Source organism: Actinia tenebrosa, unplaced genomic scaffold, assembly GCF_029948245.1.
Source record: "Actinia tenebrosa isolate PJP-AT-01 unplaced genomic scaffold, QUT_ActTen_1.0 PGA_scaffold0__85_contigs__length_37466705, whole genome shotgun sequence".
In the NCBI taxonomy this organism is placed as follows: Eukaryota; Metazoa; Cnidaria; class Anthozoa; order Actiniaria; family Actiniidae; genus Actinia; species Actinia tenebrosa.
This window is the reverse complement of record NW_028292569.1, coordinates 26,925,522-26,996,429: the sequence shown is the minus strand read 5'-3', so window position 1 is coordinate 26,996,429 and position 70,908 is coordinate 26,925,522. Positions and strand designations below refer to the sequence as shown.

Here is a 70,908-nt window from a genome sequence, read left to right as displayed (position 1 = left end):
CTATTTAAAATTGTTAGCTCCTTGTTAGATGGCTAATAAAGTTGATTCACAATAGTATATATTGATATAGTACATGAATTTACCATTTTCCAGTCTGTATTATTCTATTTATAGACCAATCATGGCCATCATGTAAACTCAGCTGCATGACATAAATTAAATATAAACTACGGTCTATCGACTACGGCCTATGGTTGAGTATACCGACTGATTAGAGCGAAGAGATTTATCCGGTAAACAAAACATAATAGTCAACTTGTAATAGTCAAATAGACACAAATTAAGAAAACAATGGGTTAGGGTCTACTAATGTGTATTAACTAGTCTAATATCTATTTAACGGGTTTAATGACTTCTCTCTAACTAATAATAAATTACTAATAAGTCAAGAAAATGCCTAATTATTAGTATTATATATTATTAGTAAAAATACACAGTTGATTATTGAAAATCTTTGTTATGATATGACGTACTACTTGTCAATCATAGCAATACTTGTGTAAACATTATGTGTTGTATTGGGTTACATCCCCGGTTATGAGTCATTTAAATGAAAAAAATGAAAATAAAATTAAAATGACTCGTAACCGGGGATGTAACCCAATACAACATATATTATTATATACTAAGTGTCAAAGTTCAATTTTTTCTCAATTTCTATTGGTCGAGAGTGTGTCACGTGAACGTGAAGAAATTCAACTGTTTCCTGGCGACCATTCTGGGAGGGGAATATTATGTTATGGACCGGGAATAACAAAACCGAAAGTCACGTGATTGAAAAACTATAAAAACCGGAAACCAGAAAGCAAAACATTTGAGCGCGCGTTTGCAAAATTCATTCACACGTTTTCTTTCACGAAACATCAGATTAAAACATGGAGTCTTCCCGATTTTCTTGCCGCAGAGAGGCGGAAATATCCAAGTTACTAGAAGACAAGGATTCTACATGGACAAAAAAATCGACTGAACAAGCAGTCAAGATTTTACGAGAATTTTGTGAGGAAAAATGCCAACCTCAAGATTTTGAAAACATGGACAAAGAGACATCAATGAACTGTTGAAATCGTTTTACGCAAATGCAAGGAAAAAGGATGTTTTGTTCTTTTTGACACTTGGTATGATAATAAAGCACTTGGTATGATAATAAAACACTCGGCTCCGCCTCGTGAAACATCAGCGGTCTCGGGACCACAAAACATACTGTTTCCCTCGGTCCCAGTAAATAAGTGTTAAATGTTTACACAAGTATTGCTATAAATGACAAGTAATAAAGAGTCTTATGTCTTAACACGCTTCGCGTCCAACTTATCGAAACAATCTATTTATCTATTTAACGGGTTTAATGACTTCACTCTAACTAATGATAAATTACTGATAAGGCAACAAAATGTCTATTTATTAGTATTATTTATTATTATCAGATGAGAGATGATGCTGTGTTATGTATTTTAATTTATTCTATTTTTTTCTTTTACTTTTAGTCATTCAATAAAAATGTGCTCGGAATCATCAACTGGTTGTCATTCAAAATGCATTTATCAATGAATGCGAGAATCTGCAAAATAATCTTCTTGTTTTTATTGGTTGTTCATAATCTGCCAGTATATACAAGAGCGGAAAGCGGTGAGTATTTGATTCGAACGTTGGAATAATATCTTTAAAACGAAAAATGTATCATCAGTATTTCTATACGTTTACTTTGTCTTTTAGTACATGTAATCACTGTGCCAAAAAAGATATCATCTTCTCAGTGGACATGGTCTTGGAAAGCAACTGGGCCAACTGGAGGGGGTGTAGAACAGGTATGATATACGGCATAAAAGATTTGAAACAAGTATGCACTATATATAAAATATGAAATATAATATATAAAATGAAATTAGTTTTGTTTATCGACACCTATTTTACATCTGCCACTACACTATTATCAACACAATTTTGTAATACTTATATCCGGAACTCTTATTTCTAATCTACAGTGGAAGAATGCTTGGCCCAATGATGATAGAACTAAACCTGTGAGATATTCTGTTTGTGATGCATTGTCTCATACTCCGAAAGCAAACCAATGGTTAACAAGTACTCACATCTTTATTAGTCCTGCTAATAGGATTGATATAACCATCGAGTATGCTATGAGTGACTGCTCTGTCATAAACAATCAATACTGTCGTCAAAACTTTAGCTTATACTTTCACAAATCCCCTACTCGACCTGAAAGAAATTTTCCTAATCCATACACAAACCTTGGTATCTTTGAGAAAATAGGAACGTCAAGCCCTAAAGTACTGTCCACTGCTGGAAACCTCGACCAAGCACAACGGAATAAAGAAGCATTCTCAGTGATGGTAGATGCTGTCAAGCCTTATGTATATCTTGCTTTTCACTACCAAGGAGGTTGTGTGAAACTATTTTCTGTCAGCGTGCAATATTATCGATGTCCTTCCATCAAACTTTCATCGAATCTCGTACAATTACCGCTGACCATAGCCCCTGCGAATAACTCAACTAAAGTGAAAGGGTCTTGCAGCAGTGCACAACACGTCAAACCGCTGACCAACGAGAGTGACTTGTATGGATATTGTCAAGATGATGGAGAATGGAGCACTGATAGATACCACGGGGAGTGTGGATGTGATTATGGATATGGAAAGGTTGCTACAATCAGTGCTCGATCAGAATGTAGAGGTAAAGTAAAACATACATTAGGATTTACTGTAAAATAGATAGATTTAACATTGTAGTGTTGTCAATACATTCCGACTCAAAGTTTCCCGGTTGATTCTTATGTATAGATCTGGGATTTTTTCTTTTTGATTTATTTGTTTATTTATTTTTCCAGAATGTTCTCTTGGTACATATAGCGACAAAGTCAGTAACAGCAATTGTACCACGTGTCCACTCAACAGCGAACAGGAAAGTAGCAGAACCAGTTGTGATTGTAAGCCAAACTTCTACAGGACAGACAAACAAACAAAGTTTGACAGCTGTGCAGGTGAAAATTTTTTTCTTAATTCACTTTAATTAAAATTATTACTTTGACACACTTGGTATGGCTTTTTATAGCACAGGTAACGGTACATAATTGACGACATTTTTTGAGCTAGTCACAGCACGCCAGATCCCTCGAGCTCCTCAAGCTCCTTCGAATTAAAATCCTAGACACGGCACTACATGTCCCTACCGAGATTTTTAAAAACATTTATCAAAACGTCATCAAGGAACCTTCTTAATCTCCGTGAAACGTCACTGGTTTTCCAGTGTAATTTATCCACATATTTCTTCTCACAGGACAACCTTCAGCACCGCAAAACTTAAGCATCACATTCCATAATGCATCGCTTGTTACTGTAACATGGTCTCCACCTACTGACAATGGAGGACGATCAGATGTGTATTACACAGCAGAATGCAAGCAATGTAACGACCAAGGAACGAAATGCACACAAGAATGTACTGGTTCTAATATTACTGTCAACGGAAACTCTAGACTCGCTAGCATCAACAGTCTGTCAGCCTACACATATTACCAGTTGAAAGTCTATGCTAAGAATGGAGTGAGCAAGTTAGCTGAAGAGAAAAATGATTTTGCGAAGTTTGCTGAATTCATAATAAGAACAAAAGAATCAGGTATCCCTAAGAGTTCACTTATGGCAAATATTACAACGATTTTTTTCTAGAAACATATTTTGCCTAAATTTTCATATTTTATAAGTCCGCATGCCTAAAGGATCAGAGGGAAAAACGAAAGGGAGACCACATTTTCCCAACCCCTTCAATTCAGTCTCTCCTCTTCTCCTTCGCATTGCGAATATCTAACTGCCAAAAAATGTATTTACATGTGCTAACTTTTACTTGCCTATAGTTCCAGGAATCCCAGTGGTCACTGTAAAACAACTGAGTTCCACATCAGTGTTTTTGAGTTGGGAGGTCGAAGAAAAGAACGGTGTTATCACGTACTATCATGTGTCGTACTATCCTGTGGATCATCCTTCAAACGTCAATAAATTCAACACAACATCAACTAATGCGACTATTACTGGCCTGGAGACAGGAAATGAATATATATTTCGGGTACGAAGACTAGCTTTTTTCATGGTTCTCTTGTTCTTTATATTCTAGCCATTTTCTTAGTTTTTTTTGAGAAGAAACTGTGTTTCCATTTCAGGTACAAGCGAGCTCGCGTATTGGCCTTGGGCATTCAGCCAGTCAAACCGTAACGGTGGTCGGAGATAACCTAGAGAAAGGTAAAAATATTTGTTTTAATGAAATTATAGCAAGATGATAAAATATGACAGACCTAGCAAACGATATCATCACCACCAACAGCCTTCATTCCGCAGTTCTATTTACACCACTAACATTTTTATCACCCTGGTTTGCAACAACAAAAGATAGACAGCAACAATAACAAGACAAACGACAGCAATGCTCACAATAATGATAAACAATAACAAAAACTCAGCACCATTAAGGCATGGCTCTTTTGAGGAAGTGATGGAAAATCAGTTATTTATTCATATCTTTGACAGTTTACTATGAATCTTTCCCAAATTTGGCTCGTAGTAGTAATTCTTCAAGGCAAGCAATTACCGCATATCTGTTACCATGGAAACCAGGTCACGTGACCACAAGGCCACCATCTTGGAGTTTAAAAAAAAATCGTTTGTAATCGTATTGAAACTACTTCAAAAGTCCTGAAAATCCATATTCCTTTTGATATTTGCAATACCTATATGGATCTAATTGGATATCTTGGAAATTATATTAAGTTTAAGTTTTAGAATATTTTTAATTTTTTGGAAAAAATAGAAAATATTACAAAAATTAAACTTAAAATAATTTCCAAGATATCCCATTAGATCCATATAGGCATTGTAAATATGAATAGTAATCTGCATTTTTATGACTTTCAAAGATGTTTTGGTACGTTTACAAACGGCTTGTTTAAAAATCCAAGATGGCGGCCGTGTGGTCACGTGACTTAGTTTCCATGGTAACCAAGGCTCTAAGGTTCCTTCTTTTCACAAAAGACATTAACTTGCCAAGTTTGGGGAAGATTCGTAGAAAACTGGCTATGATATAGCTAATCAGTCTTTCATCTAAGAGCCATGCCTTAATGATGCTGAGAACAAAGAGAAAATAATAAATTAAGAATTCATCGAAGTTTAGTAATAAACCAAGAGAGCATAAATAAGATTGGGAGTAGGGTAAGGTAAAATTTAAACTGCATCCGGTTACTAAATATAGCCCAACCGAGAATTTACATGAAGCACGCCACAATAAGAAGTTTCCCTCTCTTATTTATGCTTTCTTGAATAAACTCTCTATATATTTTCATAACATACAGAGAGAGTCGATGTCACGGTACCTGTTCTGGGAGCCATGGTTGGTGTTATGTTTCTCGGAATCGTTGTTCTAGTCATTGTTTATTTTGTAAGAAAAAGAGGAAGAAGAAGAGATTCAGCAACATCAAGTTCCCTTGATCAGAAACAAACAGTCAAGTTTGCACTACCTTCAAAAGACCCAAATATGGTCAGTAGTACAAATAATAAACACTGAAATTATTTACGATGTCCCTTTCCATGTATGAATAAACCATAGACTTTGGGCTTAGAATCTACCAATTTTAGACCACATGGCCTTCCCTTGAAAGATACGTTCGTATAGTTGGAACTCAAAGTATTGACAATGTTTCCAAGGGGTTTTAAAACGAGAGGAAAAAAAAAAAAAAAAAAAAAAAACAGTGATAATATGACGACAAGATAATATATTGAGGTTTTTTGGGGGATCATATGATCAAACGCAGACCCCCGCAATCAACCATCTAGAATTGAGGACAACGTTTAGCCCAAGACGGAAGAACAAGTCAGGACAAGTCTGTAAAAGATAACGAGCTGCCAAATTGTTATAGGCCGTAGGATGTTGTGATACCACTGCGCCGCAAGGATTGTGCAGCAGTCACTGAATTAATGTTTTCATCGTATTTATTTCTTAACAAATGGTTTTCTTATTTTTTTCTAAGAATAATGACATTGTCTTCCTTGAGGGTTTCAACAATCCCCAGGAATCACATGACCAAGAAACACCAGAATCACGTGATAACCTATATATGGTGGTACCAGACGATGCTAATTGGGAGGTACCAAGAGAAAACATTTCTGTCATCAAACGTCTTGGTAGTGGTAACTTTGGTTATGTTGATAAAGCCATTGCTATTGGCCTTCCTGGTATTCCTGGACAAGTGATGGTAGCGGTGAAGACATTAAAGGGTACTAGTAATAGGAAATTCATAAACGTTTGCTCTTTTGTTCTCTTTTGGAACTGTTGTCCGTGCCGATTATGCTTCTTACTCTGCATAGATTGTTTTGGGAAAAAATTGTGAAATCCAATCCAGATACAGCAGGGTCCGAATCTAAAAAAATCAATCCTGCTCACATTTGCCATACCTGAAGCTGAGGCGCCGTATGGACTTTGAGTCTTACGGCAATTATAATAGTTCCCTTCACAGTTCCCTGCGCCATCTTGAAAGGTACCCGTGCCTTTGCATCCAAGCGAGACGAACGTTGAGCTTGCAATGATAGAGACCTTTTTTAACACCCTCAACAATTATTCACATGTCTCTATCATTGCAAGCTCGACGTTCGTCTCGATTGGATGCAAACGCACGGCTACCTTTCATGATGGCTCAGGGAACTGTGAAGGGGACTATTGCAACTTTTATTACATGGATTACGAAGAAAAATGTTCTAGCCAGGAGAATCAGTTTTCATTCGACTGACGATCTATCGTTTGCTGTGTTTCTTTAGAAAACGTGAAACTCAGGGACAAGGAAGATTTCCTAACTGAGCTGAAACTGATGATGAGAATGGCACCTCACAGACATGTAGTCAGGTTATATGGTTGTTGCACGATACCCGGTGGTAAGGACATATTGATTTTTTTTACCGTATCTGTTAATTAAAAAGGCTACTCTTTGATTGGTCAACTGCCCGTGGTAAATAAAATTCCATACCACGGTAGATTATATAATTGCTTGCGCACCATGTACGCTATCATCATGTAGTACTGCTTTCCCTATATAAGTTATTTTCCTTTCCTACGGTTTTTCTTTTAATTTCTCGAATCATGACTTATTGTTAAAATAGTTGGCATGCACACTACCATCACGATGTACGCCACTGCTTACAAACATTGAGTTCATCTGGTATTGAATGCATCTATTCTCATAATCATAATACGTGTACATATACAAATGATCATGAGACAAACTTATTGAACTTTAAGGTCCTCAGTCCATCCTACTGGAATATTTGCCGTACGGCGATTTGCTTGGCTACCTGAGGCGCTCCAGAGGTCACGAAGACTCGTACTGCTCAGGTGATCTTCGTCCTGAGTCTAGACTGAAATCTAAGGACTTGCTGAGGTTCGGTTGGATGATTGCAGATGGGATGAGCTTCCTTGCTGATAACAAGGTGCGCGTTATCTCTTTTTCTTTCCATTATGTGGGATCCTAATCTGGACGTTGAAAGCTCGCTAGGCCAAAACTCTAGTAAAACAATCGATGATGCATATTCGTGCATACTTTCGGCAAGACCCGGATTTTGATCTCACTGACTGATAGCCTTTGGTGACTATTTCGAGTTCTTGCCCATCAGTCAATATGTGTAAAGATATATACATTGATCTTCAACCGTTTTCAGTGCGTGCATCGAGATCTTGCTGCTCGTAACGTCCTCGTAGGAGAAAACAAGATCTGTAAAATTTCAGACCTGGGACTTGCAAGGAAAGTCAGTGAAGATATTTATACACGTTCTTCTGGGGTAAGACAAACAAATAATTCCACTATCATCAAATAATGAAATCTTCCAAATATGTTTAAGTTGCTATTATCTAGCTCATTGATTCTTTGCATTGTTTTCCTACTTTCTTTCGCAGGCCAGACTTCCTGTCAAGTAGATGCCACCAGAGTCAATCTTTTTTGGACAATCGACCATTGCCAGTGACGTGTAGGTTTTTCTTGGACTATTTATTTCTTCCTAAGTTTTTGGAATAATAATATTCTTAACCTTGCTCGGTGAGTTTTCATTTTTTATTTTATTTTTTGCTTATTGTCCTGCAGGTGGGCCTATGGTATCGTCTTGTGGGAGCTCTTCACTCTGGGTAAACTACTATGATATCTTTTGCATCGCCAGCTTCCCTTTCCCAACTTCACGTTTCAACTTCAGTATATAGGATTCGGACTTCGCTCCCATCAATTATTTAAAAGGAAGAGTCTTATACTTACTCGCATGTATTTCGTTTGGCAGTAAATCTTGATAAACATATGTGTCTGGACATTTACAAGAAGCATAACGTAACATTTAAATTTAAAAAGACGAAGGACTGCGAGATGCGGTAAAGAAATTCGGTACTTTTATAGTCAATAACACTAAAAATATCTTTAAAATACATCCTAATAATCTGAAAAAATTAACCAATGTATGAGTGTGTTTAATTAGCAAAATATTATAACAACCGTTTTTTATCGACTTATTATATACTTCATTTTATTTCAGGTGATTCGCCGTATCCTGGTTGTAATGGAAATGATGTTACAAGGCTTCTTCGCGAAGGTTACAGGATGCCCAAACCTCCACATCTCTCAAAAATACTGTAAGATTCCGTGATTGATATGAACTGTAATTTTCTCTCATTTCTTTAGTGGGAATTACATTAAAATGTATTAAAATTGTATAGTGGGGTCTCGTTTGCGCTGGGATAAATTCATAATCCGGCTAGAGGTCGTAGCATGGTCACTTTCCAAAGATTGGGAAAAGGGCACATCTTATGCATTTCACCAAGGTCTTTGAGGAGACACACTTGTAAGAAAAAGCTATATCTTTAAAACGTATTTTCCCTGTTATTCTAGTTACTCTCTGATGCTGAAATGTTGGAAGGATAAACCCGAAGAGAGACCCCCTTTCAACACAATCCGCGAGGAGATCAACACTTACTACAAGGCTACAGAGGTATAAATTTGTTTGGGGGGGGGGGGGGGGGGGGGGGGGGGGGGGGAAGGGGGGGAATGCAAAAATGACATTTTTCGTCTTTAGTTTCCTGTAAATTTGTCATTGATTGAACGAGATTGTGTCATACATGATCATATGCCTTGTTGTTGCCAAACAACAACGACGACAGTAACGACCACCATCAACACATTCCACCAGACTATTCACAACTACCACAATCACTACATCAGCCACGACACTGATAGTCATCAGTAGAGGCAGCAGCATTGAAAAAAAGAACAACTGTTAGAACGACAAAGCGACGACGACGACAATCACCTTAGCGGTCTTAATTTTAAACCACGGATTACAACGAATAAATCAAAAGCACAATAGCAACTACAAAAAGCAGCTCATCATCTTCGGCATCACATCATCAACAACTGAAACTTATCAATGCTAGACCTTAACTTATAACAAAAACAGCAGCAGTAAAAACAAGATTACAAGAGCAAAAGCAACGAAACTAGTGTGATTGGATTTTTCCATGACTGATGACGGAAAACAAAAGAAGCACAGCTTCTGTGCAGGGCATTATTTTATGCTAATCTTGTTTGTTTGCTTGTTTCTCTTTAAGGATTACATCAACCTTGACGTATTCGAAGACAGCCTTTATGTTAATTTTGATGCAGCTTTGTAGCTAGAAGTTTTGTAATACGTTAATACCAACGTTAAATAGGTTTGGGTATCACGGCATCATCGCGCTACCCACCCTTATTACAACCGTGCCAAGATGATTTGTATAAGGAGCAAATGAAGGGGGAGGATGTAACTGATTACGCACTATAAAGCTAATAAGTCGATTAATTAATATACTAATAGCCTTAATTCGCGATTGCATACTAAAGAGTACATTATCATTATTTGCCACTCTATTTGATAGATAAATTTAAAGCTGCTGCTGGAAGCGTAAAACAGATTAATAATACTTATTGACTCAATCACCAGCTTATAACTTTTGTTCTATGAAAGTGATTCATGGAACATTATTCAAACGACCCGTCGAACCATCCATTTCACACAACAGGAGCGGTCTTACTATACGAAGCCCGTATAAGTTATAGTTATCGTATAAGCACTATCCAGAGGATAAAAGCGCTATCCCGAACTAGATTTATCCTTGTATAAAATCCAGCAGTTACAACTATTATTATAGCCTCGTGCGACAAAGGAAGACATATGGTTAGAGTTTTAGATTAGATTGGATCTTTTGTGTAAGGATTTATCTGATGTATAGTGCTTATTCGGGATTTATACAAGCAGACACCTTTTTAGACGTTAAGCTCCAAGAAGCTCCCCTCACTTTCCTGCCAAGAAGCATGTTTTCAGTATATCAAGTTCATTTTTCACGGTTACTAAAAATAGATATCGCAAAGACTTGTTGGATCGAAATGCACACAAACATTGCAAATAAACAAAGACTTCGATAACATTGAAAAAAAGAAGAAGAATAGCAGTCAAAAAACCATAGTTCTACCATGAATTGCAACAAGACTACAAAACATTGTTGCAGGTAGCATGTTAGCTGGGCTTGGCTTGTTCGGAAAGGCCCTTGGCAGTTCAGTAATCACGTGCTGATTAATTCACTGCGAGCAAATGAATGAACATCTTTATGAACATGGGTGAAATTTACTGGTGAGCAAACACACTTTCTACCACCTGTTTCAAGTGATCGTAATAAAACTACATTTCGTGAAACACTGGTTACACATCGTTTCATTCAGTTCTTTACAAGTAGCTAAAAAGAATCACCAATTTATAATTAAAATTTAAAAAAAAGTTTGCTCACCAGTACAGACACGTGACCGTTAACTGCAAAGGGCCGATTCAATCCCATGATGCACAACTGTGACGTGATAAGTGGAAAACTCTTTTCAATATAAAGTACGAATGTTAAATAAATCAAAGCTTTGTTTTCACTGTTGTCTTAGTACTATTAACAATACTCCTGAACCTCTTCAGCCCTACATCCCTCCACGCAACACTCTTCTACTATGTCTGTACTCTGACTGTTTGGCTGTCTACGACTGATGAGAAATCTTTTGGCAAGCGAGTTCGACTCCAAAATTGAACGATGGTCAAGTCCTGTAAAGAAAGAAAAATACACAACGCATTTCATAAAACGCGGTTGCTGGGAATTATGACAAGAAAGTGTGTCATAAAAGTAGGACTTTCCAATTATCTTTGTGTGGTAAGAAGGTTCAAAAAAAGTGAATAACAATAGAGTCAATAAGAAACACAGAAAATTTTTTTGTGTATTCCAGAAACTCATTAGGAAGCAGAAACGTATAACACTATAACCATTATCTGGAATGTTCGTATACAGTCGATGTCATTAACGTTTTCCACCGAAAAAAGACATTTACGCATTTATACGTACATTTACACATTTACACATTTAGACTAAAAGATATATCACGTGTTTCATTATGTATTCTTTGCCTTTTGTTCGTCAGCCTGAACTTTAAATGTAAAATTCAACTCGTGAATCGAAAATCCAGAATGCCCTGACCGTTTAGTGAGGATTTTTAAAAGATGGAGAATGGTATTTCTGCATTTGTTTTATGCCAGAACCTTCGAGGAAACACATGATATTTCTTTTAGTCTAAATGTGTAAACGTGTAAATGTGTAAATGTCTTTTTTTGGTGGACAACGTTAATGACATTGACTGTATATCCAAATGAGAAGTTTGGTTTTTGATATGAAAAAAAAAGCCTTCTTGCTGAATTTCCTTACTTTCAGAAGAGATTTACTGAATCTTTCAATCAAAGATTTAGGATAGTCTGTCTTTAATTTTTAAAATTTTTTTTTTTAAGCTATTTACGTAATTTATTAGAAACAAATAATTGACTAGAAAAAAGTAAAATATTCCGGAACATCGTACAAAAGAAATAAATATATGGCTATAACTCGTTTTAAATCCCCGCATGAGCTTCTTTGGTATTGAACTTGGTATTCAAGTAATATTTCAAAGCCTCCAAAATCGGACTGGACGGGGTTTCAAGTCCGCAAGCAATTAGTTCATTGGAACTAATTGCGTGGACTTAAAATCCCGTCCAGTCCGATATTGGAGGCTTTGAAATGACTTCTCATGCTCATTATGTCATTATTATTCGACTTGGAGTAACTGGAACAAAATGAATTCAGTCCTAGGACTGAATTAATTTTGTTGCAGTTACTACATACTGAATTCAGTTCTTTCACATGACTTTACCAGGTTTCAAGTAACATCATGTGACCCAAAAATAGCTCATTGATTGGCTGGTTTCCTCATGAATTATTAATGAGTATAAGAACTTTATATCCTAGCTATTACGCCCAAGCGCTGACCATGGAATTTTTAATGGCAAGACGTAACGTATACTTTCTAATCTAGGTTTTCTAAAAAGGTTTAGTCACTTACCGTGTGTGATGTGGTTTCGTCTTCCAGCTCTAGGATTTCCACACAATTCCATGTACTTCTGTGCAATTTGGTCCCCACAAATTCTGTAATCGATATTAGTTTGTGGGGATTCGTTAATCTTGCAATATCCTCTACATCCTTGACTGTGGTTTATTTCAGCCAAAAGTAGAAGCATAATAGTTGTGTAGATAAACATCTTATTTTCTCCTTAGAAAAATCAAATAGAAATAAAGAAGGTAATCAGAGAAAGTTGATAATAAAACATTGCGATATTTTACTGTACTTAAAGTACTTATTGAAAATTGCATAATTTGATGAAGTTTGAAAAAAATTAAATGATGAAAGTTTTAGACTATATTTTATATAAATTATTTTTATAGTTTAAAACTTTCATCAATTTTTTTCAAATTTGTCGTGAAAAACACACTATGATTTTATGACAGTTTGTTTCTTTCTTTTTCACGTTATATATATATATATATATATATATATATATATTCATTTATTTATGTATCCTAACAAGTAGACCACTTTTAGACGTTGACCCACGTTATTATCAGTAAAATTACACTATAGAAATTTAGTATTGATTTTGTTACGAAAACTAAAAGGTGCAAACTGCAATTATTGCCGAAATTATATATCTTAGTCGGCTAGTTCCTTGTTCAAATAAATAGGAAAGACCCAAGAGCGAAGGCGAACTGAAACGTCAGTTGACAAATGAAAAAATATTTAAAAAATTGGTGAAAAGGATCAAAAAAATCCTCAAGCCTATAGTAATTATATAAGTAAAATTCATATTTGTTTTTGTTGAAGAGAATTGCAAAACATAAAGTGAAATAAAGGAAAATGATGAAAACATTGTAATGTTTGCAGTATTCGGAAAGGAAAACTGTACGCGGCGATTCAGTTCCTTTCCCTCAACAAGTCGACCTTCGAATCACTCAGTGTAAAACAATAAATTAAAGAGATTTTAAGATTAACTTAAAACAATTTTACATTTTTGTCAAACACTTACCTTCTCTAGCAAAGAGCATGAAAATTTTGTGAAGAAAACAGCGTTACTTACTTCCATTTATTTGAACTCAACTCCCACGTGAACATTATATCTTATATCTCTGAAAATAATTGTTTTCTTTTTTCCATTAAAACGCAGTTGGAATCTAATGGTGTGTTACCCATAAAGGAGTAGAAATCACAGTCTGAGAGCTAAGAAATAAGAACAACAATGGCCTACGCACTTGAGAAAGTGGTCAATACGGAAAAAATCATTATCTAATAGACTTGTTTTTTTCTTTTTTAGAAAATACTCACTTGGCTTTTTTTTTAAATTTAATATATTAATGCTAGTAAGAGCGTATTCAATTCATGGATTGTACTTTTTTCAATGGGACTCACTTCCGAGAAAGTACAAAAAGATACCGAAGAAATAACGCTTTGATTGTCCGCTTCTCGGTGAAAGTTAATGGAAACTGTAGCGAGCGGGTACAAAATACACTCTCCAGGAGATCAAAGACGGGCTTATTGATTTTGATTCTGCTATGAAATTTCTTGCACGCAATGTTCTCGTTTGATCCTGAATATTAAGAATATGCTCAGTTGATTAAGCAAAAAAAAAAAAAAAAAAAAAAAAAAAAAAAGAAAAAAAATCAGTTCACATCTGAGCTTATTTGTATTCATTGCTCATTTCCAAGAGAATAGTATAACAAAAGACACAACGGCTATGTTGGTGGGTATGATAATTGAAAGGGACGAATGACAATTCTTTTCTTTTCTTTTTTTTTTCTTTTTCTTTTTTCTTTTTTCTTTTATATCATAAACCAAATCTGTGAAATAAATTAATTTTGCAAATCTTAAATTAGAACAACGTGAATACTTTGAAGGGTGAAGTAGAGGCATTTGGAACCTCTCCTCTAGGAATAGTCCCCTTCACAGTTCCTTGAGCCATCTTGAAAGGTAGCCGTGCCTTTGCATCGAAGCGAGTCGAACGGTGAGGTTGCAATGATAGAGACATGTGAATAATTGTTCAGGGTGTTAAAAAAGGTCTCTATCATTGCAAGCTCACCGTTCCGTCTTGCTTCGATGCAAAGTAGTCACGGCTACCTTTCAAGATTGCGGCTGTAACTGTGAAGGGGACTATTGATCGAAGCATGTGTGAACTCCTCCATTCTCACACAACTTCCTTTTACCTTGGCCTACTCGAAATACTAGGTTATGAGCTTTAACAAATCATGCAGCTGGTTACTGGTTTCGCCCTATAAGATTGCTCGTGCTGCTGCAAACTGTTATATGGCTGATTATTCTGGAATTTCAAACGGTAACCCGATTGAGCTTGTTGTTAGCCTTGTGAATCGAATATTCTGGCACTTTAAATAATTTGAATTGTTTCGAGAGAGAAAAAGAAGCAGAATAACTGGCAATTGTAAGACAGGGACAAAAATATCAAATAATATTAAACGGGAATGAGAAGAAGAAGAAGAAAGAGAAGAAGAAGAAGAAGAAGAAGAAGAAGAAGAAGAAAACCAAACTTAAATAAATGGACTGTAAAGTAACGAAAAAAAAAAAGTTAAAGTAAAGGATCTATTAATATACTTCCTTATAGATTGATATTGGTGGTGCTTTGCAATTTTAGTCAAGGTAAACCTCTTGGCGATAAGTTCATTTTCTTGGCGATAATCACCATTCTTTGTTTGACGTCCATCATCCGTATATTGAAATTTAGGGCCTTACGCCCCTACTGGCAATGAGCCATGCATGATGATGGAAAGGTGGGGGGGGGGGGGGGGGGGGCTTGCTAGGGGGCTAGCGGGCTAGGGGGAAAATGGGCTTCCCCTTTTTTTATACTAAACTTGAACTGAACTTACACTGAACATCTTCTTGCACGTTTTATATCAATTATGTATAATATGAATTGCAGAACTCTCCCCCCCCCCCCCCCCCCCCCCCACTCCGTTATTAAAAATAACGTTCCTGACGTCCCTGATGATGATGATGATGATACCGGATATCATCTAAACACGTTATCTGTAAAAGAAAATCAATTTGAAGATATATCTAATTATTTCAACAACAACAACAACAAAAAAGAAACGTTGTTGTCAATAAAACTATACATAAAAATGCTTCTAAATTTCTCCAAAAAGAAGCATAAGAAATCTGCTATCGGTTTTCAAAAACGTGTTAGAAAATATAGGCCAGGATTTTACTTTTTTAAAGTTTGAGTTTAATTGATGATAAAATTTGAAATGATGATTAATTTCTTGTTAAATTAATATTATCCTAATAAGTGCAATATTCTTGAACTTCCTCCTTAACGCATCCTTCAATACAGCATTCTTCAACGATGTTATACGACCCACTATAGGTAGTGTGACGTCTCTTGCGTCTCTTCGTTTTAAAGAATTGTAAGGCATTCTTCTTCCATAGCAGAATTCCATCGTGTTGTTCCCGCTTGGCTGAAAATAGATCAAAATACGTTACTTATTAAAAAAATTAAAAAATAGTGGGATAAGACTTGAGAACTGATACTGCTTTACACCATCACGTGATGGCACTGTGCTATGACCGATGAGACAGGGACGTCGCCAATATAGTTGAATTAGGTCTAATATATATATATTTGTTAATGCTTTGTTTCTGTGGCGGCATGAAGATACAAGTTCATGCCGCCACAGAAACAAAGCATTACTACGCAACAGCTAAACTACATCCACTCCACTAATTAATTATGTATACTTTTTCTATATAAATGATAGTAACGAATATTCTTATCATTAAATCCCCTGAAGAGTGAAGCATGTCACGAAACAGGCTTGTCGGGAAAAATGTTGTCTTGACTTTTTCTTCTCAAACAAATATTCTGCTCTACTTCTATCGATGTATTGAGCACTATTTTACGGAAAATTGATTCACAGATTTCTTATATATATATATATATCTTTATCTTTATCTTCAACATAGAGGGATGCTGGCTGTTGTATAGCTGTTTACCTTAGGTGATCATGACCTCGTATAGTCAGTGTTTTCCAATAGGAATATGCATTATGCGTAAGTTTTGTCCGTATTAATATTTCTTTGCAAAAAGAGTCCCTCCTCTCAAGAATATGGGAGGAGGAGGGGATATCCAAGCTGAATAGGTAGCAGTGGAGAATCTAGGAACTTTTGAAGGGGGTGATTTTTAAAAAGGTTTTACCAGAAATGCGAGGAAAAGCTAGGGGGTGGATTAGCAAGGGTAATACTGATCGAGAAAGTTTATCAAAAGAGGGGGAGGGGGAGGGGGAGTAGTGACTAGTCACCGCCTTTACCATCCGCCCCTGGGTAGTTTTGATAGAATAAAGTGTCTGTATCGAGAGATTCAAACAACTGTCAATATTTTTGGAGTTTTTAAATACCTCTTCTTCCATAGTCATTGAAACACAGCTGTACAAACACGTGATAGATCTGGTCACCACACAGATGGAATTGAATGGGACGACCTGGGATCTCGTAGGTCTTGTAGCCATAACCATTTTCGTCGAACCGTGCTGCCACGAAATACGTCTCAACAAAAATGATACAACCCAATACAGTGCTTACTCCTCGAGGTAACATCTGATCTTAATACCTATATCAATAAAGAATAAATAAATAATTCATAAAAGTCAAAGATGGGGATGATGAAGAGGATGATGAAAGCGAAGGCGAAGATAATGATGATAATGATACAATTTTGGCTATGAACTGCTAACGACCAATATGCATGGTATCAGATATAATTTTCCCCCCAGATTCTTATTTTGACGGCACTTGATGGTCATGCAACTGGTTGAAAAAATTTCAAATATACGTACCTTGATGGATATCACACAGCTATCATAACCAGTTCAATATGAACACAATTCCTTTCGGATTTTCCTAATTTAAGAGGTCACAAATAGAAAACATTACACCTTGAACTGTGTGGGACTCTTGACGCTTTGTTCCATCAGAGTAGCTCAAAGTGGACTCACATATTGGGTTAATCGTAGCCGGACTGAAGAATTAAAGAAGCATGGTACCTGTCCATTTTAATCTACCATACAGAATAAACAGACATAATATGAAGAGTGGGTTTCTTTGGACAGGAGTACAAAAGAACTATTATATACATATATATATATACGAGCATGTTATTGGCAAACAAATAATTTAAATGAATTTGTTTCATAAAAATATAACAAGAAATAAAATGAGGGTGCCACCACGCCATCCCACAAGGTAAAATATGTCCCATTGGTGGCTCTTTCTCGCATTAAATTAAAGTACTTTGAGAAGTGAGTTAGAATATCTCAGTAACATGTCAACAGCTAAGGGCTAGTCTTCAGTCTAAACTGCTGTTTTTATCCTCCCCCCCCCCCCCCCCCCCCCCCTCCCAAAACAAAAAACACAATATCCTCCAGATACCAATAGGCCACTTTAGAAACGAATAAAGGACTGGAAACGAGTATATAGAAGGTATTGATAATTAATCTTATTGAAAATACATTTCCATGACGAGAAAGACCATATCACAACTAACAGGTTTCTGCAGTATGGCTTTAATTGGCTAAGTAACAGCTACATTCAAGCAATCAAAAATATCAAAAATTACAAAGAAATGTTTGTTCACTAGGGACAAGTGTCCCAGTAACCATACATACGTCTTTGTAAGTTTTGAGATGTTTGGAAGAGTTTGCTACACAAAAGGAATGGAACACAACTCGTTTCTAAAGTAGCCAGTTACCAATTCTTTCTTTTGAATTAAAAAGTCGATGTTCTTTTCAATTAGACGTGAATTGATGATCAAAAGGATTTAAAGTGTACTTAGTTTGCGCAGGTGATCATCGCGACATTACTTAAAAGAACAAAATACCACGTGACTTCACTAAGACAAGTTATTAAGCGTTACTTTCGAAATCCATTAAAAAGAAAGCCATTACATCGTTATTTGACCAGCTAGATTAACTACTATATTATTTTTTAGATAGAGTGCGCAAAAACTGAGACTTCAACTCCATTTTAATTAGAGGGTGCGTTTGTCGGCGTTGAAAATTTTGAGCTGTGATTGGCACAGACCATTATTTTTTCTACGGTTACGCTTTTTGATTCAATTGTTTTCAACCGTTTATGATACAGCCGTCCAAGGATGGTCTTTTAAAATTGCAATAAGAAAAAGGAAAGGAATGAAGGAAGGAATGAAGGAGGCAAGGAACTGGGAAAGGAAAAAAAGAAAGGAAGGAAGGAATGAAGGAATGAAGGAGGCAAGGAACTGGGAAACGAAAAAAAGAAAGGAAGGAAGGAAGGAAGGAGGCAAGGAACTGGGAAACGAAAAAAAGAAAGGAAGGAAGGAAGGAAGGAATTTGATATGCCCCCCCCCTTCCTCTTCACTAGTAGGGTACGGTAAATAATGACTGTCCCTCAAAGGAAAGACAATTATCCCAAATAAATGACACGTTTTCGGTAGCCTGCTTGCCATTGCGACTAAAATAAGAAAACGTTCACTCCCGTAAGTAAATCTACGACTAATTCAAACTTTGTCCATGCATAAATACTTTATTCGTTCAATAATGCTTACTACAAATACTGTCTCATTCCAGGTTGAATGGGGAGAGGGATGTAATGAATGACCTCCCTCATAGTAATAAATATTTTGTAAAATATGTGCTGTATTGATTCAAAGTAGTCACACTTAGCTAGGACTACAGGGTTCTTTGTCATTTAACTTTCTATATAAACAAGATAACATTACTGGTAATTTTTAAACTTGGGTTTCAAAATCTTTGCGTCTTCACATGGTCCATTTTTCTTGGAAACTGATTGCTAAAAGAAAAAAAATAATGTTTTATTGCTTTAAAATTCAATATGAAGCTAGACATTAATTTGTTAGTCGAATTACAAAAAAAAACAAACAAAAACAAAAACAAAAAAAACACCACTAGCACCTCCGTCTTCATCAGTTCCTCCGACATCCCATCACCAGGCCACTAAAATCACGACAACTTCATTATCTATCATCACCGTCACTATGACCATCATCTGATCATATTCATTTGCCTTCATTTATTATAGTTTATTATGACAATCACCATCCCTACTGTCACCATCATCATACCATCATCACTATCACCAGCATCCATCATCAGAATTACATTAAAAATGCCATCAACATCATACCTGACATCATTATCTATGTTATGGTCTATAGAGGCTTTGCACCATAACGTGATGCCAGCCATGACAGGGGCCACAATAATAGAGTCTGTTGCCACTTGGAGACTGAATTCTTTCTCATGCATATCAGACTTGACCAGATTCCATTATTCCTGCCTCCTGTCATGGCTTCCATCACATAATGGTGCAAAGTCTCTATTACATCTTTACCTCCAATACCAACCTCATGCAAGACTGACATGCATCATAATTTAACTAATTATACCATCATTTACTATTCTTAATACTTACTTTCCAATTTAGCAGAATTTACATGTCTTTTGGCATTTGGGCTTTATATAAGGGTTGTTACAGTAATTCGCCGCTTTGTATCTCAAACATAATTTCGTTGAGAACTTGTCGACGCACGCTAAAAAATAAATTTCAATAACTCAGGGACTTGATGTGCCACTCATATGCATAACATACTATCGAAACAAAAATAGCACACAACTTACTTGCGACTTGTCCTCCCGCTTTTTGTCATAAAAAGAAGAAGAAGAAGAAAAAAAAGAGTTAGCAAATTCTACAATTGCTAATAAATTTAATTTAATGATATTTTTATTATCTTCTTTAGTTTTGCAGGAGTCAAAGAACTCTGTAACTACTACGACGAAAAATGATGTTAAGTTTTTATTTGAATTGATCCTTCTTAAAATTATCTTAGATGTAAGGCTAACGTCAAAATCAAAAAAGAAATCACACCTTTTCTCGACAGAATTTGCATTTGAGGCATTTCTTTTGAATTTCTTGTTACATGTAGACACGCATTCAACATAAGTTTGAAAAGGAACGTTTTTAGAATGATTGGTGGTGTAACAAACAATAGTTAATCTTCTTTTTCTGTAAATACCGCTGCGTTTTATGACTAATTACTTCAGTTTCCAGTCGATGCAAACTGCTGGTTTTGAAGATCACAGGCTCATTTGCACAGGCTTAAACTCGCTTAAGAGTAAATCATTTGCAAATGTCAACTTTAATGTAAAGAATGTACAGCTTAAAAAGTAATAATGCCTTTTTGAAATCTCACGGACTTTTAATGGTATCTGTTAATAGCCGACTTATAAACGAGGCTAAGTCTGCAAATGAGCCTGTAATCTTCAAAACCAGCGGTTTGTATTGAATGTGAAACTGTTGTATTTAGACCATTTTCGAGCTCCAAATTACCGATGACGGAGTTCCTTCGTTACAGACTCATTTACTCAGGGTTAGCCTCGAATCAGTGTCTAATTATTCACGGGTGAAAACGGTAAAGTAAAGAATTCACAGCTTCATTAATACACTTTTGAAAATCCTCGGACCTTCACTGAAACACATGAATTTTTTACACAAAATCGAGGCTACCCCTGAGCACCAGAGAATAGCAGATATCGGAGTTACACTCTATTGCCTTCAGACAATTGTTACATTTGGGTCAGTTTCTATACATTTCATTGTATTGACCCAAATGCCTCGACTTGAAACAATTGTTTGAAGGCAACAGAATGTAACTCTAATAATTTGCTATTCGAATCTGTAGCATTATATAATAAAATGTTTAAAATGTTTCAACTTACTTGAACAGGCATTGCAGGTATGGGGGCAGTAGATTTTGGTAGAGGAACTGAGTGTACAGTAGTCTTTGTAGTTCGGACAATCTGGGAGTCGATCTGCACAGGAAGCTGGTGAAGAAATTGAAGAAAAACATCAATAATCGTGGGAACGTAGTTGTAAAAGATATTATTATTGATTATTATCCAACTATTCAAATTAGAGTACAAATAACGCAGGAGAAAGCCTGGAGCGAGTACGAATATCCTGTGATATTCGTACTTTATTTTGTACAGTAAAAAACCGATTTTGAAAACTAGTTCAAAAAAAAAACAAAAAAAACATCGTTTTGAAGCTTTTTTTTGTTGTTTAGTTTAGTTTAGTTTATTGGAATTTGAAACAATATAATACAAATAAGTGCACAACATACAAAGCTAAGGGCGGCCGGAGAAGAAAACAGGGCGATAGCCCCAATTGAAATTCAACTCCTTACGTTAATTAAGAAAATATAAAATATGTCTGTTTAAGGCCCAGGTAAAACGCCGCACCCAACATGAGCCGAACCCAAAGCGGAACGTACAGTCCCAAAAATAATGCTTATCGGTTCAACCTGCCGTGAAGCATGGTGCCTGACCCGGGCCTAAAACTTAAGAATACTTATATAAACAAACTTATAAATTATTACATGAGCATCACACTATGGCGGTCTGTAAGTACTAAGCTTAGTTTTGTAGTGCTGGAAAAATAGACTTTTTGTGAGGGGGGACTAAGCTAAGTTGAATAATAAATAACATATTAGACATTTTAGGACATTTTATCTCGTCTATTGTCGGGCTCGACAAAATACAGCAGACTTCTCTCCTGTGCTTCGAGGGTTTTCCGGGTTCTCCGGCTTTCCTCCCTCCGCAAAAAAAACAACTCCTAAATTCCAATTGGAATTACAGTGGATGAATAGATAATCTGTAGAAATGTCACTGTTAAATCCCATTTATTTGTTTATTTATTTTATTTATTTATTTGAAAAAATATTTACCCGTATTCCACCCTAAAATGTCTAATAAGATCTTTATATGTAGCTTAGATAGTACGTGCGCTCTGATTGATCGAGAACTGTGCTTAATTTATTAGTGAATGGATCCCGGAGCTTTGCAAAGAATAGACCTTTCCCGAAGTGCCGTTACCTTAAAGTACCTTTCACTCTCTCTCTACTGGGTAGTTATTCATATTTTTCATATTTATCATATTCATATTTCATCTGTTTTCTGTATGCATGTTCCTAATTAGGTATTGCCCAATAGAGTGGTTTTCATAAACCTGTGAAATACATACCATTATAATACAAATTAGTAGACCCTAATTCCATTGTTTGTTTTGTTGTCATTACACTATTACACACTAACTAATGGTATTTGTTTCACGGATTTCTGAAAATCATCTCTAAAGTTATAAAACTTACACTGAGTTACTTTAGGCTTCACTGTTCCTCCACCTGTAAATATGGGGAAAATATATTCGTTGTATCGACAATGGTTATGGGTGATTTATCCATCCATCCATCCATCCGTCCGTCCATCCATCTATCAGTCCATTCATCCATCTATCCATCCATCCTTCCATCCATCCATCCATCCATCCATCCATCCGTCCATCCGTCCATCCGTCCATCCGTCCATCCGTCCATCCGTCCATCCGTCCATCCGTCCATCCGTCCATCCGTCCATCCGTCCATCCGTCCATCCGTCCATCCGTCCATCCGTCCATCCGTCCATCCGTCCATCCGTCCATCCGTCCATCCGTCCATCCGTCCATCCGTCCATCCGTCCATCCGTCCATCCGTCATCCGTCCATCCGTCCATCCGTCCATCCGTCCATCCGTCCATCCGTCCATCCGTCCATCCGTCCATCCGTCCATCCGTCCATCCGTCCATCCGTCCATCCGTCCATCCGTCCATCCGTCCATCCGTCCATCCGTCCATCCGTCCATCCCTCCGTCCATCCATCTATTCCCATCCACGAGTCTAACCATCCATTTGTTCATTGATCTAGCTATTCAGGAATTCATCGATGCATCCTTCATTTGCTCCTTCTTCCTTCCACTTACCGTACAAATATGCCGCAGCATTGATGTCATCAGCATGCAGACTAAGATTAGGATCAAAACCACTGTACTGTGGGTACATGACCGAGTTCTTGTCACTTGAATGTCCTATACCAATCACGTGACCAATCTCATGTACAGCAACAGCTAACAAGTTCGTACCAGAGTACGTGCCATCGGTGAAGTGTTCATCGTCGTCAAAATGAAGATCGCCATCTTGAGGATAAAACGCATGCGCCAGAACATTCCCTGGGCCATCGAAAGGGTAGCCACAATTTCCATGAGTTCTTCGTCCAAACCTGGGATAAAGAAAATACATAATATTAGTAATGAACAAATATTAAAACATTTTCCTAATAACGTTTAATTATATAAGTTGAGTAAAATTTCAATCGGATCCTGATTAAAATGAAAGTGTACACCTACTTGCAAGAACGTTGTCATAAGATATTAGAACATTAGTAATTTAGTGAGAAAGGAATACATTAAAAGACAAAAGAAAAAGTTCAACTTCAGTGATCTTCATTTTTTTTAGTATAATTCCTATCCCACTAAAATCACTAGTGTTCTATTTTCGTATGACAACGTTCTTGCAAGTAGGAATAAATTGGTCATAAAGATTAAGTGCTTACAATAAAACTATAAGGTCTTTGTCGATCTCTGATTTGATTGATATTTTTAAAAGACGTTTCGACTGAAACTTCAGCGTTCGTCAGTAATCAAAACAAAATACAGAAAAAAGCAAGAAATTAAGTCGGCATCTTCCGCCAATTTTTAGACCCAACCCAACAGGCTAAATGATTTCCTTCTACTATTGGTTTCTTACGTGATTTTAATGTCAGCCGTTTTGACTTCTCTAACTTGGACAAAACTTAGCTGACTACCATCTGCCCAGATCTTGAAGGCTTTCTTGATCACCGACTCATAGTCCCCTTTTGACATGTCGTCTCCATAGTTGACAAAGGCATAAGTAAGTGTGCTCTTGTTCCAAAACGTTGGAGCTACTGCAAATCTCTTGGTTCTACCAGAAGGTGATGCTTGGGGTACAAAAGATATATGATAGTAATTGAATGCACTTTTCAATAGTTTGAAAGATTATTTTCAAGTTGAAGATTTGGTTATCAGACATGATAATATACAACGAAAAGTGGACAGTCTCTGATTATTAGATTTTTGTGCATATTAAAGGTTTGCTTTAAAAACCTTGTATTAGGACGTTTGCATGATGGCGTCATTACCTCTACTACCAGACTCCCTTGCACACTTTCTTTTGTTCAGTTAATCATCACCAATTATCTTACTATTCTCATGAGGGAATACAAATTTGAATAATCAAGAAAATTCGCCAAGCATTATGGTAGTGGGAGTCAAATGACGCCATCATGCAAACGTCCTATTAACAAAGCCTAAATTTTCTGAAGAGGTCGCAGTATCCCAACCAAAACGTGATCAGAATAAAATCAAATAAAATAGTCAGAGGCAACTATATTGTGAATTTTCGGTTCCGATTAACTGATACTGAAAAGCTGCCTATTGATGAATTGCAAGCATTCCCAAGAGAGTCAAAAGACAAAAGCATGGCGGCCATTGTGGTGCCGTTCACAATGGGTGCTAATGAGAAATCTTTTGTTAAATGGCACCAACATGGCCGCGATGACGTAACGTGCAATCGAAGAATATACTGCCGGTGCTACGCGCTTTTCAGTGAACACACCCACAAGCCTGTTTTTGATTTATTTTTCATATCATATTAGCATCAACTTTGAATTAAAGTGCCTATCACCCTTCTGACAATATTCTCAGTATTGATTCTACATGGGGTAAGATGTTGAATAACCCGAAAAAATTACATAGTTTGAGTGCGGCTTCTTGAAGTTATGAAGGTTTTTCCATGTCATATGCTAATGCTGTGACGTATGAGGAGGCATTTATGGTTATTTGTTGTTCCTCGTAATTCGAAACACCGGCTTCTATGGGAAAACTATAGCAATCATTTCTATAAGAGCAATGGGGAAAACAATGACGTATTTCGAATTTAATTTATCTGCACCAGTAATGTTTTGTATAATAAATGATTACTCCACATACGTCACAGCATTAGCATATGACATGGAAAAACCTTCATAACTTCAAGAAGCCGCGCTCAAACTATGTAATTTTTTCGGGTTATTCAACATCTTACCCCATGTAGAATCAATACTGAGAATATTGTCAGAAGGGTGATAGGCACTTTAAGCTCTTTACTTTGGCTAATTAGATATCGTGGCTTCACTTTGATGTTTTGATAGGTGGATTTTGTACATTTAATTACACACGGTATTGTTTATCGATATACGAGCTTTACGGATTGATAACAAATTTCAAAGTTTTTCCTCTATCTTCACGGACATTTTCTGCCAAATACGAACTCTCATTAATGCTCACAAGCCTACTCTTCCTAGTTATTATAATTTCGTACCTGTGTCATCATCTTCTTCAATGTCAGGAAATCCACATCGAGGTTTTTTCATTTCCTTGATGGTGGTGTCGTCAAGGAGACCGGTGACTGGCAAGTGCATGTATCGTTGGAAGAGTTCGATGGCTATCTTTATGTCATGGTTACCGGTTTTCAGGGGAGAAAGGTAGTGGAACTCCGTCAAATAATTCTGAATATAAAACAGATAAAAAGAAATAGAAATAAATAGGGGAAAAGAAAGAATAAAAATACAATGATCTTTAATGCTCAGAAAGAAATCATCGGCTTAGTGACTGAGTGAGTGAGTGAGTGAGAGATTTCCTGAACTTACTCACCCACTTCGACATAACTAAATTAAGATTACAAATCACAATATTCAATATCTGGCTTGTATCAGTGTGAAGGGCTCGGAAAGGCATAATGAATCAAGAGAGAGCATCTTTCTTTTTCATTACCGAAAAGAAAAAGACATATGTAAAAACAAAAACAAGACAAAACAAGACATTCCCATTAGGCCTTGTTAACAGCAACCTAAGCGTAATTTCTAAAAACTAAAGCAAGAAATTAAGTCCGCATCTTCCGCCAATTTTTAGACCCAACCCAACAGGCTAGGTGATTTCCTTCTACTATTGATTGCTTTTAAGGATTTTTAGGTGATTTTTAAGGAGTCGTCTCCTTAATTTTCAAAACATGTTTTTACAATAACTTACAAATTTCTCGCGCGCTGATTGGTTATTTTTTGACAAAAATCATCGTCAATAAGAGGACAGACACAAAAAACTGATGCCTTTTGTTAATTTGCCATGTATTATTTAAACTAATAATAGCAGAAGACTTGTTTTACAAATAAAGATTTTCACTCTTTTCTTAAAAAAAGAACTGCTACACATTAGATTGCACTGAAGGCTGCTTTAAAACGGCTCCATGCATGTACAGAAATGCATATTGTATGTGTGCATTATACAGAATTGTCAAGCTCGTTATGTTGCATTTATAAACTTTAAACCCAAAAACAAATGGAAAAAAAAATTTTGAATCGGAGTAAAAAATATATGGCAACTCAATTGACAAACCTTTGCAAAGTCGAGATCTTTGAGTTTGAAAGCGCTAGCCTGTCCCACACTCAGGACACAGAAGAACCCCAATAGAAGTGTTACCTTCAAGATTTCGGTCATTCTTACTAACTGTTTTTTTCTGATAACTAGCTCTTCGTCCTTGCTGTATTTTGTGAACTGTTACATTACTAGTTTCCTTATATTAAGATGTTTGAAACTGGAGATGAAGCACCTGAAAAAGACGTAGGCTAGCAGCTTCGTGCAATATCAAATAACATGATTTTAACTTGAAAAATCATGAAAACATTTGAGCTATTCTTATTCATGCTTAATTCCATAGACAATAACAATATCCATTTTTTGGATATTTTTCCCAGAAATATAAAGTTCTTTTATTTGAACTTCTCAAAGTTCGGAAGAAATAGAGATTTAAATGTTTGAATGCGTTGGAAGGTTCCTCGATTGGTTGTCGCCATGTTAATCTATGGTTTGGTTTCGAGGATTTAGGGCTTTCGTTAAGCTTCGTCGTAAGCGTTGGCGGAATTGTTTTTGAAGAGGAGGGTTTACATCAAGGATAAAATTAAGTCCAAAGATTAAATGCACCCTTCTCAAACGCATCTTGGATGCGAGGCTAACATGACAATAAAATAGAAACTACACTTTTTCTTAATGGAATATTTGTGACATTTCATGTGTATTTTCATGTTAGCCTCGATATACAAGACAATTTTAAGAAAGGTCAATTAATGCCATTATATGCCTACTGTTTTATCAGTTAAAAGAGTTTGTAGTCAAACTGAAATTTGCGTATCAATGTTAGTAAATGAATATGTATAGTTTTGTAATAAGATCCATAAGCCACAGATTGTAAGAATTTTTGAATCTTCAACTTTTACTAAGAGATGTATATTTATGCCATTTTATGCCTACTGTTTTATCAGTAAAAATAGTTTGTAGTCAAATTTTCGTATCAATATTAGTAAATGAATATGTAAAGTTTTGTAACAAGACCCATAAGCCAGAGATTGTAAGAATTCTTAATCTTCAACTTTGAGAAAGAGATGTATTTTGCCAGGCAAATTTTGCCTGCCAATATACATTTCTTTGTAAATTTTTATGTTTAAAAAAAAATAGTAGTTCAAGTGCAATCTTTGCAAAAGTTCAAAATGTTACTAATATCTATATGAGAACTAGGAATATCGGCACTTTTTTCAGATGAAAGAAATTTATCTATAGCGTGACGTCACCTGAAAAATCGCTATATATATACGCAGAATATATACTAGGTGGGGGTTGGGGGGAGGGGTGGGGGCACGCGTGGGGTCATGGTTGATATTTCCAAACGCTCATCATGGAAAATGCACGACGAATATGATTTTTAAAAAAACGACACAATAACACTCTTTTGGTATAATACACCTTTTGGTGTTCATTAACCGCAAAGGAATATTCATTGAAGCGAAGAAGCATTGTCATTAGAGCGAACAGGCATACAATAAGGCGAACGGAGTCTCAATAGTGCGATGGAACTTTCATTAAGAAATTTAGCATTGAATTTGACAATCATGAATATGTTTGCGTAAGTTCATTAACGTTTTCAAACTTTCATTAGCGTTTTGGTGCAGACAATAAACCACAACACACATTCAATACAGCGTTTTGGACATTTATTTACGCAATGCTAAATTTTTCAATGCTAAATTTCTTAATGAACGTTCCATCGCACTATTGAGACTCCGCCTTATTGTATGCCTGTTCGCTCTAATGACAATGCTTCTTCGCTTCAATGAATATTCCTTTGCGGTTAATGAACAGCAAAATGTGTATATCGTAATAACAAATAGAAAAACAAAAAACCAAAAACCAAAAAACCAAAAAAATGGGTTAAATGGAAATAATGTTAAATAATTTGATTCTAAAGCCCCGCGCACATTGATGAAAATACCCGTTGTAGAATATAACAACAAGGCGATATCAAAGGTGTTAGTCTATATCTGCAAAACAAGGAAATAATTACACTAAATTTGCTCAACAAATAATTAATTTATATTTGTTTTATTTTTATTTTTATTTTTACTTTTATAAAAACGCCGGTTGCTGCAAGTAGGTGTATATCTCTTTATTCCTGTCAAAATTTTCTTTAATAAAAAAAAAATCATTGAAAAAAAAGCCCTTTTTTGTTTTCATTATAAATTGGTGATTCTTTTTAGCTACTTGTAAAGAACTAAATGAAAAGATGTGTATCCAGTGTGTTACGAAAAGCAGTTTTGTTACGACCACTCGAAACAGGTGGTAGAAAGTGTGTTTGCTCTCCAGTAAAGTTCACCCATTGGAATCAAGATGTTCATTCATTTACTCTCAGTGAATTAATCAGCACCACGTGATTACTAATCTGCAAAAGGCTCATTAATGACAATAATGAGGCGACAGAGAGTCGAATATATTTTGTAAAACCTACACGCTGTTAAAAGGCTTAAAAAAGAGTGAAATTATCTGTATGTAATCTTTTATTAAAACCATATGCCAAAACATTACTTCCCACCTGAAGATACTCAAAAGATTCAAAAGTCGTTTGCAAACAGATTATTCTTTTATTTTAAACATATATTTGTTGGTATTCCTTATATCATTTAGTTTTTTCTCAGACAACACGTTTTCTTGATTACTAAATCATTTATTTCGTTTATTTTACTGGTCCATTATCAGGTGTACAAGGATATTCGGACTTGAGGCCTGAAAGAGAAAGAGAGAGAGAGAGAGAGAGAGAGAGAGAGAGAGAGAGAGAGAGAGAGAGAGAGAGAGAGAGAGAGAGAGAGAGAGGAGAGAGAGAGAGAGAGAGAGAGAGAGAGTATTATTAACAAAGGGTGTTTCATGCATAATGATTTCCAATTTGGCCCACTGTCTCTCACACACACTACCACTATATTTTTAAAACATTCACACACAACTCTCATCTCACATCTTGGTTCAGACCCCTCAACTCACATTAATTATTTTTCGTGTTGTCTTTAAACATAGTATATAACAACTTGTTAGACAAAGTTATTGCTTATATATACCAGGGGTGGATATAGGAGACAGGTGTAGGGAGAGTGCACCCATACCCCCATACATAAAGAGATTTCTACTGCATTATTGGTGTGTGAGTTTGTAAGCAAAGGATGCACCCCCTCCTAAGAACGAAAATCCTGGATGGTGTACCTCCTAGAAAAAATCCTGCATCAGACCCTGTATACTTACTTCCCCCTTCTATACCAGTCTCATTGGTTTGTTACCTTAGCACCGCCTGCATGTCTTCTTGCATTTGGCTCTTACATAGTAATTATAAGAGCAGTATCTTTTCCAGTAACTACATCTTGAAAGATTATCCAGGCAACCTTAAAATTAAGAAAGTAATAATAAGTAAGCTGATATCGGGCCATCGATCCACGGTCTTGGATTCCCATGAAAGTCCCCGTCCTATTGTATGAATAGGGACCTTAAGCTGCAGGACGGCAACGACGACGACGACGGCAAACATACAATAGCACTAATTGCGCTATTCAATAGATACTCGTTGGAATGTACGAAATACTATGCATCATTGCCGTCTTATTCTGAAAGTAAGACTTGAAATGTCCCATTTTTAAGTACTAAAGAGAACGGCTACGCCAAAAGCTTAACTTTGCTGATTTTCGTTATAAGTAAAGCGCTCCCAAAAGACGACATTTCACTCTAAAACGGGGATGCTTATTGAGTAAAATACTAGGTAAACACTAAATAATAATACAATAGAAGGTTGAAGCGCTTCAATTTCGCCGACGTTGTCGCCCACGTTGCCGTCCTGCAGCTTAAGGTCCCTAATCTATATAGAAAATGTACAAGGAAATCACTGATAAATTCTAACTTTTTGGTCTCGTCTTTATTTTTGATGCTGCCTTTTAATCCCTTTAAGCATATATAGCGCAAGCAGCTAGAAGATGACAAATAGTGCTGTTTTCGTATGACTGTGAAAAGCTCAGTGCCGTGCCGTGATGTTTTCTAGAATTTTAATTGGCTGATTTTTTTCTTGCGCAATGTGATTGGTCTGAAAGTGCCGTGAGTTTGGCGTGACCGTGTCCGCGCCCTGTTTATGCCGTGTTCTGGGTATTTGATTGGGTGGAGAGTGAATTATATATCGAGCACCAGAATCTTGCCATGATGTAATTTATATTTTCTGTATGTAGTGATGGTTTACTCGAAAGTTTATACTACTTAAACCATCACTGCACACTCACTGCAGTATCTGTTTATATTTAATATTTATTTATATATTTTGTATAGAATCTAAACTTGTAAATATAAACAATTATAATTTGTTATATTCATTTCTATTTAAGGTGTTTAAATAAATTGAAAAAGACCTATCCCGAATTCGCTTGACTGGTCACGAAACAGTGGTTTCAAGTCGAGGTTGAACTTGATGAATAAAAGAATCAAGTTCAGTCTCGACTTCAAACCATTGTTTCGTGGTCAGTCAAGCAAATTCGGGATAGGTCTATTGAATTAAATTGAGCAATGTGATTGGTCTGGCGTATCCCTAGCCGTGTTAAGAACGTGTTCGTGCCGTGAGCTTTTCACAGTCATGCGAAAACTGCTCTATACCATCGTTTAATTGTATTTTACCTGCATTACCGTTACCAACATTATTGTTGTTGATCCAATTGACGAGGCTGCTAACACGTGCAAACACGGTATAATGACCCGTATTGCAAAGACTATGTCCCCAGCTTACGACTCCACGAAGAATCCACTTTCCTCCCTCTTGACATGCTAGGGGACCACCACTATCACCTTGACAACCGCCTTTTCCTTCTCCCCCAGCACATAACATACTCTCTTCGTGTACTTGTAGGAAATAATTCTTTGCTGCACATTTCTGGTGGTCAGCAATTTTTAGAGGAGCTTCTTGAAGAATTGAAGCTGCATTTCCACCACCTATCGTGCGACCCCAGCCTGCAAGAAACTAGATATCAGTATCAACCTACTCAAGAGGAAAAAACAGCGACTGCAATGTTTTTGTCTCCATCTGCAACAATTATTATAGTTATGAACAAAGGGTCCTACTGGCAAAGAAGAAAGGTTACAAATGGCTGTAAAGCAACTCACCTGGATGGTCACTCAATACATAAGTATATAAACTTATATTTTACAACCACCACTCCCTTACGGGGCTCTCACGTGAGATTCCATCCACACGTACCACCACTACATTCTATATTCACAACATACGATACGATACTCACATACTGATTTTTACGTAGGGAGGAAACCGGAGAACCCTTAGAAAACCCTCGGGGAGAACCCTTAGAAAACTTTCGGGAGAACCCGGAGAAAACCCTCGTGGCTAGGGAGAGAACGGCACATCAAACAAACGTAACTCACATATGATCTGAGACGGGGCTCAAACCCGGTCCAGCGGTGAGAGGCGAGCAGTAAAGCACTACGCCACCCATACCACCCTTAAAACTCCAGGGTTAAAACCCATCACAATTAAACAATTAATAGATAATAAGAATAAACAAAAATGCTCTTGCAATGTAATTACACAGTCTAACTACAGGAACCTCGTCTCCTGCGACTCGCCTCTTGTATATGATCACAATCAAACTCTTATAAAGGAAATTAAAACCTAATACAAAACAATACAAAACCCAAAATTAATAAATAAGAATATATAAGAAATACCTGTAATGAAACAGAGCGTACCGACAGGAACCCTGTTTCCTTGTTTTGGTAGTTCTATCAGCTTGACGTGCTGACTTAAAGTAACATGTCTGTCAAGTACAAGAATGGCGACGTCTTTCATAAGGTGATTCATGCTGAATGCTTTATGCTCGTATATTTTACTAACTCCAAACGTTTCTTGGGAGGCAGTAGTTTGTAGTCGGTGATGGACACCTACAACGTTAGATACGAATTCACTTTAATTTGGTAAAACAAAATGCATAGTATATCCATAGTTTTTGAGCACATATAAATATATATTGTTTAATGTTTAATGTACCCAATATTTACAGATAATGATAATAAATGAGTATACATATATTCGAATAGAGAAATAATGACAGGGCACTGACTTCTGGCAATAGCTATTACGAGTAGGTCTCTGTAAGACTCAAGCAAAGTGGGAAATGAAATTTTTTGACCACCCTTGAAATTTGGTGTGTGAGTAGGCCTTTATATGGGATTCACAAAAACAACAACAATTTGGTCACCAAATGTATTGTTGCCATGGAAACGGCAAGTGTTTTATGAGACCTTAATTTCCAATTTTTGGAATAAATTAAACCCACTCGAAGGTAAAATTCAATGCTGTGTTTCTCATACATGTTAGATTTTATTTCCTTAAAACTTTCGTCAATTATTAAGTACCTTTTCTAGTTTAGAAAAATACCAATTATTGTTAGTTTGTTATTTTGTACATGAAATATTCGTGCCTTCAAGTAACCGATGTATCAACTGTTTTAGCAACAAGATAAAATGGTCAAAATGTTTTTTGGTCGTTCTCCAAAAGTATTGCATTTCTAATATAGAGGCTTGGTGGGAAGTTTTCTGAAACATTGAAGTTACCAAATCGTGCAAAATCTCTGCGGGTACAATCATCTTTAGTCCTTGGATAGTCAAATTATAAGGCCTAAAATTCAAAATGTCCTAAATTCAACCATATCAAAGCTTCGAAAATTAGCACCAAAAAGATGCCAATAAGCTAAACAAGCATTAGAGGTTGAAGGGTAATACCTAAATAACAAAATTCTAGCAAAAAAAATAATGTTCTAGTCTGCAAACACGTTAAAAAAATTTTTTATCCAAAGTAAACAATGGGCTATTTGCAATTTCCGTCATTTTCAACTTACCTTTATCGTTTCATTGTGACTTTTGTGGCGCTCAACTTTCCAAATTTTCACAAGGAAATGTTTCTTGGATACTCAATAAGCATTTAGCAAACTAACCTTGGTCATAAAGAGCTAAAATCCAAGCAATAATTAAGTGGTTCTATAAAGGATTACAACAGAATACACAAGTCATCGAATTCTCGTTCGAAGCAATACAGCATTTATAGTTTCTTCGAGCTTCAAAATTCCTGTATTTCGTGACAATATTATCTGTAAGCTGTTATTTAACATGAATGCTGAACTTTTGAAGGCTACAAAGTAAAAAAATATGCTTATTTTGAGAATATTTGAAAGAAAGAATTATTGATCTAAAGTTGTTGTTCTCATTTTCAACCGCTGACCGGAAGTTTGGAAAAATGAATGAGACAGATTTTGTGGTGACCAGACATCTTCAAACATTCCGATTTATTACTCTCCCGCGCAGGTAATTATAATTACAGGTATTTCATGTTCAGCCAAATATGGCCCATTTTACCTCACATATTACAACATTCAATCTTATATGTGTACAATTCGCTGACCGGAAGTTTGGAAACTGATGATTTTCTCTGATTGGACCTGACAATTCGAGAGACATCCTCTCCAGTAAATGCCAAGCTTATCACGATGGTGGTTGCATATAAAAATTTATTAAAATCTTCTAGTGATATGATTGTCAAAAAATCCTGTTGCGGGGTTAACTTGCAACGGCAGATCTAGGGGAGGGGTGCATGGGGATTTTGTTCCCCTTCCCCCTAGATCCCTAGATGAGCTGTTATCTACTGCATTATTGGGGTTTGAGTTTGTAAGCAAAGGGTGCACCCCCTCCTAAAACGAAAATCCTGGATGGTGTCTCCCCCAATAGAAAAAATCCTGGATCCGCCCCTGACTTGCACGGCAGCATGCGAAGAATAAATTCTTGACAAGAGCGCAGTGAAAACAGAAGTGAAAGATCGTCAAGGTAGTCGGCATGCATGCTTCGAATAACGTTGTTTTTGCTTCGTTGTTTTTTTAAAATACTTTATCACAAGATATACCCCTCTCTTCCGCTACTAAAAACTCCGTTCCTACAACTCTATTTTCACATAAACTTGTCAAAATAGAAATTCGAAACTAAATTATTAACTTTAAAGGGAGACTAACATGAAAATCCTCCGAAATTTAATTTGACTAAAACTTCAATCGAATAATCTTTAACGGCTTAATAATCACTAGTTAAATTATTATTTTTTATATTCCAATGGGAAGTATTATATTTTTATGAATTTTATAGGTGTCTGTGACGTCATACACTCAACACCAAACATCGCTCCATACATTTCTTTGTAAATAATTTCGTGTTTTACTCTTTTTCTATTAAACACAAAGGTCCGCTGAAAACTTAACTTTCGAACTTGTGGTTAGACTGAGTATAAAACTAGCGGAAATTTTGATTACAAAATACAAAGAAATGTATGGAGCAATGTTTAGTGTTGAGTGTATGACGTCACAGACTCCTATAAAAATTGGTAAAATATAATACTTCCCACCCAAATATCAGAAAAAAACTTTAACCAGTCATTATTAGACCTGTAAGGGTTATTCCAGTAAAGGTTTCAGCAGAATTAAAATTTGGATGATTTTCGTGCTGGTCCCCCTTTAATTATTGTAGAAAAGAATAAGGTCGATAAATGGCATAACGCAAATTGAAGTCATTAACAAATAGCTGAACATGAAATACCTGTAATTATAATTACCTGCGCGGGAGAGTAATAAATCGGAATGTTTGAAGATGTCTGGTCACCACAAAATCTGTCTCATTCATTTTTCCAAACTTCCGGTCAGCGGTTGAAAATGAGAACAACAACTTTAGATCAATAATTCTTTCTTTCAAATATTCTCAAAATAAGCATATTTTTTTACTTTGTAGCCTTCAAAAGTTCAGCATTCATGTTAAATAACAGCTTACAGATAATATTGTCACGAAATACAGGAATTTTGAAGCTCGAAGAAACTATAAATGCTGTATTGCTTCGAACGAGAATTCGATGACTTGTGTATTCTGTTGTAATCCTTTATAGAACCACTTAATTATTGCTTGGATTTTAGCTCTTTATGACCAAGGTTAGTTTGCTAAATGCTTATTGAGTATCCAAGAAACATTTCCTTGTGAAAATTTGGAAAGTTGAGCGCCACAAAAGTCACAATGAAACGATAAAGGTAAGTTGAAAATGACGGAAATTGCAAATAGCCCATTGTTTACTTTGGATAAAAAATTTTTTTAACGTGTTTGCAGACTAGAACATTATTTTTTTTGCTAGAATTTTGTTATTTAGGTATTACCCTTCAACCTCTAATGCTTGTTTAGCTTATTGGCATCTTTTTGGTGCTAATTTTCGAAGCTTTGATATGGTTGAATTTAGGACATTTTGAATTTTAGGCCTTATAATTTGACTATCCAAGGACTAAAGATGATTGTACCCGCAGAGATTTTGCACGATTTGGTAACTTCAATGTTTCAGAAAACTTCCCACCAAGCCTCTATATTAGAAATGCAATACTTTTGGAGAACGACCAAAAAACATTTTGACCATTTTATCTTGTTGCTAAAACAGTTGATACATCGGTTACTTGAAGGCACGAATATTTCATGTACAAAATAACAAACTAACAATAATTGGTATTTTTCTAAACTAGAAAAGGTACTTAATAATTGACGAAAGTTTTAAGGAAATAAAATCTAACATGTATGAGAAACACAGCATTGAATTTTACCTTCGAGTGGGTTTAATTTATTCCAAAAATTGGAAATTAAGGTCTCATAAAACACTTGCCGTTTCCATGGCAACAATACATTTGGTGACCAAATTGTTGTTGTTTTTGTGAATCCCATATAAAGGCCTACTCACACACCAAATTTCAAGGGTGGTCAAAAAATTTCATTTCCCACTTTGCTTGAGTCTTACAGAGACCTACTCTTACAAGCTATAAAACCCAGATGTCAGATTACTATAAGTATATTACACTAGTAGGTAGGAGTACAAGATTTTGTAGTTTAGGAATAATAATATTAAATATAGGAGAAAAAAATATTGAATATAAGACAAAATATTACACACACAAAAGCATACAATATATAATAACTATTCGTTTGGAATATGGAGGAGAAATAAAATCAATAAGAGTAAATTAATAGCATTTCAATAGACATATTGAGGTGCTAGTAGTCAGCGAGAAGTTTGTTTTTCAAATTTTTTTTGAATAAATTTAGAGACCTATTCTAAACGCTACTAAGATCAGTTTTGGTAACCCATAATATTCTGTGATGCTGTCAATCAGCTGTCATTATTTTCTATCGTATCGAATCACATTCGGCTTTCTTATCACTTGGATGGCATTAGTCAATGGTATAAGGAGGCGCTTCACTGAAAAATTCTACTACGAGGAGAAAGCCCCGTCAAGAGAAAATGAACTAAGAGACGGAATCCCCGTGCCCCATCATGTGCACACTTTGATGCTATTTTTAGAATCATTGATGCTATTTTTAACTCGTTACCATACCCGCGCGATAATCATGCTTCCCTTTAATGCCTCGATTTAGGAGACGAAAAGCGCCATATTTTGCTACTTCCACGACAAAAAAAAAAAGGCTTTTGTTTACTGCAAGACTGGAAGCCGCCTACCCTCAAGAAATCAACCAATCAGGTTCTTCGCTCAAAATATCTTCAAGCTAAAAATAGCATCAAACTGTGCACATGATGGTTACAAGGCTATATAGGTAGGATTCCTTCTCTTAGTTCATATTCTCTTGGCCCCGTAGTTTCGGGAAGTGCGTAAGTACTTGTGAATGTTTTAATTTTTGTTCCTCGATCGAATCTCACAAACAAATGTTGATTGATTTCAGATCATAAATAACGAATGAAGTAGATATTTCATTTGTAACCAACAATGTAGAGTAAAGGATTTGGACATTTACTCAAGTACCTGCTACAAGAGCAATATAGCCTTGTTAATTAAACTATCAATTGAGTTTCAGACCTTGGGGCCTTGGAACGGTATATTGAATAATCCATAGTTTGTTATGATATGTTTAGAAAACTCATTAATAATTCATGAGGAAAACACAATAGAAATCATGACCATGAAGGTGATTTTATATCGGATATATATTCGTCTTCATTTGCATAAACTTTAACTTGGATTTTCTCTATCAAACTTGGTTCATATATATATATATATATATATATATACACACTCGATTGCAGAAACGTTGTAGTATACATTTATACAAATATCTAATGAGAAGCATAATGCAAAATAACCATTTTCAACGCTTAAAACCAACTGATTTATGATCTGTACGATCCAATAGACAAGAACAAAATATTTGACTTATTCAATATTTGACTTAATCAATTAACACTACCTACATTACCTTAACTCGGATTTTTATCCCTTGTCACACAATGAGCAGCAGTCAACACCATATTAGTTCTGATCAGCGACCCTCCACAAATGTGCCTCCCACTAACACGAAGAGAGATCTGCCAAGGCCACTCATGTTTGTCAGCATTGTTCCCGTTTACCACACGTTGAAAAACGTCACTGACAGTCTGCTCTGCTCCTACTATTTATGAAACAGTATAAAATACATTTAGCTTGGGCGTAGCATTTTTTCCATTAGACACTTGTCGTTCTCTTGAGAAAAATATTCTGAATAAGCTGTATCAATATTCATGTGTCTTCGTTTGCGCAAACCCACTTACACAGAAAATTCAGTAGAGTGGTGATCACTAGTAGAGTAATAGCGTGGACTGCATCGGTGTTTCTGAATAACACAGCAGGAACTTGTACTAGATAAATTAGATCGCCGTAAAAAGCTTTGCGAAACTGACTCAATTTATCTGGTGATTCAATTTATCCACAAGTTCCTGCTGTTTTATTCAGAAATGGGAAAACATTACACCTAAAGTAAAGAGGTACATTAAGAAAAAAGGCTAACCTGCAAGCCTAGCCCAACCTTCCTAATGATATATTAGCTCTTTATTTATTCATATGCTTGAACTAGCTTTCCGAAACGGTTTTGAGAAAAAATAGCGTAAAAGTAGAAGTAGCTCGAAAGCTTTCGAGTGTCATTAAGATATCCAAATTTTTATCATGGAATAACTTGTTTTTGCTTTTTAATTATTGTCTGTTGCGGTTTTTTGGGTCATATCTATTAGATATATTTTTGTGAAAATGCGAGAGAAACCCTTACTTCTTGAACAGAATTTCATCGATAGCTTTACAGAAAGAATATCCAAACCTGAAGTCAGCATCTTCGTAACTCAAAATAGAGAGAAAACAAATTCGACCGCATCTTCACTCAAGCTTATTTTGTTTAATTTTCAAAGCCGAGGTCGAGAAGACGCTTGCCACAAATAAATCTTCATTTTGAAAACTTGAGTGAATAATTGCATCTAAAGTCCCGTTTACATGCACTAGAGAGTTTTGCTGCGATTTTTGCTGCGATTTTTTCGGCGATTCTGTCCATATTAAATGATGGTAAAGAATTTACTTGTAAAGTTTTATTCAGGATACCAAGATTTTCCTAGACGAATGTCTCTTTTGAAGGATTCGCCGCAAACATCGCCAGTGTAAACGGGGCTCACGCTTAAAAAGTCCTTTCGATTCCTTTAGTTTGTTCAATAAAACACAAAATACGAGCAAAGCTTCTAAGTTTTTAGAAAAACATGGCATACATGAAATAAAAATGTTTAGTCTATTACCATTGGCAACAGCCACTGTTGCAAAAACAGCCAAGAATGACAGAGCAGCGTGTACCAAAAGAGAGCTCTTCATCCTGTTCGCGAAAGGTCCGTACTGAACAAAGTATAATGATGGACTGGAACTTAAACCGTAACTCATTAACTTGTTACATTCAAACTTAATGAATGCCGTTCATACTTCTTGGAAATCGCCTCCTGCTAAGTCATTGTGTTTAAGAAAGATATTAGCAATGAAGAAAAGTGCAATCAAAGAACTAATACAATGTTACCTAATTGCAAACATGGAAATGTTTTTTCCACTCAGGCAATTAGAGAGTTTAAGATTCTCGTTTAAGGCAAACGTGAAACGTCAGTTGACCATTAAAAAATTCTTTCCAATCAGTGAAGTAGATAAACAAAAGAATTATTGTCTTTGTCGAGAAGGTTTGTAAACGACTTGCCGTGAAATGCCGTGAAAAATTCACAAATCCTTTGGGACATTTTAAATTCATATGCTAATTAGATCACAGGTAGCCCAAGCTTGGTTTCTGTGGTGTCATGTTATAAGGAAATGTATGGGGATTCTTCAAAAATTTCTATAAAATCATTGAAACGTAAAATAAAGCCTCGAAATTTTACCCGATCATTGAGAAATAGCACTCCTTTCGCTCTGTGTGGTTATTTTTTGAATTTAGCCCGTTCTAAGATGTTTCCCCACACCAGCAAGAAATAAGAGAATTCTCTGTCATTTGTGTGACCTGATTTCTGAAATTGAATTGACTTAGACTCTCATTAATTATGCATGGTTTTAAAAGCATTAATAACGTTGTTGCTAATTGTAGTACTCGGTCTAAAAACACAAGGCGGCACGCACGGTATCGGTGTTGGTATACACCGGAAACAATTTGAAAAAACGAAAAGGAAAAAAGAAGACATACATTACTCTATAAAACCGCTAGTATAATAAAACCGTTTGGGACTGAGATGATGTAACTGTACCATAATAATTCTTGGAGTGCAACAACACGACCTCAAATCACTTGAGAAATGAATAACAAAGGAACAGCCGCCTTGCTAGTTGATCTACACCTTTTGCTGTTCATTAACAGAAAATGTACATTCATTTGTGCCAATAGTTGTATCAATGACGTGTAATGTACTTTCATCAACACCACAAGTAACATCATTAGCGCGGATCAACTTTCAATAAAGACAATTGAATATGCGTGTACATTCATGGGCATCAATGGACAATCAATAGCGCGTTTGTACATTCATATGCGCGGATTGTATTTTCTTGTGCGCGAAATTCAACTTCAATAACACCAAATGACAAACAATAGCATTTATGGACAATCATTTACCCAAAAGTGAAAATTCATTAGTGCTATTAGCATAATCATTGACAATCTATAATGCGTTTGGACAATCATGAAGGTCAATGTTATATTCTATAGCGTGGTTCAACAAACATTTGCATGATTCGAATGAACAATAAGAGAAATAAAACAATCATTAGCGATTTTTTTTTAATCACTTTAAAACATATGAAAAACTCAGGTAACTGCTTCCATAATAGCGGCTGCGTCGGAGAATAGCAATTAGCTCACTTAAAGCAGCAATCAAAGACGACATCAGCCGTCCAGAGATACAACAACATACGAACGATCGGGCTGAGGCAAGACGACAAGGGATTGCTCTAGGTCACTACAGAACGCAGTTGCTAATGGAAGGGTTCTAGAGAAATGTGGCAACTATCACTATCGCTATGTGTGGTCAGTGGTTCAGTTATATGCAAACGTATTTGCCACGATGTATAAATGGCGAAGAAATTAAAAGCTAAAATAAATAAAAAATCGCTAATGATTGTTTTATTTCTCTTATTGTTCATTCGAATCATGCAAATGTTTGTTGAACCACGCTATAGAATATAACATTGACCTTCATGATTGTCCAAACGCATTATAGATTGTCAATGATTATGCTAATAGCACTAATGAATTTTCACTTTTGGGTAAATGATTGTCCATAAATGCTATTGTTTGTCATTTGGTGTTATTGAAGTTGAATTTCGCGCACAAGAAAATACAATCCGCGCATATGAATGTACAAACGCGCTATTGATTGTCCATTGATGCCCATGAATGTACACGCATATTCAATTGTCTTTATTGAAAGTTGATCCGCGCTAATGATGTTACTTGTGGTGTTGATGAAAGTACATTACACGTTATTGATACAACTATTGGCACAAATGAATGTACATTTTCTCTTAATGAACAGCAAAAGGTGTAATATCAAGAAAAGCTATTGTGAAATATAAGTACTGTGTAATCATCAATCATGCGCAAGATGGCGGCTATAATAATAGTAATAGTAATAATAATGATAATGATAATAATAATAATAATAATAATATATTTATATAGCGCGTGTTCCATCTGGATATGTACATAGGCGCTTTACAAAATCAAAAACTACGACTAAAAAGAAAAGATCATATATACATATTTACAGCTAAGATTAATAAAGCAACAACAAAAAAAACAAACTATTATTATAAATATCTAGAATTGATTTGAAAAATAAGTTCCATGTTAATAGTCAACAAAAAAATGCACGCTTAAAGAGGCATGTCTTAACTAGGCTTTTAAATTCATTTATACTGTCAGTGTTTCTTATAGGAGGTGGTAATCGGTTCCATAGAACTGGCGCAGCAACCATCAACGCACGATCTCCCAGTGTCGAGTAAGACCGTGATGAAAAATACTGAAGTGTTAGACCTTCGTTTGATCTTAAATTATAACGTTTATGCTGCTTTTGTACAATAAGTTCTTGAATGTACAATGGAGCAAGTCCATGTAGAGACTTAAATGTGATCAATAGTATTTTGAATTCAATACGGAAGACGGGTAGCCAATGCAAGTCCGATAATATAGGTGTTATATGGGAATATCTAAGTACACTAACGGCTATGACTTATTACATGCTTCCCATATGATAATAGAATATGTTTCAAGCACTTATCAAAGTGCCTCTCTCAGTATTGATTCTACATGAAGTGAACAGTTGACTGGTAAATTTTTTTTACTATGATTTGAATGATGCATCATGGAAATATCAAGGTTTATACTTCAAATATGCTAATTAGTGTGATTTGTGACTATTTCTTCAGTTTATGTTGTTGTTTGTGTGTGTATGTTTCGTTAGAAAAGTTAATTTTAATCATATATAATTCATATTTCAATTGACAAATAGTCTTCCATAAATATTTATTTTTATTAATTTATTTTATAACATACCATTTCATTTCATTTCCTGTAGCCTAACGCATGATATTTTTTGATATTTTTATTTTTGATATAGTTTCATGTATACATCATTAATCTTGACCTGCTGTAATAAATAGACAAATCAATAAATGAAGGAAGGAAAAAGGAAGGAAGGAAGGATGACAACAGTGACAATTCTTTATTACATACATGTATAGGTATTTACTCTTGCTACAGTTATGTTTGGCTTTTAAAGATAAGTATAACTTTTACTATCGATTGAAATACTTCTTCATTTAGAGACAGAACAATCATTTGTAGTTAAGTGATCCTGAAAAGCAACATGAAAAATAGAAATCATAAAATATAATGCAGTCAATTCTTTCCTCTTCTTTTCTCTTCGTTATCTTCAGTCGTTAACCTCTTACCAAAATGGCCGATGGCGATCGCAAATTCAAAGCATATGTCATTTCCTTAGCTTGACATCATTTTATTACAATGCCCTAAAACAACCTCTGGGCTATTTTATTAAGGGCACTGTTTCACAGATCAAACCCTGAAACAACGTCCTTGCTGATCTAAGTGAGGGCAAGAAGAGTGTCATCATTTTTCACCATCCCCCATCCACCGAGCAATCTATCCTTCTCTTGCTCTATCAACTGACCCACCTTTCCACCAATCCATCCATCCAACAATTACTCATTCACAAATCAATTCATTAATCCATTCACAAAACCACCCATCCATCCCTCCACTTACCATACAAATATGCTACCCCATTGACGTCATCTGTATGTAGACTAAGATTAGGATCAAAACCACTGTACTGTGGGTACATGACCGAGTTCTTGTCACGTGAATGTCCTATACCAATCACGTGACCAATCTCATGCACAACGACAGCTAACAAGTTTTTGCCAGAATATGAACCATCTGTGAAGTGTTCATCGTCATCAATGTGTATATCACCACTTGGAGGGTAGAACGCATGCGCAAAAACTCTCCCTGGGCCATCGAATTGGTAAAGGCAAGATCCATGTTTTTTTGAACCGAAACTAAAAATGCAAAATATATATTGTTGTTTATTATTAGAGATCTGTTTTAGAAAATATTAATTGATCCACGTCTCTCCTTTATTATTATTATTATCATCATCATCATCATCATCATTATTATTATTATTATTATTATTATTATTATTATCATTGATTTTTATTTTATTATTTGTTTTTTGGCGGATTTGTTGGGAAAAATGGTAAAGTAAAATGCGTTGTGATATATTTATCTTTTAGTTCTTGGCTTTTTCCTTAGGATCTTTATTCCAAAACAACCACAATAGTTCGCATGGAATTCGAATCTACCCCTGAACATAGTTTTGCCATACAATCAAAGAGTATGAGATGACAGCGAAACGTTGTCTTTTACAACTAGTATTCTTATTAAATCAAAGAGTAATTATTGTATACCTTATTTTAATATCAGCAACGTTAACATCAATCACGTATTTAAAACTTAGAACAGTTTGAGCGGACCATATTTTGAAGGCTTTCTTCAAAATGTCCTTGACTTTATCAGATGACAAATCTTTACCGGTATTAAGTTTCAATTAGACGTGAATTGATGATCAAAAGAATTTAAAGTGGACTTAGTTTGCGCAGGTGATCATCGCGACATTACTTAAAAGAACAAAATGCCACGTGACTTCACTAAAACAAGTTATTAAGCGTTACTTTCGAAATCCATTAAAAAGAAAGCCATTACATCGTTATTTGACCAGCTAGATTAACTACTATATTGTCTTTTAGATAGAGTGCGCAAAAACTGAGACTTCAACTCCATTTTAATTAGAGGGTGCGTTTGTCGGCGTTGAAAATTTTGAGCTGTGATTGGCACAGACCATTATTTTTTCTACGGTTACGCTTTTTGATTCAATTGTTTTCAACCGTTTATGATACAGCCGCCCAAGGATGGTCTTTTAAAATTGCAATAAGAAAAAGGAAAGGAAGGAAGGAAGGAATGAAGGAGGCAAGGAACTGGGAAAGGAAAGAAAGAAAGAAAGAAAGGAAGTAAGCAAGGACGGAAGGAATTTGATATGCCCCCCCCCCCCCTCCCCTTCACTAGTAGGGTACGGTAAATAATGACTGTCCCTCAAATGAAGGAGAATTATCCCAAATAAATGATACGTTTTCGGTAGCCTGGTTGCCATGGCGACTAAAATAAGAAAACGTTCACTCCCGTAAGTAAGTCTACGACTAATTCAAACTTTGTCCATGCATAAATACTTTATTCGTTCAATAATGCTTACTACAAATACTGTCTCATTCCAGGTTGAATGGGGAGAGGGATGTAATGAATGACCTCCCTCATAGTAATAAATATTTTGTAAAATATGTGCTGTATTGATTCAAAGTAGTCACACTTAGCTAGAACTACAGGGTTCTTTGTCATTTAACTTTCTATATAAACAAGATAATATTACTGGTAATTTTTAAACTTGGGTTTCAAAATCTTTGCGTCTTCACATGGTCCATTTTTCTTGGAAACTGATTGCTAAAAGAAATAAAAATTTGTTTTATTGCTTGAAAATTCAATATGAAGCTAGACATTAATTTGTTAGCCGAATTACAAAAAAAATAAAATAAAATAAAAAAAACACCACTAGCACCTCCGTCTTCATCAGTACCTCCGACATCCCATCACCAGGCCACTAAAATCACGACAACTTCATTATGTATCATCACCGTCACTATAACCATCATCATATTCATTTGCCTTCATTTATTATAGTTTATTATGACAATCACCATCCCTACTGTCACCATCATCATACCATCATCACTATCACCAGCATCCATCATCAGAGTTACATTAAAAATGCCACCAACATCATACCTGACATCATTATCTATGTTATGGTCTATAGAGGCTTTGCATCATAACGTGATGCCAGCCATGACAGGGGCCACAATAATAGAGTCTGTTGCCACTTGGAGACTGATTTCTTTCTCATGCATATCAGACTTGACCAGATTCCATTATTCCTGCCTCCTGTCATGGCTTCCATCACGTAATGGTGCAAAGTCTCTATTACATCTTTACCTCCAATACCAACCTCATGCAAGACTGACATGCATCATAATTTCACTAATTATACCATCATTTACTATTCTTAATACTTACTTTCCAATTTAGCAGAATTTACATGTCTTTTGGCATTTGGGCTTTATATAAGGGTTGTTACAGTAATTCGCCGCTTTGTATCTCAAACATAATTTCGTTGGGAACTTGTCGACGCACGCTAAAAAATAAATTTCAATAACTCAGAGACCTGATGTGCCACTCATATGCATAACATACTATCGAAACAAAAATAGCACACAACTTACTTGGGACTTGTCCTCCCGCTTTTTGTCATAAAAATAAGAAGAAGAAGAAAAAAAAAGAGTTAGCAAATTCTACAATTGCTAATAAATTTAATTCTATATTTTTATTATTATCTTCTTTAGTTTTGCAGGTGTCGCTTTAGAACTCTGTAACTACTACGACGAAAAATGATTTAAATTTTTTTTTTCGAATTGATCCTTCTCAAAATTATCTTAGATGTAAGGCTAACGTCAAAATCAAAAAAGAAATCACACATTTTCTCGACAGAACTTGCATTTGAGGCATTTCTTTCGAGTTTTTGTTACATGTAGACACGCATTCAACATAAGTTTGAAAAGGAACGTTTTTAGAATGATTGGTGGTGTAACAAACAATAGTTAATCTTCTTTTTCTGTAAATACCGCTGCGTTTTATGACTAATTACTTCAGTTTCCAGTCGATGCAAACTGCTGGTTTTGAAGATCACAGACACATTTGCACAGGCTTAAACTCGCTTAAGAGTAAATCATTTGCAAATGTCAACTTTAATGTAAAGAATGTACAGTTTGAACAATAATAATGCCTTTTGAAATCCCAAGGACTTTTAATGGTATCAGTTAATAGCCGACTTATAAACGAGGCTAAGCCTGTGCAAATGAGCCTGTGATCTTCAAAACCAGCGGTTTCATCGACATTGGTGTATTTAAATCATTTTTGACCTCCAAATTACCGATATCGGAGTTCCTTCGTTACATATTCATTTACTCAGGGTTAGCCTCGAATCTGATTATTCACAAATAAAAACAGCAAAGTAAAGATTCAAAACTTCAACAGTACAAACACTTTGACATTCCAAGGACCTTCACTGGAAATCATTAATATTCTGCACAAAATCAAGGCTACCCCTGAGCAACAGAGAATAGCAGATATTGGAGTTACACTCTATTGCCTTCAGACAATTGTTACATTTGGGTCAGCTTCTATACATTTCATTGTATTGATCCAAATGCCTCGACTTGACTACAATTGTTTGAAGGCAACAGAGTGTAAGTCTAATATCTGCTATTCGAATCTGTAGCATTATGTTATAAAATGTTAAAACTGTTTCAACTTACTTGAACAGGCATTGCAGGTATGGGGGCAGTAGATTTTGGTAGAGGAACTGAGTGTACAGTAGTGTTTGTAGTTCGGACAATCTGGGAGTCGATCTGCACAGGAAGCTGATGAAGAAATTGAAGAAAAACATCAATAATCGTGGGAACGTAGTTGTAAAAGATATTATTATTGATTATTATCCAACTATTCAAATTAAAGTACAAATAACGCAGGAGAAAGCCTGGAGCGAGTACAAATATCCTGTGATATTCGTACTTTATTTTGTACAGCAGAAAACCGATTTTGAAAACTAGTTAAAAAAATGTTGAAGCCTTTTTTTGGGAGGGAGGACTAAGCTCAGTTGAATAATAAATAACATATTAGAAATTTAGGACATTTTATCTCGTCTATTGTCGGGCTCGATAAAATACAGCAGACTTCTCTCCTGTGCTTCGAGGGTTTTCCGGGTTCTCCGGCTTTCCTCCCTCCGCAAAAAAAAAACAACTCCTAAATTCCAATTGGAATTACAGTGGATGAATAGCTAGTCTGTAGAAATGCCACTGTTAAATCCCATTTATTTGTTTATTTATTTTATTTATTTATTTGAAAAAATATTTACCCGTATTCCACCCTAAAATGTCTAATAAGATCTATATATATAGCTTAGATAGTACGTGCGCTCTGATTGATCGAGAACTGTGCTTAATTTATTAGTGAATGGATCCCGGAGCTTTGCAAAGAATAGACCTTTCGCGAAGTGCCTTTACGTTAAAGTACCTTTCACTCTCTCTCTACTGGTCAGTTATTCATATGTTTCATATTTATGATGTTCATATTTCATCTGTTTTCTGTATGCATGTTCCTAATTAGATATTGCCCAATAGAGTGGTTTTTATAGACCTGTGAAATACATACCATCCTAATACAAATTAGTAGACCCTAATTCCATTGTGTTGTTTTGTTTTCATTTCACTATTACACACTAACTAATGGTATTTGTTACACGGGTTTCTGAAAATCACTCTAAAGTTATAAAACTTACACTGAGTTACTTTAGGCTTCACTGTTCCTCCACCTGTAAATGTGGAGAAAATATATTTGTTGAGTCGACGTACTGAAGTACGACAACGGGTATGGGTGATTTATCCATCCGTCCATCCGTCCATCCGTCCATCCGTCCATCCGTCCATCCGTCCATCCGTCCATCCGTCCATCCGTCCATCCGTCCATCCGTCCATCCGTCCATCCGTCCATCCGTCCATCCGTCCATCCGTCCATCCGTCCATCCGTCCATCCGTCCATCCGTCCATCCGTCCATCCGTCCATCCGTCCATCCGTCATCCGTCCATCCGTCCATCCGTCCATCCGTCCATCCGTCCATCCGTCCATCCGTCCATCCGTCCATCCGTCCATCCGTCCATCCGTCCATCCGTCCATCCGTCCATCCGTCCATCCGTCCATCCGTCCATCCATCCATCCAGTCCATCCATCCATCCTCCATCCATCCATCCATCCATCCATCCATCCATCCATCCATCCGTCCATCCGTCCATCCGTCCGTCCGTCCATCTATTCCCATCCACGAGTCTAACCATCCATTTGTCCATTGATCTAGCTATTCAGGAATTCATCGATGCATCCTTCATTTGCTCCTTCTTCCTTCCACTTACCGTACAAATATGCCGCAGCATTGATGTCATCAGCATGCAGACTAAGATTAGGATCAAAACCACTGTACTGTGGGTACATGACCGAGTTCTTGTCACTTGAATGTCCTATACCAATCACGTGACCAATCTCATGTACAGCAACAGCTAACAAGTTCGTACCAGAGTACGTGCCATCGGTGAAGTGTTCATCGTCGTCAAAATGAAGATCGCCATCTTGAGGATAAAACGCATGCGCCAGAACATTCCCTGGGCCATCAAAAGGGTAGCCACAATTTCCATGAGTTCTTCGTCCAAACCTGGGATAAAGAAAATACATAATATTAATAATGAACAAATATTAAAACATTTTCCTAATAACATTTAATTATAAGTCGAGTAAAATTTCAATCGGATCCTGATTAAAATGAAAGTGTACACCTACTTGCAAGAACGTTGTCATAAGATATTAGAACATTAGTAATTTAGTGAGAAAGGAATACATTAAAAGACAAAATAAAAAGTTCAACTTCAGTGATCTTCTTTTGTTTTTTTTAATATAATTCCTATCCCACTAAATCACTAGTGTTCTATTTTCGTATGACAACGTTCTTGCAAGTAGGAATAAATTGGTCATAAAGATTAAGTGCTTACAATAAAACTATAAGGTCTTTGTCGATCTCTGATTTGATCGATATTTTTAAAAGACGTTTCGACTGCAACTTCAGCCTTCGTCAGTAATCAAAACAAAATACAGAAAAAAGCAAGAAATTAAGTCGGCATCTTCCGCCAATTTTTAGACCCAACCCAACAGGCTAAATGATTTCCTTCTACTATTGGTTTCTTACGTGATTTTAATGTCAGCCGTTTTGACTTGTCTAACTTGGGCAAAACTTAGCTGACTACCATCTGCCCAGATCTTGAAGGCTTTCTTGATCACCGACTCATAGTCCCCTTTTGTCATGTCGTCTCCATAGTTGACAAAGGCATAAGTAAGTGTGCTCTTGTTCCAAAATGTTGGAGCTACTGCAAATCTCTTGGTTCTACCAGAAGGTGATGCTTGAAGTACAAAGGATATATGAGAGTAATTGAATGCACTTTTCAATAGTTTGAAAGATTACTTTCAAGTTGAAGATTTGGTTATCAGACATGATAATATACAACGAAAGGTGGACAGTCTCTGATTATTAGATTTTTGTGCATAAAGTTTGCTTTAAAAACCTTGTAATTAACAAAGCCTAACTTTTCTGAAGAGGTCGCAGTATCCCAACCAAAACGTGTTCAGAATAAAATTAAATCAAATAGTCATAGGCGACCATATTGTAAATTTTCGGTTCCGATTAACTGATACTGAAAAGCTGCCTATTGAATGATTGCAAGCATTCCAAAGAGAGTCAAAAGACAAAAGCATGGCGGCCATTGTGGTGCCGTTAACAATGGGTGCTAATGAGAAATCTTTTGTTAAATGGCACCAACGCTCTCCCGAGAGGCCGCGATGACGTAACGTGCAATCGAAGAATATACTGTCGGTGCTACGCGCTTTTCAGTGAACACACCCACAAGCCTGTTTTTGATTTTTTTTCCATATCATATTAGCATCGACTTTGAATTAAGCTCTTTACATTGGCTAATTAGATATCGTGGCTTCACTTTGATGTTTTGATAGGTGGATTTTGTACATTAAATTTCACACGGTATTGTTTATCGATATACGAGCTATACGGATTGATAACAAACTTCAAAGTTTTTCCTCTATCTTCACGGACATTTTCTGCCAAATACGAACTCTCATTTAATGCTCACAAGCCTACTCTTCCTAGTTATTATAATTTCATACCTGTGTCAACATCTTCTTCAATGTCAGGAAATCCACATCGAGGTTTTTTCATTTCCTTGATGGTGGTGTCGTCAAGGAGACCGGTGACTGGCAAGTGCATGTATCGTTGGAAGAGTTCGATGGCTATCTTTATGTCATGGTTACCGGTTTTCAGGGGAGAAAGGTAGTGGAACTCCGTCAAATAATTCTGAATATAAAACGGATAAAAAGAAATAATGTTCAGGAAGAAATCATCGGCTAAGTGACTGACTGAGTGAGTGAGTGAGAGATTTCCTGAACTTACTCACCCACTTCGACATAACTAATTAAGATTACAAATCACAATATTCAATATCTGGCTTGTATCAGTGTGAAGGGCTCGGAAAGGCATAATGAATCAAAATAGAGCATCTTTCTTTTTCATTTCCGAAAAAAACAAAAACATATGTAAAAACAAAAACAAGACAAAAACAAAACATTCCCATTAGGCCTTGTTAACAGCAACCTAAGCGTAATTTCTTAAAAAAAAAGAGTCAACTCCTTATTTTTCAAAACATGTTTTTACAATAGCTTACAAATTTCTCGCGCGCTGATTGCTTATTTTTTGACAATGTGATTAGATTGAACTGAAGGCTGCTTTAAAATGGCTCCATGCATGTACAGAAATGCATATTGTATGTGTGCATTGTACAGAATTGTCAAGCTCGTTATGTTGCATTTCTAAACTTTAAACCCAAAAACAAATGTAAAAAATATATAGCCACTCAATTGACCAACCTTTGCAAAGTCGAGATCTTTGAGTTTGAAAGCGCTAGCTTGTCCCACATTCAGGACACAGAAGAACCCCAATAGAAGTGTTACCTTCAAGATTTCGGTCATTTTTACTGATTTTTTCTGATAACTCTTCGCCCTTGCTGTATTTTGTGAACTGTTAGACCTTTTATATATAGGACATATGTCTCATATCTGGTTTTGACCCACTTTGTGAAGTTCGTGCTAGAATTTAATGAGCTCAGGAAACAAAAGCCATTGTTTGGCGAGTAAATTAAATAATGGTATATCAACGTCTTTATCTCTTATCGCCTACCCGAGTGAGACAAAGGATATTATTATATAGATATAAATAAAATTAGAAGGTAGTCATGTCAACAGTGATATCTTCACATGTGACGGATATGATATCTTCACTGTGTAGAATGTACGAAGGTTTAGGACACCGGGTAAGTCCTCGTATTTCGCTCATCGATATCTATATAATAAACAGAACATTACATGACCACTTGGAGATACAAATTTTATCTTCTCGTGTTGAATATCTCTCAGTCGTTCACTCTGTTTCGGTGGGCACTAACCCCGAGACCCCCTCGATGCTCCTGCTTTCGGTGGGCCACCCCAAACAGAATCACGCTCCTGGGTCCATGCATTATCTCATTATATCATGGAATCGGAGATTATATGAATGGGCAGAGTTTGAAAAGAAGAAAAACTGAAGAGCGAGATACCTAAATTAAAAAAAGTTTAAATAGTTCAGACAAGTTTAAATTTTAGATTTTGTTTGATCACCACTTTCACTAGACTATAAACATTTTTATCTCATGACATCTTTTATGGCTGAATCCTGAATTTGGTTGTAACAATTTCCACATTCACAGCTTTATACCTTTAGAACTACCTTGACTTCGATGCAGTTTTTGTTTTGCCAAAGAACAGCATTTGTATATTCTATTTGTGATCGGCTCGCTCTTGAAGCCGAACTAAGAAATGAGCATGTAAACAATACAGTTTATTTGCATAATTCAGCTCACAAGATGCTAGACTAGCTTTATGAAAAGCTTCTAGCTAAACTAGACTAAAAGTAAATCTAGATACGAATATACGAATAGATACGAATTGTACGGAGATACGAATTCTATCTTCGAGTGTTGATGGTATCTCTCACGAGTGAGCGCAGTGAACGACTGAGAGATATTCAACACGAGAAGATAAAATTTGTATGATATAATGAGATAATGCATGGACCCAGGAGCGTGATTCTGTTTGGGGTGGCCCACCGAAAGCAGGAGCATCGAGGGGGTCTCGGGGTTAGTGCCCACCGAAACAGAGTGAACGACTGAGAGATATTCAACACGAGAAGATAAAATTTGTATCTCCAAGTGGTCATGTAATGTTCTGTTTATTATATAGATATCGATGAGCGAAATACGAGGACTTACCCGGTGTCCTAAACCTTCGTACATTCTACACAGTGAAGATATCATATCCGTCACATGTGAAGATATCACTGTTGACATGACTACCTTCTAATTTTATTTATATCTATATAATAATATCCTTTGTCTCACTCGGGTAGGCGATAAGAGATAAAGACGTTGATATACCATTATTTAATTTACTCGCCAAACAATGGCTTTTGTTTCCTGAGCTCATTAAATTCTAGCACGAACTTCACAAAGTGGGTCGAAAAGACCTTTTGCATATAAGACATGTGTCCCGTGTCCCGAAAAGACCTTTTGCATATAAGACACGTGTCCGTTGTACCAAGACGTCCCACTTATCAAGCACCGTGATAAGATAATGAGGGTTCTAAAAGCATCATTATCACCCTATGAAATACATGCCATTGTTGATGAGCAGTCTTACTATACAAATTAACGGTTCTTTTATTTGGGTGAGGTGTGAGGGAATATTCTTCTTTTGTTTTGTTTTTAATGGACGAATGAATGGAGGAAGAATAGTGATGAGTTGGCGACTCATTGATTGGATTCGTTTTTATTCCTTGTCACAACGAAAGTTTCAATAATGTTAATTCATTAGAAATCTTCGTCTTCTGTTTCGTATAGTTAGGCGTTGAATTCGCACGCGAGCAGCAGCATTACGACGTTGAAAGTTCAGTATCGGTATTCTCATCCTTATCACGATTTCTTCAAATGTTTCTATAGTTTCCCCGGTTAGATACGAAAATTCAGTATTCGTGGCGAGTTTATAAGGACACTGTAATAATCTCTACCACCGTTCATTTCGGGACCAAAGACACCCAAACAATCCAGGACGTCAAATGGATATTCATCACGGCCAAAAACCTGAAAGACTAGCATTGTTATGAAACACTGAAGCCATGCTAAAAATTTCAAAGGAAAAAACTGGGTATTGTTTATAATTCAGAATTTGGTATAATGTCAGAACAGTCACTGGAATTTGACCAAAGAAAAAAAGGAAACGGTGGTGGCATATCTTTGATAAATAAATAACAATGGTGACTGTGGTCACTCAAACTTTCTAGTGTAAGAAGGACACCAAAAAGTCGAAGATTGATAGCGTCCTGGACATGCTTCCAGGCATGATGGACAGCGTCAAATCAGCCGCCGCGACGCCCATAAGAAAGCTGTCGCCAAGTGGCAAAATCTTTCAGATTCTGAATAAGGTATCAGTAGACCTTACTAGTTTCTATTTCCTCTCGGTAAAATTTTGGAATATTATTCCATTTGGTAGCTTAAACTCCTGGCCATCTACATACTTAGGCTGGTTTCACGACTAGTCTGTTTATTGAAACCACTGGTCTAATGATAAAGGTCTACTGATACCTTTATACATGTTTCATTTGTTTTTTCGTTTTTCTATTTTTAAGATACGATTTTTTAAGATATTTTTTCCGAACGATATTTTATAGATACAGTTGGCGTATAAAAGACACTTAGTCGAGTATAATTTAAATGAAACTGGACCATAAAGGAAGCTGAAATCGTGCATGTATTGCGTAAGAAAAATTAAAAGCAAAAGAAATTTTGATATTTTGTTACGAAGAAATCAATGTTTAAAACAAAGATCTAGTAGAGTATTTCCATCATATCCGTAAAACTTTTCGTAAGGATTTTTACAAATGAGCTCGAGCTAGATAAAATGTAAATAACAATATAAATACCATAAGATTTTTTATAGTATTGGCGACCATTAGCATTCCATTAGCAACACAAATTAATGGTAAATGAAGAGACAAATTAACAACAATGAATTGGAGGCACTTACAAAATACACAAAACTTTCTTTATAACAGGCATGCAACATTTTTGTTTTGCTTTGCCCCTGGACACCCCATAATGCATTGCGATTGAAGATGATCGCCTTATCGCAAAAGTGCAGGTTGTAAATGGTATTTTGGTATCATTTCACATTCATCGTGCAAATTCATATCCCAAAAACGTCTCTCGCGATGAATAAACCTTTCACCAATTCGCTTGAAATGGAGGCGGTCCTTGATTCTTTTCTTTATCAAGGCTAGCCTCGACTTGAAACCATTTCGTGTTCGTTAAATATCTATTGAATACTAATCGACTCCATAACTGTAAAACAAGCTAAGTTTTTTTATAATTGCCCCTTAACACAATGGCCGAAGTATCGTCCAAGTAGTCCATATTGTTTTTAATGATTGTTTGGAAATGAAAACCGCTAGTAAGAGGAATATACTCATTTCCGCGTGCCTGAATAACAATTCCCGGGTATAAGTGAGACATTTCGGGACCCGGGACACATGTCTTATATGCAAAAGGTCTAATCAAGACTCAAACAAATATAGCTAAAAAAGACCCAGTACGCAAATGAACGTGTTTTCTACCATTTTTATTTGTTTTATCACACTAAAAATCAAGACAATACGCATTTATAAACTAAAATAAATCAAGACTCCAACAACTATAGCTAAAAAAGACCCAGTACGCAAATGAACGTGTTTTCTACCATTTTAATTTGTTTAGTATCTTGCCAAAAATCAAGACAATACGCATTTATAAACTAAAACAAATCAAGACTCCAACAACTATTGCTAAAAAAGACCCAGTACGCAAATGAACGTGTTTTCTACCATTTTTATTTGTTTTATCAAACTAAAAATCAAGACAATACGCATTTATAAACTAAAACAAATCAAGACTCAAACAACTATAGCTAAAAAAGACCCAGTACGCAAATGAACGTGTTTTCTACCATTTTTATTTGTTTCATGGTGCTAAAAATCAAGACAATACGCATTTATAAACTAAAGAAAATCAAGACTCAAACAACTATAGCTAAAAAAGACCCAGTACGCAAATGAACGTGTTTTCTACCATTTTTATTTGTTTTAGCAAACTAGAAATCAAGACAATACGCATTTATAAACTAAAACAAATCAAGACTCAAATAACTATAGCTAAAAAAGACCCAGTACGCAAATGAACGTGTTTTCTACCATTTTTATTTGTTTAGTATCTTGCTAAAAATCAAGACAATACGCATTTATAAACTAAAACAAATCAAGACTCAAACAACTATAGCTAAAAAAGACCCAGTACGCAAATGAACGTGTTTTCTACCATTTTTATTTGTTTCATGGTGCTAAAAATCAAGACAATACGCATTTATAAACTAAAGAAAATCAAGACTCAAACAACTATTGCTAAAAAAGAGCCAGTACGCAAATGAACGTGTTTTCTACCATTTTTATTTGTTTTAGCAAACTAGAAATCAAGACAATACGCATTTATAAACTAAAACAAATCAAGACTCAAATAACTATAGCTAAAAAAGACCCAGTACGCAAATGAACGTGTTTTCTACCAGTTTTATTTGTTTAGTATCTTGCTAAAAATCAAGACAATACGCATTTATAAGCTAAAACAAATCAAGACTCAAACAACTATTGCTAAAAAAGACCCAGTACGCAAATGAACGTGTTTTCTACAAATTTTATTTGTTTTATCACACTAAAAATCAAGACAATGCATATTTAGAGTGCGCGCACTAAACCCGTGAAACAAATACGAACTTTTAGTACTAAATAATGATAATTAAACAATAGAAAACAAAGGGTTCTTTATGAAATAGTACTAATTAGTACTAATTAATGTTCACGGATTTAGTGCGTGCACTCTATAAACTAAAACAAATCAAGACTCAAACAACTATAGCTAAAAGAGACCCAGTACGCAAATGAACGTGTTTTCTACCAGTTTTATTTGTTTTATCGCGCTAAAGATCAAGACAATACGCATTTATAAACTAAAACAAATCAAGACTCAAACAACTATAGCTAAAAAAGACCCAGTACGCAAATGAACGTGTTTTCTACCATTTTTATTTGTTTTATCACACTAAAAATCAAGACAATACGCATTTATAAACTAAAACAAATCAAGACTCAAACAACAATAGCTGAAAAAGACCCAGTACGCAAATGAACGTGTTTTCTACAAATTTTATTTGTTTTATCACACTAAAAATCAAGACAATACGCATTTAGAGTGCGCGCACTAAACCCGTGAAACAAATACGAACTTTTAGTACTAAGTAGTGATAATTAAAGAATAGAAAACAAAGGGTTCTTTATGATATAGTACTAATTAGTACTAATTAATGTTCACGGATTTAGTGCGTGCACTCTATCGACTAAAACAAGTCAAGACTCAAACAACTATAGCTAAAAAGACCCAGTACGCAAATAAACGTATTTTCTACCATTTTTATTTGTTTTATCGCGCTAAAGATCAAGACAATACGCATTTATAAACTAAAACAAATCAAGACTCAAACAACAATAGCTAAAAAAGAGCCAGTACGCAAATGAACGTGTTTTCTACCATTTTTATTTGTTTTATCACACTAAAAATCAAGACAATACGCATTTATAAACTAAAACAAATCAAGACTCGAACAACTATAGCTAAAAAAGAGCCAGTACGCAAATGAACGTGTTTTCTACCATTTTTATTTGTTTTATCACATTAAAAATCAAGACAATACGCATTTATAAACTAAAACAAATCAAGACTCAAACAACAAAAGCTGAAAAAGACCCAGTACGCAAATGAACGTGTTTTCTACAAATTTTATTTGTTTTATCACACTAAAAATCAAGACAATACGCATTTAGAGTGCGCGCACTAAACCCGTGAAACAAATACGAACTTTTAGTACTAAGTAGTGATAATTAAAGAATAGAAAACAAAGGGTTCTTTATGATATAGTACTAATTAGTACTAATTAATGTTCACGGATTTAGTGCGTGCACTCTATCGACTAAAACAAGTCAAGACTCAAACAACTATAGCTAAAAAAGACCCAGTACGGAAATGAACGTGTTTTCTACCAGTTTTATTTGTTTTATCACATTAAAAATCAAGACAATACGCATTTATAAACTAAAACAGATCAAGACTCAAACAACAAAAGCTGAAAAAGAGCCAGTACGCAAATGAACGTGTTTTCTACAAATTTTATTTGTTTTATCACACTAAAAATCAAGACAATACGCATTTATAAACTAAAATAATTCAAGACTCCAACAACTATAGCTAAAAAAGACCCAGTACGCAAATAAACGTGTTTTCTACCATTTTAATTTGTTTAGTATCTTGCTAAAAATCAAGACAATACGCATTTATAAACTAAAACAGATCAAGACTCAAACAACTATTGCTAAAAAAGACCCAGTACGCAAATAAACGTGTTTTCTACCAGTTTTATTTGTTTAGTATCTTGCTAAAAATCAAGACAATACGCATTTATAAACTAAAACAAATCAAGACTCAAACAACTATTGCTAAAAAAGACCCAGTACGCAAATGAACGTGTTTTCTACCATTTTTATTTGTTTCATGGCGCTAAAGATCAAGACAATACGCATTTATAAACTAAAACAAATCAAGACTCAAACAACAATAGCTGAAAAAGACCCAGTACGCAAATGAACGTGTTTTCTACAAATTTTATTTGTTTTATCACACTAAAAATCAAGACAATACGCATTTATAAACTAAAACAAATCAAGACTCAAACAACCCATTTTTATCTTTATATTTTTTATAATTAAAATTTGTAGAACATCAAAATCGTTATTGATTAGATAATTTAAAAAGCAAATTAAATATAAATTCGCCAATACCTTCCATGAAATCTTCTTACTTGTTACTTCTAAATGGCGAGAAAGGCATCAATTACTCCAATGTGCATGTTGTGTTCCAGTACTCCAGGTGTCTTCTGCGTATTGGCTTTGGCCAGTCCAAAAACCATTTCGCTTGAACCGTATTAGCCCTACTTGTTTGAGCTTCGTAGAACGCCACTTTTGCTTCTGCCCGCAGTGTGGACAAATAACGAAGGAAAACTATCGTCCTTTGTAATTTTGCTTTAAGAACGAAAAAGCAATGACTTTTAAAAACACTAGACAATTTGAAGATTATACAGTCATCAGCTGAATATCAAGTCATAAAACATGAATCAAGCTCCACTTGTTGTTTAATTTAACAGATACGAATTCGAAAATGCGAACATGTCAAATTATACAAAGGAAAAGCATGTACAATAAAATATTGTTTCAGTTTTTGCAAGCGTGCTTAAAAATAATTTAAAATGCGCGCCCTTGAGTAGCACACGTGCACTAGTTCACCTGTCGCGGATCGCCTATTTCTTTGACTAATTAGACTTAGGCAACCAATAGCACAAAGTTAGTAATTAGTTAGCTAGCTATCTATTTCACGGGTATATTATTTGCACTCTATTTATGCCATTTTATGCCTACTGTTTTATCAGTTAAAAGAGTTTGTAGTCAAATTTTCGTATCAATATTAGTAAATGAATATGTAAAGTTTTGTAACAAGACCCATAAGCCAGAGATTGTAAGAATTTTTAATCTTCAACTTTGAGAAAGAGATGTATTTTGCCTGCTAATATACATTTCTTTGTAAATTTTTATGTTAAAAAAAAAAAAGTAGTTCAAGTGCAATCTTTGCAAAAGTTCAAAATGTTACTAATATCTATATCAGAACTAGGAATATCGGCACTTTTTTCAGATGAAAGAAATTTATCTATAGCGTGACGTCACCTGAAAAATCGCTACATATACGCAGAATATATACTAGGTGAGAGTTGGGGGGAGGGGTGGGGGCACGCGTGGGGTCATGGTTGATATTTCCAAACACTCATCATGGAAAATGCACGACGAATATGATTAAAAAAAAAAAAAAAAAAAAAAAAAAACGACACAATAACACTCTTTTGGTATAATACACCTTTTGCTGTTCATTAACCGCAAAGGAATATTCATTGAAGCGAAGAAGCAGTGTCATTAGAGCGAACAGGCATACAATAAAGCGAACGGAGTCTCAATAGTGCGATGGAACTTTCATTAAGAAATTTAGCATTGAATTTGACAAACATGAATATGTTTGCGTAAGTTCATTAACGTTTTCAAACTTTCATTAGCGTTTTGGTGCAGACAATAAACCACAATACACATTCAATACAGTGTTTTGGACATTTATTTACGCAATACAATATAAGTATATTATGCTTTTACGATTGTACATTTCCAAAAACAAAAAAGTGAATTTATCCTTGAACGTGTTCTCTATTTAAACATCTTGGACGATATGTTTGCATGTGGTTGTACCATTTTATGCATTTCTGTGGATCTTCATAGGCCCTCAAAAGACGCTAGTCTGACTCATTTGGAAGTTGGTTTATTTGTTGAACCATTGCAATATCCAAAAAAGAGGGATTAAAAAACTCAGAACTGACTGATATTTATACCTAACGGCGCTTTGTTTGTACGAAATCATATTCACGGCTTGTAAAAAAAAAATGAAAAGACAGTTAAAATCCTAAAATTCCTAGTGGAAAATATACTTATATTGTATTGCGTAAATAAATGTCCAAAACACTGTATTGAATGTGTATTGTGGTTTATTGTCTGCACCAAAACGCTAATGAAAGTTTGAAAACGTTAATGAACTTACGCAAACATATTCATGATTGTCAAATTCAATGCTAAATTTCTTAACGAATGTTCCATCGCACTATTGAGACTCCGTTCGCCTTATTGTATGCCTGTTCGCTCTAATGACAATGCTTCTTCGCTTCAATGAATATTCTTTTGCGGTTAATGAACAGCAAAAGGCGTATATCGTAATAACAAATAGAAAAACAAAAAACAAAACCAAAAAAAAAATGGGTTAAATGGAAATAATGTTAAATAATTTGATTCTAAAGCCCCGCCGTACATTGATGAAAATACCCGTTGTAGAATATAACAACAAGGCGATATCAAAGGTGTTAGTCTATATCTGCAATATCTGCAAAACAAGGAAATAATTACACTAAATTTGCTCAACAAATAATTAATTTATATTCGTTTTATTTTTATTTTTATTTTTACTTTTATAAAAACGCCGATTGCTGCAAGTAGGTGTATATCTCTTTATTCCTGTCAAAATTTTCTTTAATAAAAAAAAAATCATTGAAGAAAAAGCCCTTTTTTGTTTTCATTATAAATTGGTGATTCTTTTTAGCTACTTGTAAAGAACTAAATGAAAAGATGTGGAACAAGTGCATTACGAAAAGCAGTTTTGTTACGATCACTCGAAACAGGTTGTAGAAAGTGTGTTTGCTCTCCAGTAAAGTTCACCCATTGGAATCAAGATGTTCATTCATTTACTCTCAGTGAATGAATCAGCACCACGTGATTACTAATCTGCAAAAGGCTCATTAATGACAATAATGAGGCGACAGAGAGTCGAATATATTTTGTAAAACCCACACGCTGTTAAAAGGCTTAAAAAAGAGTGAATTTATCTGTACGTAAATTTTTTATTAAAACCATATGCCAAAACATTACCTCCCACCAGAAGATACTCAAAAGATTCAAAAGTCGTTTGCAAGCAGATTATTCTTTTATTTTAAACATACATTTGTTGGTATTCCAACACGTTTTATTGATTACTAAATCATTTATTTCGTTTATTTTACTGGTCCATCATCAGGTGTACAAGGATATTCGGACTTGAGGCCTGAAAGAGAGAGAGAGGGGGAGAGAGAGAGAGAGAGAGAGAGAGAGAGAGAGAGAGAGAGAGATTATTATTAACAAAGGGTGTTTCATGCATATTGATTTCCAATTTGGCCCATTTTCTCTCACACACACTACCACTATATTTTTAAAATATTCACACACAACTCTCAACAAACATCTTCGATAGACCCCTCAACTCACATTCATGATTTTTCGTGTTGTCTTTAAACATAGTATATAACAACTTGTTAGACAAAGTTATTGCTTATATATACCAGGGGTGGATATAGGGGACAGGTGTAGGGAGAGTGCACCCATACCCCCATACATAAAGAGATTTCTACTGCACTATTGGTGTGTGAGTTTGTAAGCAAAAGATGCACCCCCTCCTAAGAACGAAAATCCTGGATGGTGCACCCCCTAGAAAAAATCCTGCATCAGACCCTGTATACTTACTTCCCCCTTCTATACCACTCTCATTGGTTTGTTACCTTAGCACCGCCTGCATGTCTTCTTGCATTTGGCTCTTACATAGTAATTATAAGAGCAGTATCTTTTCCAGTAACTACATCTTGAAAGATTATCCAGGCAACCTTAAAATTAAGAAAGTAATAATAAGTAAGCTGATATATCGGGCCATCGACCCACGGTCTTGGATTTCCATGAAAGTCCCCGTCCTATTGTATGAATAGGGACCTTAAGCTGCAGGACGGCAACGACGACGGCAAACATCATACAATAGCACTAATTGCGCTATTCAATAGATACTCACTCGTTGGAATGTACGAAACACTGTGCATCATTGCCGTCTTATGCTGAAAGTAAGACGTGAAATGTCCTATTTTTACGTACTAAAGAGAACGGCTACGCTAAAAGCTTAACTTTGCTGATTTTCGTTATAAGTAAAGCGCTCCCAAAAGACGACATTTCACTCTAAAACGGGGATGCTTATTGAGTAAAATACTAGGTAAACACGAAATAATAATACTATAGAAGGTTGAAGCGCTTCAATTTCGCCGACGTTGTCGTCCACGTTGCCGTCCTGCAGCTTAAGGTCCCTAATCTATATAGAAAATGCACAAGGAAATCACTGATAAATTCTAACTTTTTGGTCTCGTCTTTATTTTTGATGATGCCTTTTAATCCCTTTAAGCATACATAGCGCAAGCAGCTAGAAGGTGACACATAGTGCAGTTTTTGTATGACTGTGAAAGGCTCAGTGCCGTGCCGTGATGTTTTCTAGAATTTTAATTGTCTGATTTTTTTCTTGCGCAATGTGATTGATCTGAAAGTGCCGTGAGTTTGGCGTGACCGTGTCCGCGCCCTGTTTATGCCGTGTTCTGGGTATTTGATTGGGTGGAGAGTGGATTATCGAGCACCACAATCTTGCCATGATATAATTCATATTTTCTGTATGTAGTGATGGTTTACTCGAAAGTTTATACTACTTAAAACATCACTGCACACTCACTGCAGTAACTGTTTATATTTAATATTTATTTATATATTTTTTACAAAATCTAAACTTGTAAATATAAACAATTATAATTTGTTATATTCATTTCTATTTAAGGTGTTTAAATAAATTGAAAAAGACATATCCCGAATTCGCTTGACTGGTCACGAAACAATGGTTTCAAGTCGAGGTTGAACTCGATGAATAAAAGAATCAAGTTCAGTCTCGACTTCAAACCATTGTTTCGTGGTCAGTCAAGCGAATCCGGGATAGGTCTATTAAATTGAATTGAGCAATGTGATTGGTCTGGCGTATCCCTAGCCGTGTCAAGAACGTGTTCGTGCCGTGAGCTTTTCACAGTCATGCGAAAACTGCTCTATACCATCGTTTAATTGTATTTTACCTGCATTACCGTTACCAACATTATTGATGTTGTTGATCCAATTGACGAGGCTGCTAACACGTGCAAACACGGTATAATGACCCGTATTACAAAAACTATGTCCCCAGCTTGTGACTCCACGAAGAATCCACTTTCCTCCCTCTTGACATCATGCTAGGGGACCACCACTATCACCTTGACAACCGCCTTTTCCTTCTCCACCAGCACATAACATACTCTCTTCGTGTACTTGTAGGAAATAATTCTTTGCTGCACATTTCTGGTGGTCAGCAATTTTTAGAGGAGCTTCTTGAAGAATTGAAGCTGCATTTCCACCACCTATCGTGCGACCCCAGCCTGCAAGAAAATAGATATCAGTAGCAACCTACTCTAGAGGAAAAAACAGCGACTGCAATGTTTTTGTCTCCATCTGCAACAATTATTATAGTTATGAACAAAGGATCCTACTGGCAAAGAAGAAAGGTTAGAAATGGCTGTAGCGCAACTCAACTGGATGGTCACTCAATACATAAATATATAAACTTATATTTTACAACCACCACTCCCTTACGGGGCTCTCACGTGAGATTCCATCCACACGTACCACCACTACATTCTATATTCACAACATACGATACGATACTCACATACTGATTTTTACATAGGGAGGAAACCGGAGAACCCTTAGAAAACCCTCGGGGAGAACCCTTAGAAAACTTTCGGGAGAACCCGGAGAAAACCCTCGTGGCTAGGGAGAGAACGGCACATCAAACAAACGTAGCTCACATATGATCTGAGACGGGGCTCGAACCCGGTCCAGTGGTGAGAGGCAAGCAGTAAAGCACTACGCCATCCATACCACCCATACTCTTAAAACTCCAGGGTTAAAACCCATCACAATTAAACAATTAATAGATAATATAACAATAAGCAAAAATGCTCTTGCAATGTAATTACACACTCTAACTACAGGAACCTTGTCGCCTGCGACTCACTTCTTGTATATGATCACAATCAAACTCTTATAAAGGGAATTAATTAAAACCCAATACAAAAATTAATAAATAAGAATGTATAAGAAATACCTGTAATGAAACAGAGAGTACCGACAGGAACCCTGTTTCCTTGTTTTGGTAGTTCTATCAGCTTGACGTGCTGACTTAAAGTAACATGTCTGTCAAGTACAAGAATGGCGACGTCTTTTATAAGGTGATTCATGCTAAAAGCTTCATGCTCGTATATTTTACTAACTCCAAACGTTTCTTGGGAGGCAGTAGTTTGTAGTCGGTGATGGACACCTACAACGTTAGATATGAATTCACTTTAATTTGGTAAGTAAAGTCCAAAGCAAAAGATCTATTTTAAAACATGAAAGTTTGAGGCAAAAATATCGACATTGGAAGACTGTCATCAAAGCAAAAAAATACAAGATCAATCTATTAAAGTCATTCTTTACCAATATCAAAAGGACAGATGAGCTCTCAATTCAGATATTCATATAAAAAATAGCAAAAAATGTGTTCACTCACTTATATTGTGACCCTGGTTGATCTGCCAAGATTCCTCCACCCCAGTCCTCCACCTTTCAAAATTGACAAATCCCCCACCCCCACGGTAAAAGAAGTGCCCAAAATGTTCATACTGAAACACGTATAATACCCCAACCCATCGGGCAAATCAATAGATCAATCAATCTCCAAAACTCTTAAGAGCGGCTGTCCGTAAAAACCAGACAAATTCGAAATTTCGTGGCAACAGTCAAAAAATCGATTTTGTTCATACTTTGAAGTTAGATAACCTATCATATGATATTAATCCCTGTGCACTTAGTTTTGCAAAATTCTTTTTTGTTCGGGAGAAATTTGAATTTTTATGCAGATAGGCAAATATGCTAATTTGACGACTCTGAAATTGAGATAAATCACCGATCTCGTGTACGAAATACAATCAATACTTGACCTTTCTAACCTTATGAACTTCAAATATGGTATCTCTATATGCCTCACAATGATTTTCAGACATGTAGCTGTAACGAAGAATTTCTGGAAGAATTATTTGCAAGACACAGTTTTCTTGAGCTTAAAAGTACCCTCAAAACAAGCGAGAATTTTACCATGGCCGATACAACGGAAAAGCGAGATTTTCACTGTATGTGATGTCAAGATGATATTGTTCAAGATTGTGAAAAAAAATTCTTAGGTAAATGTGTTTTTAAGTTTCTACGATCGATCAAATATGCCTAAATACGTTGTTTCAGAAAGGATCGTTTTTGCATAAATTAGCAAGTAAATGACTGCCAAAATTAAAATAATATTTTTCAAATCTTTTATAAGCCGTTTGAGACATCAATACTTAGCAAATTTGAGGGATTTTTCTGAAGATAGAGCATCATTTACTCCCTACCGCTTCACAAATCATGAATTCTAGGTGTAGTGATGGTCATCTACCCAAAACAGCGAAAGCGTTGCGTGACCACTGGCGGCGGGATAATAAATACTGTGTGTGCATGTGAGTTTTTTTTTTTTTTAATGTATCCAAATAAATACCAAAAATACTACTTTTATTTCCCGTTATTAACTAGATTTGTGCGTCTTCCTCCTTATTTTTTAGTATCTAAAAGCATAACGTTCGTGTTAGCAGCTCCTGGCCGTCCTGCAAGGCTCTGATGACGTATTCCAGAGTTAATAGAGGGGACTCCCCTCTATTAACTCTGCTTATTCCTATGAAAAATGGAGGGTCCTGAAGGGGGTTCCTAATCCCATTTCCAAGACTGAAGAAATACGCTCCTCGATGTTTTATCTGTCTTTATTTGTACAACAACGATGAAAGAGACCTACGAATACATAAGAGATTAGAATGGCATAAAGCCGTAAATTACATATGAATATATCGCCAAATGTATTACTCTGATCGAATACCATGTTGCTAATCAATATTACAATGTAATAAAAGTATATAGTAATAACGAACTTACGAGAATAACGTGTGAATGTGGCTTATGGCCAGCGGTAATTCCTTCAAAGACCAACATTTACCCAAATCCCAGTTCAAATCCCTTTATTCTTAGCCCGAGTATGTTTTGCTCAAATCTTAATCCTACTCCCATTTTTGATGGTTTTTTGTTTATGAATCCCAGTGCATGATATCCTATTTTCCGAACACCAAAGAAGGATAATACTAGCACTCATTTTACCCCTTCAGGACCCTCTAAGTACTAGCTCGGTTCGATCAGAAAATGGGATGGGGAATAAAATCAAACGAAGGTCGAAAACGTCTTAAAGAAATACAGAAAGACTATCTAATGGCCCAGTTTAACATTGGTGAGCAGACTGGGCATAAAGTTGATCCTGTAACGACAACAACAACAACAACAGAAAACTGTCATCGCTTATCACCACCGCAAGTAGCGGCTCAACGGCGTCGAACTGAAAGCATTTTTGGCCTTCCTCTAAGTCCTTGAGGAAGGCCAAGATGAAACTTGTCCTTAACATTTGCTTGTATCGCATTTCGTCAGGTATGTCACGCAACCCGACAAGCCAAAATCAGATCAATTTTTGTACAATTTCTTGTTTTTCGTACATTTCCTTTAAACTAGTACAATCCTTAAAAGCGATTATCGAAAGATTCATATTAAAGCTATAAATTGTCCTAAAAAAAATGGTAATTAGAAAAAAATTCGTTCGGGTTTTTGGACATGAAGTACACAAGTCGGGTCAATTTTAGCAGAGGATATTCGCTTGATGACAGACCAGTCCCATATTTTTGACCTATATCTCTGTAACGCTAGCATAAACCCTGTCATTAAATCGAAATTTGAAACCTTCGATAAATTTGGCGCATTTTGATGTATAATACTTGTAGTTTTATGAAGATTTGAGCTCGGGTTATGGCTGACGAAGTTTGGGTTCTTGTGATTTTTTGGCTCTTGGCGCTAAATGTGCCCGCGGCATGCGCTCAGGGTGAAGGAGAAAATTCGGAAGGTCCATCAGGCAATAATATTCCTTGGTGTACATATGAAATTAACAAGTAAGTAAACAAGATGTATCAAGAGTGTTTCCCGCTTAAATTATTTTCAAAAAAAATAATAATAATAATACAATAAAAAATCGCGATCTCGAGAGGCTACTGAATATTTTTTCATATTTATTTATTTCAGCTACCTGATTGATACCATCTCGAAATCTGTTAAAAAAATTCCGGGCGAGAAAGCAGACAGTGTTTTGGAACGGATAATTAAGAATATTTTTAATGAATCTAAAATAAATGAAGTAACAATTGGACGGAAGTAGAATAATAAACACCTTTAGAGCAAAAATCAGTATGCTAAATACCAAGTTTAAAAAAGCCTCAGGGCGCGGAGGAAAATGCATTGAAAAACTAAAAATGAATGGAGATCGACAAACTATGATTTCAAAATATATTATCATGAACTTGACCAAACAAAACTCGTCGAAGAAAACCAGCGGCTACGAGGAGAGAAGAGGAAAGCGGAACAAGATCTGGCTGCAGAAAAAATAAAGAGAATGAAAACTGAAGAAATGCTTTCAAATGTCATTGCTCAGGAAGAGAGAAGCAGGAGGTATTACAAAGAAAAATTTAAAACACTAGCAAAAAGAGTGGCAAAAATTCAAAACAAAGCAAAAAAAGGTCCCAATAAAAACGTGTGCTTTAATGATTACACCCCACAACATCAGGCGAGGATTAAAAAGGAGTAGTATAGGGAATGGGGGTTCCAGCGCAATCTCAACACGGGCAAGACCCGTGTCAAAAATCCACCTACGGACAATCCCCACTCCAAGTGTGGTTGGGGGCAACAGCGCAAATATGTTAGTCTATATATGGAGTGCGAAGATTGTAAGAGAACTTTTAAGAAAGAAGCGGATTTGAAAAAGCATTTGAAAATGAAGACGAAGTGTATGAGCAGTTATGATTGTGGATGTGGTAAGAAGTTTGAGACTAAGGTTAAATTGTTTTGGCATTGTCAGGACTGTGAGTACGACTACGACGACCTAAAAAGTGCTTGGTATTAGGTATAAAATATTTCCTATTATATAGATGGAATCCCAAAGCAACTTCAGCACGGTGTCAATACCCGGTAACGGTGAGATTGACGTTAGACAGTTTTGGCGTCAGTCAGAAAGGAAGGTTAAAAGGACTCTCCGAAAAGGTATAGAAGAATTAGGAGCCCTGAAAGCGAGCATAATGGTAGAAGTAAGTTTATCAAAAGACGAGGTAATGACGACAGCAATGTTGCGATCAAAGTCGTTAGTGATATTAGAATCCACGAATCTGGATAGGTCACTCAGTGAAGCCTTAGAAGCGATAATGGAGTCGCTGTCTAACTACACGAAAGAAGGATCGGGTTGGACAGTAGAGGAGGTTGAAGGAATAGAGATAAGTATAGCCAGGTACGTACCCATACGAGGGGGGAGTTACGTACCGCTACCAACGTGGGTAGAAAGGAAGAAGGCTATTGTAAACGTGAAGAATGAAGACAATCGATGCTTTATGTGGGCAATCAGGTCTGCACTGTATCCAGCAGAGAAGGATCCCTGTAGGACAAGTAAGTATCCCACAGATGATTTAGAGTGGGATGGTGTGGAATTTCCCATGCAGTTGATAGACATCCCCATATTTGAGGAAATAAACGATCTAGCAATTAACGTTTACGGAGTCAGAGAGCAGACGATAGTACCGTTAGTTCTGTCAAAAAGTAAAGGAGAGCGCGTACATTTATTCTACCACGGCGGACACTACTCATGGGTTAAACACATTAGCAGACTATTCTACAGACATACTAAGCACAAAGGCAAAAAGTACTTCTGTGACTGCTGCTTGCTGTCATTTACATCCTTAAATACCCTAAAGAAACACGATGAGATCTGCCGCGGAGTCGAAGAAGTGGCGCAACGGATCCAGATGCCCACCAACAAAGAGCTTTCATACGCAGACCATCAAAAGCAGATGCAAGTGCCTTACGTGATATATGCAGACTTCGAAGCGTTGATAACTAAGGAAGAGCAGAAACGTGGCGCCACGAATAAGGTAGGATTACACGAGATCTGCTCCTTTGGTTACATAGTAGTCAGATCAGACGGTAAAGCAAACCCTCCTGTGATTTACCGAGGTAAGAACGCAGCTAATGAGTTTCTAGAAGCATTGCGAGAAGAGGAGGGGGAGATAAGAGAACAATTAAGACGTCCAAAGAAGATGGAATTTACCAAAGAGAACCAGGAGGCTTTTAACAAGGCAAAAAAATGCTACATTTGCCAACATACGTTTCTTCAGTTTGGAAGACGAGCCAAGAAAGCGTGGGATGAAGATGGAAAGTATCTAGGAGAAGCTCATTTTAAATGCGGGAAGTATGCTAAGAAAGGTGAGAAGCCGGGAAAGCCCTCCACGCACTGCATTCACTGCCACAAAGCATTTGTTGAGGATTTCTATGTGGATAAGGTTAGGGATCACTGCCACATCACTGGTAAATACAGAGGAGCTGCTCATTGGAAATGCAATATAAACTTCAAAGTAGATCCAGAAATGGAAATACCCGTATTCTTTCACAATTTAAGGGGTTACGACTCCCATTTGCTACTACAAGGAACAGACGGCTCCGAAGTAAAGTGCATACCCAACAACAAAGAAAGGTACATGTCCGTAACTGTGGGCAAGCTGAAGTTCTTAGACTCGCAGCAGTTCATGGCGGACTCCTTGGCAAACCTCGTAAAGTATAACACCAACTTTCCCATTTCCAGTCAATATGGTGCGGAAAGGAAAGGAGTCTACCCATACGAATACATGGACTCCTGGGATCGATTCAAAGAACCCCTACCGCCCAAAGATCGCTTCTACAGCACCCTAAACGAGTCTGGTATAAAGGATGGGGAGTACCAGCATGCGTTAGACGTGTGGGAAAAGTACTCCTGTGAGAACATGGGTGACTACCACGACATCTACCTAAGGTCTGACGTAGTGCTGCTTGCAGACGTTTTCCAAAGCTTCAGAAAGATGGCTATGGAATATTACGGATTGGATCCCGCTAATTTCTACACGGCTCCTGGGCTCAGCTGGAGTGCTTTGTTAAAGAAGACAAATGCGCAGTTGGATCTCCTAACGGAGTACGACATGTATCGGTTTATGGAAGACGGTATCCGCGGCGGCGTATGCGGGCCCAGCCGACGTTACGCCCGCGCAAACAACCCCTTAGTAGAGCACGACCCAGAGAAACCAACCACATACATTTACTACCTGGATGCGAATAACCTTTATGGTTGGGCAATGTCACAGTACCTACCTGTGAGAGACTTCGAATGGGATCCAGTGAAGCCGATAGACTTCTACATGCAGGTAGGAAAGGAGGAAGACAAGGGTTACGTCTTAGAAGTGGATCTGGAGTACCCAGAGCGCCTGCACGACGAACACAATGAGTTCCCCTTAGCACCAGAAGCGATAGAGATACCATTTAAGCAGCTAAGTCCGCTGCAAAAGCAAATGTGCCCTGGTTACAAACCGTACAGGAAACTAACTATGAACCTGATGGATAAGAAGAAGTATGTGGTACATTACCGCAACCTGCAGTTCTACGTGCGACACGGAATGCGCGTAGAGAAGATCCACAGAGTCCTAAAATTCACGCAGGAGCCCTGGATGCGCC

General features: G+C 36.1%; 8 protein-coding genes across 9 annotated transcripts in view; 2 read left to right on the top strand and 6 right to left on the bottom strand.

Annotated features, from left to right (window-relative positions):
• The window catches only part of LOC148913987 (ephrin type-A receptor 7-like), an 8,986-nt gene extending 417 nt beyond the window's left edge, over positions 1-8,569 (top strand). Inside the window, exons 2-16 of the mRNA XM_089038333.1 lie at positions 1,482-1,623; positions 1,711-1,802; positions 1,980-2,688; positions 2,843-2,995; positions 3,292-3,630; positions 3,866-4,074; positions 4,169-4,247; positions 5,351-5,535; positions 6,026-6,272; positions 6,810-6,923; positions 7,288-7,475; positions 7,704-7,823; positions 7,939-8,009; positions 8,123-8,163; positions 8,559-8,569. Coding sequence (XP_088894459.1) covers positions 1,482-1,623; positions 1,711-1,802; positions 1,980-2,688; positions 2,843-2,995; positions 3,292-3,630; positions 3,866-4,074; positions 4,169-4,247; positions 5,351-5,535; positions 6,026-6,272; positions 6,810-6,923; positions 7,288-7,475; positions 7,704-7,823; positions 7,939-7,959 — 2,598 coding nt within the window. The 3' untranslated portion in view covers positions 7,960-8,009; positions 8,123-8,163; positions 8,559-8,569. The remainder of the gene's footprint in view (positions 1-1,481; positions 1,624-1,710; positions 1,803-1,979; positions 2,689-2,842; positions 2,996-3,291; positions 3,631-3,865; positions 4,075-4,168; positions 4,248-5,350; positions 5,536-6,025; positions 6,273-6,809; positions 6,924-7,287; positions 7,476-7,703; positions 7,824-7,938; positions 8,010-8,122; positions 8,164-8,558) is intronic.
• LOC148913986 (tyrosine-protein kinase receptor Tie-1-like) lies at positions 7,960-9,690 on the top strand. The gene is made up of 5 exons (XM_089025741.1): positions 7,960-8,009; positions 8,123-8,163; positions 8,559-8,655; positions 8,912-9,011; positions 9,628-9,690. The coding sequence occupies exons 1-5, from the start codon at positions 7,960-7,962 to the stop codon at positions 9,688-9,690; spliced, it is 351 nt and encodes a 116-aa protein (XP_088881867.1).
• A 1,253-nt stretch (positions 9,691-10,943) lies between these two features.
• Positions 10,944-13,495, bottom strand: LOC148913985 (insulin-like peptide IlO1_i1). The gene is made up of 3 exons (XM_089038433.1): positions 13,473-13,495; positions 12,455-12,661; positions 10,944-11,135 (listed from the first exon to the last, which is right to left on the bottom strand). The coding sequence occupies exons 1-3, from the start codon at positions 13,489-13,491 to the stop codon at positions 10,987-10,989; spliced, it is 375 nt and encodes a 124-aa protein (XP_088894559.1). The 5' UTR covers positions 13,492-13,495; the 3' UTR covers positions 10,944-10,986.
• Positions 13,496-15,654: 2,159 nt separating this feature from the next.
• Positions 15,655-17,417, bottom strand: LOC148913984 (insulin-like peptide 02). Its single transcript, XM_089038438.1, has 3 exons — positions 17,284-17,417; positions 16,846-17,057; positions 15,655-15,909 (listed from the first exon to the last, which is right to left on the bottom strand). The coding sequence occupies exons 2-3, from the start codon at positions 17,042-17,044 to the stop codon at positions 15,734-15,736; spliced, it is 375 nt and encodes a 124-aa protein (XP_088894564.1). The 5' UTR covers positions 17,045-17,057; positions 17,284-17,417; the 3' UTR covers positions 15,655-15,733.
• A 1,566-nt stretch (positions 17,418-18,983) lies between these two features.
• LOC148913983 (matrilysin-like) lies at positions 18,984-26,957 on the bottom strand. The gene is made up of 9 exons (XM_089038372.1): positions 26,817-26,957; positions 25,747-25,933; positions 24,115-24,325; positions 23,292-23,587; positions 22,647-22,679; positions 21,217-21,321; positions 20,119-20,136; positions 19,913-20,030; positions 18,984-19,270 (listed from the first exon to the last, which is right to left on the bottom strand). The coding sequence occupies exons 1-8, from the start codon at positions 26,916-26,918 to the stop codon at positions 19,921-19,923; spliced, it is 1,062 nt and encodes a 353-aa protein (XP_088894498.1). The 5' UTR covers positions 26,919-26,957; the 3' UTR covers positions 18,984-19,270; positions 19,913-19,920.
• Positions 26,958-29,420: 2,463 nt separating this feature from the next.
• Positions 29,421-39,533, bottom strand: LOC148913982 (chymotrypsinogen A-like). Its single transcript, XM_089025732.1, has 6 exons — positions 39,439-39,533; positions 38,112-38,297; positions 32,505-32,717; positions 31,443-31,772; positions 30,074-30,175; positions 29,421-29,531 (listed from the first exon to the last, which is right to left on the bottom strand). The coding sequence occupies exons 1-5, from the start codon at positions 39,509-39,511 to the stop codon at positions 30,075-30,077; spliced, it is 903 nt and encodes a 300-aa protein (XP_088881858.1). The 5' UTR covers positions 39,512-39,533; the 3' UTR covers positions 29,421-29,531; position 30,074.
• A 3,467-nt stretch (positions 39,534-43,000) lies between these two features.
• LOC148913981 (matrilysin-like) lies at positions 43,001-51,536 on the bottom strand. Its single transcript, XM_089025721.1, has 11 exons — positions 51,387-51,536; positions 50,631-50,817; positions 49,642-49,852; positions 48,818-49,113; positions 48,190-48,222; positions 47,168-47,272; positions 46,076-46,093; positions 45,880-45,987; positions 44,156-44,273; positions 43,449-43,744; positions 43,001-43,020 (listed from the first exon to the last, which is right to left on the bottom strand). The coding sequence occupies exons 1-11, from the start codon at positions 51,486-51,488 to the stop codon at positions 43,001-43,003; spliced, it is 1,494 nt and encodes a 497-aa protein (XP_088881847.1). The 5' UTR covers positions 51,489-51,536.
• A 9,748-nt stretch (positions 51,537-61,284) lies between these two features.
• Positions 61,285-64,582, bottom strand: LOC148913980 (chymotrypsin-like elastase family member 1). Of its 2 annotated transcripts, XM_089038458.1 has the most exons (4): positions 64,343-64,582; positions 63,279-63,614; positions 61,911-62,012; positions 61,285-61,420 (listed from the first exon to the last, which is right to left on the bottom strand). In XM_089038458.1, exons 1-2 carry the CDS (start codon positions 64,473-64,475, stop codon positions 63,427-63,429), a joined length of 321 nt encoding a protein of 106 aa, XP_088894584.1. In that variant the 5' UTR covers positions 64,476-64,582; the 3' UTR covers positions 61,285-61,420; positions 61,911-62,012; positions 63,279-63,426. The 2 variants fall into 2 exon arrangements, 1 of the variants encoding a protein (XP_088894584.1); XR_016121434.1 differs by lacking the exons at positions 63,279-63,614; positions 64,343-64,582 and adding an exon at positions 62,525-62,660.
• Positions 64,583-70,908: the final 6,326 nt, after the last annotated feature.

Coding starts and splice junctions, on each gene's coding strand:
- LOC148913982 (XM_089025732.1), bottom strand. CDS start 39,511: ATGAAGAGCTCTCTTTTGGTACACGCTGCTCTGTCATTCTTGGCTGTT. Junction 38,298..39,438: donor AACAGTGGCTGTTGCCAATG/GTAATAGACTAA, acceptor TTTCATAAATAG/TAGGAGCAGAGCAGACTGTC. Junction 32,718..38,111: donor GACAAGGGATAAAAATCCGA/GTTAAGGTAATG, acceptor CTAACGTTGTAG/GTGTCCATCACCGACTACAA.
- LOC148913981 (XM_089025721.1), bottom strand. CDS start 51,488: ATGACCGAAATCTTGAAGGTAACACTTCTATTGGGGTTCTTCTGTGTC. Junction 50,818..51,386: donor AAGATCTCGACTTTGCAAAG/GTTGGTCAATTG, acceptor TTTTATATTCAG/AATTATTTGACGGAGTTCCA. Junction 47,273..48,189: donor GAAGCCTAAAGTAACTCAGT/GTAAGTTTTATA, acceptor TTTCTTCATCAG/CTTCCTGTGCAGATCGACTC.
- LOC148913983 (XM_089038372.1), bottom strand. CDS start 26,918: ATGACCGAAATCTTGAAGGTAACACTTCTATTGGGGTTCTTCTGTGTC. Junction 23,588..24,114: donor ACGGCTGACATTAAAATCAC/GTAAGAAACCAA, acceptor TCTTTATCCCAG/GTTTGGACGAAGAACTCATG. Junction 22,680..23,291: donor TGCTGCGGCATATTTGTACG/GTAAGTGGAAGG, acceptor CCATATTTACAG/GTGGAGGAACAGTGAAGCCT.
- LOC148913984 (XM_089038438.1), bottom strand. CDS start 17,044: ATGTTACCTCGAGGAGTAAGCACTGTATTGGGTTGTATCATTTTTGTT. Junction 15,910..16,845: donor CAATGACTATGGAAGAAGAG/GTATTTAAAAAC, acceptor ATCTATTTTCAG/CCAAGCGGGAACAACACGAT.
- LOC148913980 (XM_089038458.1), bottom strand. CDS start 64,475: ATGAATCACCTTATAAAAGACGTCGCCATTCTTGTACTTGACAGACAT. Junction 63,615..64,342: donor TACTCTCTGTTTCATTACAG/GTATTTCTTATA, acceptor ATTTTCTTGCAG/GCTGGGGTCGCACGATAGGT.
- LOC148913985 (XM_089038433.1), bottom strand. Junction 11,136..12,454: donor ACGAAACCACATCACACACG/GTAAGTGACTAA, acceptor CTTTCTTTACAG/GACTTGACCATCGTTCAATT.
- LOC148913986 (XM_089025741.1), top strand. CDS start 7,960: ATGCCACCAGAGTCAATCTTTTTTGGACAATCGACCATTGCCAGTGAC. Junction 8,010..8,122: donor TCGACCATTGCCAGTGACGT/GTAGGTTTTTCT, acceptor ATTGTCCTGCAG/GTGGGCCTATGGTATCGTCT. Junction 8,656..8,911: donor CCACATCTCTCAAAAATACT/GTAAGATTCCGT, acceptor CTGTTATTCTAG/TTACTCTCTGATGCTGAAAT.